Raw genomic sequence first — 72,089 nt, 5'->3', positions numbered from 1 at the left:
AACTAGGTTCCTAACTAGAGTCCTAACTAGAGTCCTAACTAGGTTCCTAACTAGAGTCCTAACTAGGTTCCTAACTAGAGTCCTAACTAGAGTCCTAACTAGAGTCCTAACTAGGTTCCTAACTAGAGTCCTGAGTCCTAACTAGGTTCCTAACTAGAGTCCTAACTAGAGTCCTAACTAGGTTCCTAACTAGAGTCCTAACTAGAGTCCTAACTAGAGTCCTAACTAGGTTCCTAACTAGAGTCCTAACTAGAGTCCTAACTAGGTTCCTAACTAGAGTCCTAACTAGAGTCCTAACTAGGTTCCTAACTAGAGTCCTAACTAGGTTCCTAACTAGAGTCCTAACTAGAGTCCTAACTAGAGTCCTAACTAGGTTCCTAACTAGAGTCCTAACTAGAGTCCTAACTAGGTTCCTAAATAGAGCCCTAACTAGAGTCCTAACTAGAGTCCTAAATAGAGCCCTAACTAGAGTCCTAACTAGAGTCCTAACTAGGTTCCTAACTAGAGTCCTAACTAGAGTCCTAACTAGGTTCCTAACTAGAGTCCTAACTAGAGTCCTAACTAGGTTCCTAACTAGAGTCCTAACTAGAGTCCTAACTAGGTTCCTAACTAGAGTCCTAACTAGAGTCCTAACTAGAGTCCTAACTAGGTTCCTAACTAGAGTCCTAACTAGAGTCCTAACTAGAGTCCTAACTAGAGTCCTAACTAGGTTCCTAACTAGAGTCCTAACTAGAGTCCTAACTAGAGTCCTAACTAGAGTCCTAACTAGGTTCCTAACTAGAGTCCTAACTAGAGTCCTAACTAGGTTCCTAACTAGAGTCCTAACTAGAGTCCTAACTAGAGTCCTAACTAGAGTCCTAACTAGAGTCCTAACTAGGTTCCTAAATAGAGCCCTAACTAGAGTCCTAACTAGAGTCCTAACTAGGTTCCTAACTAGAGTCCTAACTAGAGTCCTAACTAGAGTCCTAACTAGGTTCCTAACTAGAGTCCTAACTAGAGTCCTAACTAGGTTCCTAACTAGAGTCCTAACTAGAGTCCTAACTAGGTTCCTAACTAGAGTCCTAACTAGAGTCCTAACTAGAGTCCTAACTAGGTTCCTAACTAGAGTCCTAACTAGAGTCCTAACTAGAGTCCTAACTAGAGTCCTAACTAGGTTCCTAACTAGAGTCCTAACTAGAGTCCTAACTAGAGTCCTAACTAGAGTCCTAACTAGGTTCCTAACTAGAGTCCTAACTAGAGTCCTAACTAGGTTCCTAACTAGAGTCCTAACTAGAGTCCTAACTAGAGTCCTAACTAGAGTCCTAACTAGAGTCCTAACTAGGTTCCTAAATAGAGCCCTAACTAGAGTCCTAACTAGAGTCCTAAATAGAGCCCTAACTAGAGTCCTAACTAGGTTCCTAACTAGAGTCCTAACTAGAGTCCTAACTAGGTTCCTAACTAGAGTCCTAACTAGAGTCCTAACTAGGTTCCTAACTAGAGTCCTAACTAGGTTCCTAACTAGAGTCCTAACTAGAGTCCTAACTAGAGTCCTAACTAGGTTCCTAACTAGAGTCCTGAGTCCTAACTAGGTTCCTAACTAGAGTCCTAACTAGAGTCCTAACTAGGTTCCTAACTAGAGTCCTAACTAGAGTCCTAACTAGGTTCCTAACTAGAGTCCTAACTAGAGTCCTAACTAGGTTCCTAACTAGAGTCCTAACTAGGTTCCTAACTAGAGTCCTAACTAGAGTCCTAACTAGAGTCCTAACTAGAGTCCTAACTAGGTTCCTAACTAGAGTCCTAACTAGAGTCCTAACTAGGTTCCTAAATAGAGCCCTAACTAGAGTCCTAACTAGAGTCCTAACTAGAGTCCTAACTAGAGTCCTAACTAGAGTCCTAACTACAGTCCTAACTAGAGCCCTAACTAAAGCCCTAACTAGAGTCCTAAATAGAGCCCTAACTAGAGTCCGAACTAGAGTCCGAACTAGAGTCCTAACTAGGTTCCTAACCAAATCCCTAACTAGGTTCCTAACTAGAGCCCTAACTACAGTCCTAACTAGAGTCCTAACTAAATCCCTAACTAGAGTTCTAACTAGACTCCTAACTAGGGCCCTAACTCTTCTTCCTAAACTCTTCTGATACGTTTGTGTACGTTTGTTTTAGTGCATGGCACACAGAGGGGGAGGAGTTTAACTACCTGAGTGTCCAGGATGAGAGTCTGCAGTCGTGTAAACGTTACAAAACCACATTTTACTACAATCTCGGTCCGTGAAAAGGGCCCAGGTGTTGAACAGAGCTGCCTGCTGTCCTGATGTCTGGAAGGCCGCGCCCACCTGAGTCAAGACGAAGCCAAAAAACAGGAGGCCTTGAATTCTTCAGCGAAAAAGAATCAAGAAAATAGTAGTTTTTTAGTCATTCTTCTCCTGAACTCATTCATTCAAATAGAAATAATGGCAGCATTTTAAAAAGAGTGCACAGTCCTAACTACAGTCCTAACTACAGTCCTAACTAGAGTCCTTACTAGAGCCTTAACGAGAGTGCTAACTAGAGTCCTAACTAGAGTCCTAACTACAGTCCTAACTAGAGTCATAACTAGAGTCCTAACTACAGTCCTAACTAGAGTCCTAACTATAGCCCTAACTAGAGTCCTAACTAGAGTCCTAACTAGAGTCCTAACTAGAGTCCTAACTAAAGCCCTAACTAGAGTCCTAACTAGAGTCCTAACTACAGTCCTAACTAGAGTCCTAACTATAGCCCTAACTAGAGTCCTAACTAGAGTCCTAACTAGAGTCCTAACTACAGTCCTAACTAAAGCCCTAACTAGAGTCCTAACTAGAGTCCTAACTACAGTCCTAACTAGAGTCCTAAGTAGAGCCCTAACTAGACTCCTAACTAGGTTCCTAACTACAGTCCTAAGTAGAGTCCTAACTAGAGTCATAAATTGAGTTCCAACTAGGTTCCTAACTAGAGTCCTAACTAGAGCCCTAACTAGAGCCCTAACTAGAGTCCTAACTAGAGTCCTAACTAGAGTCCTAACTAGAGCCCTTGAATGAACCCTGTAAGAAAGCAGACCTCCAGAATCAGGTGGGATGACTCCCAACAACAGCCCACACTAGAATCCTAACTACAGTCCTGAGTAGAGTCCTAACTAGAGTCCTAATTAGAGTCCTAACTAGAGTCCTAACTAGAGTCCTAACTAGGGTCCTAACTAGGGTCCTAACTAGAGTCCTAACTAGAGTCCTAACTAGGGTCCTAACTAGAGTCCTAACTAGAGTCCTAACTAGGGTCCTAACTAGGGTCCTAACTAGAGTCCTAACTAGGGTCCTAACTAGGGTCCTAACTAGGGTCCTAACTAGAGTCCTAACTAGAGTCCTAACTAGGGTCCTAACTAGAGTCCTAACTAGAGTCCTAACTAGGGTCCTAACTAGAGTCCTAACTAGAGTCCTAACTAGGGTCCTAACTAGGGTCCTAACTAGAGTCCTAACTAGGGTCCTAACTAGGGTCCTAACTAGGGTCCTAACTAGAGTCCTAACTAGAGTCCTAACTAGGGTCCTAACTAGAGTCCTAACTAGAGTCCTAACTAGGGTCCTAACTAGAGTCCTAACTAGAGTCCTAACTAGGGTCCTAACTAGGGTCCTAACTAGAGTCCTAACTAGAGTCCTAACTAGAGTCCTAACTAGATTCCTAACTAGTGTCAAGTTTTCTGAAAGTGGATCAGGAGGATTGACCTCTGACTCTCAGGCAGAAAGGTCGACCCAGAGAGAAACAAAACAAAAAAACGATTTCAGGTGGATTTTCAGCGAGACTGAGAGACCTGAGCGCTCAGTCTCGCTTCCGCCCAAACACACACAAACTGGTTTCAGCTTCTGTTTAAATCCAAGAGCCTTTCTCTTCATTTCATTGGAATATTTGCAGCCATACCGATGATTACGTGCTCGCAGAGGTAATAATGAGCAGGGGAAGTCCTCGCAGGGAGGTACTTGGAGCTCAGAGATGCTTTGATGCTCCAGGAAATCACCAGGGGGAGTTAAGTATGGGCCGACGTCCCCCGAGAGGCAAATATGGGATCAGGAAAGATCCCAGCACGTCCTCTGAAGATGTAAAAACAGCAATTAATTGAACAGAAGCGAGAAAAGCTTCAAATTGAAGTCTGGAAACCGCAACGACGAACGTCTGAACCACGCAGGCTACGACCTTCTAGTGAATTAGATTGTAGACTGAGCTAATTTTCTCACCCCAAGTCACTCAACCTTTCATTTTTCTCGTCCCAGACGTCGTTTCTGAAACCGGTTTTGAGCTCAGCGGTCCGACTCGGGATGGGAACCAATGGGACTGATCAGCGTGATAAAGAGCAGCATCATCTGCATACAGCATGTTTCTGGAATCACAACAGAACCAGCTGTTTCGGGCCTCGTTTGAATAATAAATGAACAATCTGAAGTAGTTTAACCCTTGTGCTGTCTTTGGGTCAAAATGACCCAATTCTTCTGTCCTTCTTTCCTCGTGCCTTGCTCTCTCCTTCCTTCTTCCTTTCCTCTTTTCCTCCTTTACTCCTTTTTCTTCCTACCTCCCTTTCGTCATTCGTTCCTTTATTACCTTCTTTGCTTTTCCTTCCTTCTTTCCTTATTTTCTCCATTCCTTCCTTCTTCCCTCCTTTCTTTCTTTCCTTCCTTTCTCCCTTTCTTCCACCTTCTCTCCCTTCTTTCCTCCCTTCCATCTTTTCTCTCTTCCTTACTCCCTTTCCTAGTTCCTTCCTTCTTTCCTCGTTTCTCCCTTCCTTCCTTTCCTACTTCCTTCCTTCTTTCCTCCTTTCCTCCTTTCTCCCTTCCTTCCTTTCCTACTTCCATCCTTCTTTCCCTCTTTTCTCCTTTCTCCCTTCCTTCCATCTTTTCTCCCTTCCTTACTCCCTTTCCTACTTCCTTCCTTCTTTTCTCCTTTTCTCCCTTCCTTCCATCTTTTCTCCCTTCCTTACTCCCTTTCCTACTTCCTTCCTTCTTTCCTTCTTTTCTCCTTTCTTCCTTACTTCCTTCTTTCCTTCCTTCCTTCTTTTCTCCTTTCTCCCTTCCTTCCATCTTTTCTCCCTTCTTTCCTCCCTTCCACCTTTTCTCCCTTCCTTACTCCCTTTCCTACTTCCTTCCTTCTTTTCTGCTTTCTTCCTTACTTCCTTCTTTCCTTCTTTCCATCTTTTCTCCCTTCCTTACTCCCTTTCCTACTTCCTTCCTTCTTTTCTGCTTTATTCCTTACTTCCTTCTTTCCTTCTTTCCATCTTTTCTCCCTTCCTTACTCCCTTTCCTACTTCCTTCCATCTTTTCTCCCTTCCTTCTTTCCTTCTTTTCTCCCTTCACTCTCCCTTGACCCAAAGACAGCACAAGAGTTAATATCTAGGATCAGAATTATTGTTTGTGCATTTAGTGCAAGATGTACGTGAGCGCTGTTAGATGGTGTAAAAAACACAAACAACAACAACAGTGCGTGAACAGTAAATACTAGCAGTTTGCAGAGTTCCATGTAATCGTGTATTTGTGTTCAGGAATAATCATCTAGACGTGTTGTCGTTTGTTTTAGTGCATGGCACACGGAGGGGGAGGAGTTTAACTACCTGAGTGTCCAGGATGAGAGTCTGCAGTCGTGTAAACGTTACAAAACCACATTTTACTACAATCTTGATCCGTGAAAAGGGCCCAGGTGTTGAACAGAGCTGCCTGCTGTCCTGATGTCTCGAAGGCCGCGCCCACCTGAGTCGAGACGAAGCCAAAAAACAGGAGGCCTTGAATTCTTCAGCGAAAAAGAATCAAGAAAATAGTAGTTTTTTAGTCATTCGTCTCCTGAACTCGTTCATTCAAATAGAAATAGTGGCAGCATTTTAAAAAGAGTGCACACTGATTTAAAAACCATAGTTTAGAGTTTCAGAGCACGATTCATGAGTTTTATAGGTTTAATTCTTTAAGAGCATTTAAAAACATTAAAGGTCTGAGTGAGAAGTGCTCGTCGGGGTTGATAAGACATCCAATTAAAGCTGCAAGCTGCGATGAACGGGCCCTCGCACTGATGGCCACCGTCCCCCATAAGCATATCAGACATGACACCACCCACGACTCTCTATGTCAAACCATTCAAAAGATATAGCAGAAAAAAGGGACAACCAATCAGAAGAAGGGGCGGGGCTAATTTTCACCAATTATGGTCAAGGACTCAATACAGAGTCCCATGACACCACCCACGACTCTTTATGTCAAACCATTCAAAAGTTATGGCAGAGAAAAGTTTTCAAGGAGGCGCTGTTGAGCCGTTAGGCCACGCCCATTAATGCAAACCATGAAATATCAAATTTATCACCAGGCTTGGCTTGCATGCCAAATTTGGTGACTTTTGGGGAACTATCAAATATGGACCAATCAGATGAAGGGGGGGCACGCTCTTTTTGGCGTCTAGCGTCGCCACGGTAACACTTTTGAAAGAGAAAAGTAATGCGCGTAGTCCGAGGATGGAGACGCACGTTTTGATGTATAACACACCTGGGTGCACGTTACGGTTCGGGCTGTATTCATTCTCGAAGGAATGGCTCATATTGCTCCAAAATGACACGATTAATTCAAAATGTTCAAAATGGCCGACTTCCTGTTGGGTTTCGGCCATGGCGCCAAGAGGCTTTTCTTTAAGTTGCGACATGATACAGGAGTGTACCGATTTTCGTTCATGTACGTCAAAGCATATTATGGGGCTTGAGGCGCAAAGTTTTTTCTGTCTGAACCAATCAGATGAAGGGTGGGCGCGCTTTTTGGCGTCTAGCGTCGCCACGGTAACGCTTTTGAAAGAGAAAAGTAATGCGTGGTGTCGGAGGATGGAGACGCACATTTTGATGTATAACACACCTGGGTGCACGTTACGGTTCGGGCTGAATTAACTGTCGAAGGAATGGCATAAATTGCTCAAATTACGCGATTAATTCAAAATGTTCAAAATGGCCGACTTCCTGTTGGGTTTCGGCCATGGCGCCAAGAGGCTTTTCTTTAAGTTGCGACATGATACAGGAGTGTACCGATTTTCGTTCATGTACGTCAAAGCATATTATGGGGCTTGAGGCGCAAAGTTTTTTCTGTCTGAACCAATCAGATGAAGGGTGGGCGCGCTTTTTGGCGTCTAGCGTCGCCACGGTAACGCTTTTGAAAGAGAAAAGTAATGCGTGGTGTTGGAGGATGGAGACGCACATTTTGATGTATAACACACTTGGGTGCACGTTACGGTTCGGGCTGTATTAATTGCCGATGGACTGGCATAAAGAGACTTTTCTTTAAGTTGCAACATGATACAGGTGAGTACCGATTTTCGTGCATGTACGTCAAACCGTATCGTGGGGCTTGAGGCACAAAGTTTTTATAGGGGGCGCTGTTGAGCCATTTTGCCACGCCCATTAATGCAAACCATTAAATATCAAATTTTTCGCCAGGCCTGACTTGCATGCAAAATTTGGTGACTTTTTGGGCACGTTTAGGGGGGCAAAAAGGCCTTCCTTTTGTCAGAAGAAAGAAAAATAAAGAAAATTTCCTACAGGTACAATAGGGCCTTCGCACTGGAAGTGCTCGGGTCCTAATAATGACTGTTTGTGAGTCCGACTATAAACAGGCCCAGACAAACGTCCAGCAGCAGGAAACCTCGGAGGCTGAGCAGGTATCCGCTTGGCGGCAAACACCCGTCACACTTCATAGAAGGCTTGGACTCATGTAAACCGAGTCCCGGTCCAGAGCTCCGGCTCCGAGGTGGGACCTCTGGAAAACTCCCAGCAGCATTCCTGGCCCGGCCGCTTGGATCAGTGCACATTTATTCCCCGAGAGAAGCGAACAGTCCGAAAGTACACGTCGAACCTTCCCGCTCCGTTACGTCCTGCGGGACTGAAAATGAGCTTTTATGTGAAAATCTTCTCGAGTCTCGTGTTGCACAAAAGTGACAAACGACAATAAATAACCTTTTAATCGCCATGTTGTTATGTATTTAACTAAAGCTAAGTACCTCCATGGTTCGGTAGCTTGCAGCCTGCTGCAGTTTCTTCTTTACCAAGTTCCTCTTAAAGGCAGGGGTGTCCGAAGTCGTGTCCTGCAGGTTTTAGACACGGCTGTGTCATTAACAGTTATGCACACCTTGAAGACAAGCTGATGACCAGCATTAATTAGAATCAGGTGTGTGGAAACAAGGAAACGTCTGAATTACTTCTCAAGTCGACGTATAAAAACCTTACTTTTCAGTCACGTTGGCAGACTGATCTAGTCAGTGATGAATTACCTTGGAAATACATTTTCACCAACTTAAAACTTACCTAAAAAAAATCCTAATCACCAGTTTATTCATTTTAACTTTCTGCATAGAACTTATTTAACACCAAAAAAACAACATGCAATGAAAAAAATCAATTCTCCTCTTTACAGTTTTTGTTCAAGTAACACCACAGGATCATTCCTTCACATGTTTTGGCAAAAGGTCAGTATATATATATATATATATATATATATATATATATATATATATATATACCTTCATTGGCAAGATTTCATGGTGCGGGACCCAGGACATTAAAAATATAGACACATGCCATTGAAAAACTGAAAGAACTGAATATTGACTGAACATTTATCAAATATTATTTTTATTTTTTATTTATTTTTTGGCTTTCTTGTCCTGCTTCTTTTGTCCTGTTGTGTTATTGTTGTCTTGTTGGATCGCTGCAGGGTGGGTAGGGGGCTGGGTGATTTTAAGGTTTTTGCTATACAATTGCGTCCATAATTGTTCTATTTAATTTTAGGCTTATGCATCAACAAAATAATAAAAAAACAGTTGATCACAAAAAAAAGGAAACGTCTGAAACCTGCAGGACCGATCTGTGTCTTAAGACCTGGTCAGGTTTCCAGGCAGGTAGAGGTCTGGGCTTTGACCCGGTCACTCCCAAAACTGTTAATTTCTGGCATAAATTTGCTTCTATGTTTGGGATAGTTGAGGTTGCAGGTCGTGTGTGCTTCTCTAAGTCCCTTGCTGATGTCTTTCCCTCTTTGCACACATCTGGGTGTTTCAGGCCACATTTACACATGGCCGGGTATTTACAAAAACGGATATTTCCCCCTTTACGTTTTGAAAAATACCATAATTTACACGAATCCGCATCAATACGCTGTTAAGGTGCAATGAGCAGCCAAACCTACAGGGGGCAGTGTAACGAGAAGATAAAGTCATGCTAGCCAATCAGAATCCTGCTATGTGTAAACGAGGCCTAAGTGTGACGTTAGAATATAAAACAATTAAAATACAAGAAAACATTGACGGTGGCCAAACCAATTGTAAACACAGGTCGCACTCATGACACTGGTGACGTTTCTGTCGCATAATGTGACGTTCTGAAGCCTAAATGTCAGTTTCCGGAGACAGATTTTTGCAAATTTCCACTTTGGCCAGAGTTTTCAGAAATGATCATTTTTGGCGACTTTGAGCTTCGTTTTCGTGTAAACGAACGGCCAAAACGCATGAAAACACCACCGTTTTTGCTAACGGGGCCCCTGTTTACACGTAGCAAAAACGGTGGTGTTTTCATGCGTTTTGGCTCCGTCTTCATGTTTGCTTGTAAACGGAGGGAAACGGACATTTAGGCTTCAGAACGTCACATTATGAGACAGAAACGTCACCAGCGTCATGTGTGCGACCTGTTTACAATTTGTTTGGCCATCGTCAATATTTTCTTGTATTTTACCTGTTTTATATTCTAAAGTCACACTTAAAAGTAACTCCACTTCTCTGTCACTCCAAACAAAAGACTCTCGTTCATCTCGGAAGTAACTGGAAGTTACTCGTGTCATTTGTTGATGTTTTTTTCCAGGATTCTGATTGGCTAGCATGACTTTATCTTCTCGTTACACTGCCCCCTGTAGGTTTGGCTGCTCATAGCACCTTAACAGCGTATTTATGCGGGTTTGTGTAAATGATGGTATTTTTCAAAACGTGCAGGAGGAAATATCCGTTTTTGTAAATACTGGCTATGTGTAACCATGGCCTAAAACAAGTAAAATACAAGAAAATATTGACGGTGGCCAAACAAATTGTAAACACAGGTCGCACACATGACGGTGGTGACGTTTCTGTCGCATAATGTGACGTTCTGAAACCTAAATGTCCGTTTCTCTCCGTTTACAAGCAAACATGAAGACAGTTTTTTTGCAAATCTCCACTTTGGCCAAAGTTTTCGGAAATGATCGTTTTTGGTGACTTTGAGCTTCGTTTTTGTGTAAACGAACGGCCAAAACGCATGAAAACACCAGCGTTTTTGCTACGTGTAAACGGGGCCTCAGACTGGCAGCCACATCTGCCTTCACGGAGGTCTGATGAGCGGTTCATGAGGGGGTACTTAGCGTTGCCCGGATCATTTCTCTTCCTTAAATAAACAACAGCTCAGAGGAAGTTAATGCCGCCCATCTGTTGTCTTTGGTTTAATAATAAGATTTATTTCATTGTTATTGTGTTTTTTAGACGAATAGAAGACAGAATTGATGAGGGAGGGGGGGGAAGCAGAGCTCAGGTCCGACCCGTCCAGAGGTTCAGAGGTCAAACCACCATGTTCTCATGTCAACGGGGTGACGGGCCGCGTTTCTGCACCCGTGGGCCTGCGCACACGTTTGCTGGTGCAACTCCGGGCCAGTGTACGTGTCCGGAGGTCCCTCTGGCTCCCATGGTTTCTCTCTCAATCCCCTCCTCCCGAACTCTCCCCTCCTCCCTTCCTCCTGCTGTCATCCTCTCCTCCCGCCTGGCTCAAGCGCCCCCTGTCCGCGGGGCCCGGTACTGCAGGAATGAATGAATGAATGAATGAATGAATGAATGAATGAATGTATTTCGAACATGTATATAAAAAATAAAAATAAAAATACACAGTAACATCTTCATATGCACATAGGTTTAAAAAAGGAGTAGGAAGAAGTTTTTCCTAGTTCCTACCCCCTTTATAACTCCATATAATTATCCATATAAGTATATAGAAAATATAAATATTACATAAATATTATATCAATATATAAAACATACAAATATTATATAAATCTATATAAATATACACTATATAAACTACATAAATATTCCTAAAAAAAAATATATATATATATTTTATATATATATATATGCTACATACATAATAAATATATAACATATATTACATAATTATAACTATCCCTCTCAACATATAATATATACTACATAAATATCCACATAGATATCTAAACATATCTTAAGCAAGTATAATATACCATTTTTCCCTATTTTATTTGTTCATCACACTCCTCGTTAACCCATTTCCTTTTCCATATACCTGTTTATAAATATTTTTTTGTATCTATTTTTAAATTTATGTTAGTACTTTGTTTCATTTCCTGCTCCAAACTGTTGTCACTCCACAGTTCCATATGCACATGCTGCACATTGTTGTTCGTACTTTATGTTTTCTAAAATGTAGTTCTCCCCTTAGATTATAGCCCCTTTCTCTCTCTGTGAACATTCCTCTGATATTTTTTGGTAGTAGATTATTCCTTGCTTTGAACATTATTGTGCTGGGTCACAGCGGGTCCCCTCCAGGATTCGGGGTTTGCTTTGCATTAAGGCTCATTTGAGGGAGAAAGTGGAGTCCAGAGCTGGTTTTAGGGGATAAAAGCGACCAAGTAGGAGGTTTTTACGTGCAAAAATGAGGAACATAAACACACATTCCAGCACAAGACATCCAGAAGTTGTTTCAAATAAAAGAAAATAAACACAATCTCAGGGGAATATGTAATTTAAAAAAAACAGCACGTACCAACAAACATCAAAACCCATTGTGGGGATGGGAGTTGAAATGAAAATCATGCAAATCACCAAGTAAGTTTAAACAAATCTTTAAAATCAATACTCTTAATGGATACAAAATGGAAATGGACACATGAACCAAAGTGCCTTGCTCAGCTGAACCACTTTTTCTTTCTCTTTTGTTGCTTTTCTTCTGGAGTTTTGTGAAATGAAGAAATTGTAAAAGCCGAACATTAGAAGGAGATAAGATAAGATAAGATAATCCTTTATTTCTCCCTCAATGGAGAAACTCACTTTGTTCAGCAGCAGTACACTCAACACACACATGAGTAAAAAATATATATAATTACGAAATATAGACAGTATATACAGTACATTGCAATGGAAATAAAGTAGTGCAAAAGAAAAAAAAACAGTGCAAAACAGTGTTTTGCACTGTTTTGAAACTTTTGAACGTTTTGAAACTTCATCCTACACCCTTTCAAACAGGAAATATGTATCTACATATGAATTGTCTCTTTAATTTGCTTATGTTTTTTTTTTGTATATACATTTTATGTATTCTGATTATTTTTTGTTTTAACCTGTTTGGAAAAAAAGAAGTGGATGGTTTTTATTCACTCATTTATTCCTGCATCTGCAGTTCTGCACGTGAATCACCTTCCTGAGACATAAAAAGTTTCATATATCACTTTCATTTGCAGCTGAAAGAGTCGCGTCAGCAGATAAAAGCCCTGCTGGAGCAGGAGAAGGAGGAGAAGGAGGAGAAGGAGGCCCGACCGTCTGGCCGGATCCTGCAGGGTGGGGTTTAATATCCTGTTACGGCTCCTCTCTCTTCTTCTTTTCTGTCTTCCCCCTCTCCGTGGTGCGACTCCAGCAGCAGCAGCTTTAATGGGATGCGGTCGGGCTGCGGAGAGGAGGACGAATCACAAAAGGGGGGATCAGAGGTTTTTGTATTTTCAGCTGCAGCGTTTAGACTTTCTGTCAGATGCAAAAGCCAGAAAGAAATTCCTTGCTGGAAGAGGTGAAGTCTGTGGAAGGGGAGGAAGAGGGGAGGAAGGGGAGGGGGATAAAAGGAGGGTTTCTCAGGTAGAGGAGGCGTCTGGATCGGGGGTCGGGTCCTGCTGGACCGCAGGGAGGTGCTGGTGAGCCGCCCGTGTTCTGTCCAGAACTGCTACTTTGTGGTTCTGCGCATGCGCACGGACCATTTTCAAAGTTTTTGTGATCGCCACGCCCATCATTTCTTGCATCCCTTCAGTCCTGTTAACAGAAGAGACTCTTTTAGCTGTTCTATTATCTGCCTTTTACCCACTTTGTCAGTATATTATCCACATTACTCATGATTATACTGTATATAAAAAAATTCATTGTGTAAATATTTTGTGAAATCACCAATAGTCATCCCTACAATATCAATATGGAGGTATTTTGCAAAAAAATATTGTGATGTTAGATTTTGCCCTCTGTTCATCTATTGTTTTAAATGTTTTTTGAAACGAGAAATTAAGACACTTTGTTTGTTTGTGTGCCTTTGCTTTTATTTCTTATTATTTTCACTATGCACCTTCCACCTTTTAATTGTATATATGTTAATAATTGCCACATTTGTTTATTTACTGTTTGCTACTTTTTAAATCTGGGTACAGTGAGCGAAATAACCAGAGTCAAATTCCTTGTCGGGCAATGCTCAAACTTGGCCAATAAAGCTGATTCTGATTCTGATTTTATACGTATTATCAATCCAAAAATAGTGATTACAAAATAGATAAATTGAGGTGTAAGTATCCTGACATTCATCCTACAGTGGCAGTGAGGTGATTAGTATCTTACCGGAATGCATTAAGTGACGGGAGCATTATTTGATAGGATGTTACTGGACCATCAAATCATGCTACCCCTGAAATATTGATTTAAAATTGATAATATGGGATGTTGAGTATTTGATCCTTCAAAATACACTACCCAAGACATTAATTGCATTACACTTTGTGAACATAATACGATAAAGAGAAATAAACCTCAATTCTATCACTTTATTTAATATTCATTCAGTCATTCACCTTTATTTATATGTAGATACATAGATGTATATTGTGGATATAGATATGTTATATGTAGGTATGTATATGGATATATTGAGTTATATTATACGTACAGTATTTGTGTATCTATATCTCTATTAATATATATTGATTTATAGTTATATGTAGATATATGTCAATATATAGATTTATAGTAATTTTTATGTATATAATTGGAGGTAAATATATGAACCAGTATATATAACACATCTACTCTTATATAGTTATTCAAGTATATATCATTGCTGTCTATTGTTCTCTAATATATTGTAGTATTATAGTAAAGGAATGATAATATAATACTATACATTATAATTACTTCTATTAGTACATACATACATAGTAGCACAAATAAATGCTGGGAGTTTGTATTGTTTCTTTTGTTTACCTTGATTTGTTTGATTTTGACTTTATTTATATATACATATAATTGAGTATTCCTACTCAGTTTCGAGCATGTTGGTGTATCCATGAGGTCTGCCCAAGTGCTGTACATATACATATATATATATATATATATATATATATATATATATATATATATATATACATATTTGTATTCTGTTTTTTTTTTTTACTTTTTTGTACACTTTTTGCATGTTTGAAATAAAATCTTCAAATCAATCAAATCAAATAAGAACACATTCTTATTTACAATGACAGACTGGCAAGAGACAAGGACCATTTGGGGGGAAATGAAGTGGGTTAGGGAGCAAAACACAGTAAAACTGTAGCTCTACAAAGGTAGAAAATCATTAGGCAGCACTTTCTGATAGGGTAGCAAAACTCGACACAACACTTCCCTTCTGGACGGCTGCAGCAGATCCAGCCCCCTCCTCCTCCTCCTCCTCCTCCTCCTCCTCCTCCTCCTCCTCCTCCTCCTCCTCCTCCCCCTCTCCGGCCCCGAGGGTTCAGTGCCACGTCGATGACTATTAGAGGCTGAAAGAGAGGAAAGAGCAGAGCACCTCCACGTGGGCTGAGGTCGCTGCTTTTCCATTTTCAGAAAGAAAAAGTATCTGTCTTTCCTTTATCACATTATTTTTTTTTCCATCTCTGATGTTTTATTGAAAGTTTACAATATACAAACAATGTACCACAATCAGTCATTTCAGTTCACAAACCTGTGCAAGATCAGCAGCACAGAGCAAAGTCCTGCATCATCAACAACAAGAACATTTGAAAATTAGAGAAAATAAAATAAAAATAAAATAAAATAAATTAATTTAAAAAAATAATAATAATAATATCTTGCATACAATGAGAATTATATTTGTCAACAACAAGAATATTTGAAAATTTGAAAAAATTAAATAAAAGAAAAAAAATAAATAAATAAATAAAAATAAAAAAACCTTGGTGTGACAGACTTCATAATATCTCGCATAAAATGGGAATTATATTTGTCAACAAGAAAATTAGAAAATTAGAAAAAATAAAATAAAATAAAATAAAAAGAAATAAAATAAAATACGATAAAATATAAAATAAAATAAAATAAAATAAAATAAAATAAATAAAAAGAAAAAAGATAAATACATAAAAGCAACAAAACCTTGGTGTGAGAGACTTCATAATATCTCGGAAAAAAATGAGAATTATATTTGTGACAGCAATTATTGAAAATCTCAGAATGGATATCCATAATGATATAATGGAGAAGAGTTTTGGAATTTACATTTATGGATGTGAAATTGTCCTAATAAAATATAAAGATTGACAATAGTACATAACTTATTTTCTTTGAATTCAAAATAAGTAATAATGTTCTTCCCTTCAATGTTGATTTTATGTGTTGTTTACGTAGTATATAGCTCCCAAGTTCTTTGCAAAATGTGCTGCTATAAGAGCACTCTTTTATCACATTAATCTCTCGTGTTTTGTCATAAATGAAGTGAGCAAACCTGCTAAATTCCCACTTGTGACTCACCGGCGGCTGAGTTTTCAGGCCCGTTTTAGCCTCAGATAAATCTTATTCCTCACAATGTATGCTTCTTTAATTATATGTGTTCAAAACTGGGGGTTTTCAACCAGCAATGAGTCAAACTGTAAATATCTCCCAACATTTTCCTGTGAGTTCGCGCCATCTAGTGGTCGAAGTGAAAACTGCACCTTCGTCAAACTTGTATTCTCAATGCAACAAAGAAAACGTTGAAAATGAGACATTTTAATATTTATTTATAACATTTTGGCTCATTTTGAGTTTGATTTGGCAACAACACGACTCAAAAGTTGGCACTTCAATCATCCATCCACTTTTATCTGTGCAGGATTTTTCATGCAACGATGAACTTTGCAGGTTTGAAGCAGAATAAACATGAAAAGTTAATCCCGTGGCTCAGAAATGCCACGTCAGCCTCTATTCGGCGGTGAACTGAGGAGACCAGAACCGACTCTGGAGTAACAACAGGGACGGCACAGACAAAGGAAAACAAACATTTCGTCCTCTTGAAGAATTCTGCAGAAACACAGGATGACCTCTGTTTGCCTCTTAGTGGGTGGACGGCGTCATTCTGGTAATACTAACTACTGCCGTGTGTCCAGACGGGTTTCTGAGGGTTTGTCTATCATTCATGAGATGTATGAAATATTGTATCCAATAAAATTAAGGCAAAAAAAGAAGAGCTGGACCTCAGTGAGCAAAAACTGCATCTAAATGCATCTAAATTCATCTAAATACATCTAAAATAATCTTAATGAATTTAAATGCATCTAAATTAATCTCAATGCATCTAAATGGATCTAAATGCATCTATTCTAAATACATCTAAATTCATCTAAATGCATTTAAATGCATGTAAAATGCATGTAATCTAAAATACATCTGAGTCCATCTAAATGTGTCTAAATTAATTTAAAATGCCCATAAATGCAACATGATGTGTGACATGGAACCAGTCAAGTCTAGTCACATTTATTTATAAAGCACTTTAAAAACAACAACAGCTGACCAAAGTGCTGGACAACTCGGAAACACGATTATATTTTTCTGTGAATGTTTAACTTAATGCAGCCGTTTAATTTTATTCGGCGGTATCTCTAAGGCGTCTTTGCCGGCAGCGTAAACCTGATGGGTCGTATAGTTGTTAAAGAGCAAATATCAAATTAAAATAAGCAAAGATTCCTGAAAACGAGTGGATTTGGCTCCAGTGCTTGTTGATTGGTCGGATTTCTGGAGGCTTGCGAAGCTTCCTCTTGAAGCTCTGGCCGTCGTTTCAGTAGCGAAACGTTAAATCAGGATGTTGGGACATGTTTGATAAGAATGAATGGAGGGTAGTTTTAATTAGCATCACAGGCTAAGCTAAATCAGCTAAAAGGTAAAGCATCTAACAGTGATTGACAGAAGGTGGGCGTGGCTTCCTGACCTGCAACAGTACAGTATGAGGAAATAAAGAGGCTTGAAAAGCACCGCAGAGACCATACGTGTGACATCATAGGGGGTTGTTCGGTTCTTCTTATATGGCTGTCAATCACATGCTTTGATTCTGTGATTGGTTGTGTTTATCCAGACGAATCCATAAGCAGTTTCTTTTGGCATCCGTTGGTACCGCTAGTCTGGACTCCATAGTCAAATCCAGCAGAACCAGTCAATTTCTTTGTGGCCCGGCTGCTGGAGAATGTGACGGTGAGGAAATCCCGCCCTATGATATCACAGAGAGCCAATGTCAGAAGAAACTCTTCACAGAGAAGTGTTTGTTTCCTGTTTGTGCATAAGAAATACAACATTTGTTTTTTTTTTTTACCTAATTTTAGAGCCTGCAGATGCAGCCATGTTTAATCATAATAACATTGTAGATAAATCAGAAAGGTAGAAAAGCATAATTTTGGACATTTTAATTAAAGTCTATTTGTTGCAGGCTTGTTAGTTCTTAAATTGGACATGTAAGGTTTCCATGTTGGTTGTTGTCTAATTGTGACTTATAAGGCAAGGCAAGTTTATTTGTACAACACAATTCAACACAAGGTAATTCAAAGTTCTTTACATCACTATTAAAAGCGGCAAGACGCAATTAAACAGTAAATAACAAATAAAATGAAATAAAATGATAAGAAATAGGTAAAATAATAAAAAGCCCAAGTTGTTAAAAAGTAAGGGCAGTAGAGTACAGCAGGTACATCTCATTCTTACAATGGCAAGAATTATGTTTCTATCACCCAAAACATACATAGACCGGGTCAAATACAGTATTACAAAAGTAATCTGTAACAATTCGTACGGTCAATTAAACCAATTTGACAATTCTATGCCACAATGCCTGTTTCCAGGTCTTATTTCACACAACTGACGAGAATTACGTTTCTATACGGTCAAAACGTACAAAGACCACACATACAATATTCATGTTAGATTATAAAGAAATCTGGCGTCTTTGGCTGCCATAAATATAACCAACATTGTCCTTGAAGAAGCTGCTTCCATTAGGGAATAAAGGTGGTCCACTTAGAGCATCTTCTTAATGATTTATCGTCACTTTTCTGTCTAAGAGGAACAAATCACCCCAACAGAACTCAATAAATCACAAGTTCTAACTCTGGTGTGTCTCTTGATCTCACTCGACTCTGCTTTTAAGTATTAGATTTATAGAAAGACAAGGTTTAAGGAGCTTTAATGAATTCACATCCTGTTCAGCAACACATTCAGGTCAAAATGACCTTCAGACGAGCACAAATGTTTAAAGCGGCGGGAAAAATAAAGATCAAATTGCATTTCTTTCCAATAAATATCCAGCCAAGTCCAAAGCAGAGGAGTCGTTTTCATCTTTTCCACTGGCCTCAGTGGAAGTGCACCACCTGGAATCCCCGTAAGCATCTGAAAGGCCGGGTGTCCAGGTTCCCCATGTCCATCAGGTTGTGCTCTAACTGGACCCGGACTAGCCCGCTGAGACTCTCCTCCCCCCAGCAGAAGGAATCCCGGGGCACGGCCCGGATCCTGTTGTGGGCCAGGTCCACCGAGTGCAAACCCTGGGGCAGGTGCCGGGGCACCTGGCGGAGCGCGTTGTGGCCCAGGTCCAACTGGTGGAGGACGGCGAGCGTCCGGAAGGCACCCGGTGCCACCCTGAAGATCTTGTTCCTCGCCAGGCCCAGGTGCTCCATGTTCTTCAGGCTGCTGAAGGTGGATTTCTTGACGGAGGATATGAGGTTTCCCTCCAGGTTGAGGGTTTTCAGCGAGGGAGGAAGGTGCCGGGGCACTTGCTTCAGCCGGTTTCCCTCCAAGTTCAGGCTCTCCAAGTGCGTTGCGTTGAGGAGGGAATCCCCCAGGAGACCTTTGTTGGTCAGTCTGTTGGCGCTTAGGTCCAGAACCACCAGCCCCGATATCCCGTTGAAAACTCCCCTCCGAAACGTCTCGATGAGGTTCCCTCTCAGGTAGAGCACCTTGACCGACAGGGGTAGCCCCAACGGTACCGAGGATAGCTTGTTGTGGCCCAGGTTCAGGGTACGCAGGTTGGGCAGAGCGGAGAGAGCTCCGTCTGGAAGAGATCCAGATCCGTTACCGAGGCTGTTGTTGCTGAGGTCCAGAACCGAGAGCCCCGGACACCGTTCCCAGGCGGCCGCCGACATCAGCCTCAGGTGGTTGTTGTCCAGACGAAGCTCCTCGAGAGAGACGGGAAGATCGACCGGCACACTTTCTAGGAGGTTCCTGTCCAAGTAGAGGCGCTTTAGGGCCGGGATTCCCTCGAACGCGCCTTCTAAGGTGCCGTCCGTGAGCTCGTTGTTGCTCAACACCAGGAACTCCATAGAGACGTATTCGCTGAGCAGGTCCAGCTGGATGCTGCCAATGCGGTTATTCATCAGGAGGACGTAGCGAGCGTTGTAGGGGATACCATAGGGAATCTGGTCGATACCTTTATCCGAGCACTGGACGACTCTGGAAAATAATGAATCATTGAAGTTATTGACCCGTATCATCAAATAAGATCATAAGACAAAATGATGGTTATTTTTTGAAAGAAAACATTGTTCATATTCAGACATGAGCCCTCTTCTCAGCAGCCCTGGTACCCTGGTGGTGTCTGACTACCAGTAAATGCCTTAAAAACTTGTCAAGGGAATTTGATCAGGTTTGTTTAAAAGAAAAGTGTTTGATATGGTTTACTTTCAATTCCAAACATTAAGACGTTAGATATTATGATGTTTGGAATAAAGTTTCCTTTTGAGTCCAGCTGCGATTTTGACTCCACGCTAGTTCGTTCAACGTGTCACTGAGCCTGGATCTGTCTTCCCTGCTGCAGGACCTGCAGATCAGCAGATGAACTCGAGTCCACCGACGTAAAAGGACAAACGTTCAACAACAGTAGGCCTAGGCTAACATGCTAGAGTACAGCTAACATAAAGAAATAGAGCTAAGATTCTAGGGTACAGCTAACATGCTAACCTGCTAAAGTAAAGTTAACATGCTAACACAATGGAGTATGGCTAGCATGCTAACATGCTAACCTGTAAATAATATGCTAAAATACTTGAATACGGGTTGGTAGAGGATGGCAATGCCCAGGACTGTAGCTTAGGTAGGAGCACTGGGTGATATAATGGGAAAAAATCGGGGATAAAAAATATATATAAAAAAATACTTGAATACAGCTAAAAATGCTAAAGTACAACTGTGAACACACTGCAGTATGGCTACCATGCTAACATACTAGATGCCAGCTAATATGATAACATGCTAGAACATAGCTAAAAATGCTAAAGTACAGTTTACATGCTAGCACACTAGAGTACATACTAACATGTTAGTAATGTACAATACAGAGTCCAGTTAACATGCTTGAGTACATGTTAATATTCTAAAGTAAAGCTAAAATACTAACACGCTATTGTACAGCTAACATGCTAGAGAGTTCTAGCACGCAAAAATGCTACAGAACAGCTAACAGGCAAAAATGAAGCTAAGATCCTAGAGTACAGCTAATTTGCTAACATGCTAAAGTACAGTGAACATGCTAACACAATGCAGTATGACTAGCATGGTAACATACTAGACTCTAATATGCTAACATACTTGAATACAGCTAAAAATGCTAAAGTACTACTGACATGCGAATACACTGGAGTATGGCTAGCATGCTAACATACTAGAGTCCAGCTAACATAACATCCTAGAACAGAGCTACAAAAATGCTGAAGTACAGTTGACATGCTAGCACACAAGAGTACGTAGTAGCATAATAACATGTTAGCAGAGCACAACAGAGTACAGTTAACATGCTGGAGTAGATGTTAATATGCTAAAATAAAGTTAAAATACTAACATGCTAGAAAGCGCAAGCATGCTAAAATGCTACAGTAGGCAAAAATTGAGATAAGATCCTAGTGTACAGCTATTTTGCTATCATGCTAAAGTACAGTGAACATGCTTACACAATAGAGTATGGCTGGCATACTAACATACTAGACTCTAATGCTTGAATACAGCTAAAAATGCTAAAGTACAACTGACAGGCAAATACACTGTAGTATGGCTAGCATACTAACTTTTTACCAGAGTACAGTACAGAGTACATGTTAATATGCTAAAGTAAAGCTAAAACCCTAACATGCTATTGTACAACTAACAAGCTATAGAGTGCTAGCACGCTAAAATGCTACAGTATGGTTAAAAGGCGAAAATAAAGCTAAGATCCTGGAGTACAGCTAATTTGCTAACATCCTATTGTGCAAAGTATGGTTGACATGCTACCACGCTAGAGTGCCGCTAACATACAAACATGTACAGTTATCACCCCACCGTACATGTTAACATGCTAAAGGAAAGCTAGAGTGCGAACATGCTATAGCATGATACAGTGATGATACATGCTAACATGCAAAAGCAGTGCTAAGATTATTGTGTGCAGCTAGTAAGCCAACATGCTAGTATACAGCTAGAATGCTAAACTACAGTTGATGCTAACACGGAAGCGTAGCTACGGTTGTACCTCCCGTAGCAGGAACACTCCGCTGGGCAGAAGTCGTCTTTGAAGTAGGGGAAGTGAGTGGGGGGGCTGCTCTTCCTCCTCCTGTCTTGTGTTTTATTGTTCTTCCTCCTTTTTTTGTCCTTGATTCTTTTGCTTTTGCTCCGTTTGTTGGTTTGTGCTCTGAAGGTCGTGAGCCGTCGCCCGACCAAAGGTTTCCTCGCTTGTGTTTTGGGAGGAGAAGTCGGAGTTTCAACGGTTGAGGCCTTCACTGCAGAATAAGTCATTTTCGGTTTCCGGGGCAGATCGACTTTTTTAGCAGAGTGTGTATTTTTCTTGGAGTTGTGTTGAGGAGTCGTCTCTCCTGCGATTACAAACTTTGCCTCGTCTGGTTTTGGCTTTGCGGCCTCCAGCGTGGAGACGAATCCGCCCTCTTCTGCTCCACCTGTGGTGTTTACTCCTCTCTCTGCTGGCTTCACGGAAACCTCTCGGACCGTTACGTCCTCTGAACCAATGCCAGGGTTCCGCTCTTCTTCTGTCAGACTCCTCACCTCTATATGATTATCATTATGTGTTATCTTTATTATTTCTTCCACTTTTCCTGCTTCTTCTTCTCTTTCTCGGGTTAATGTTGGTATCTTTTCAACCTCGTAAGTGTCTCCTCTTGCCTCGTGAAGGTGAATCCCTGCAACCAGCTTCCGTTCTCTCTCCTCCTTCACCGATTCTGACGTCTCAGGAATCAGCGTCTCCTCACTACTTCTCCGATATCCTTCGTCTCTGTCCTGGATTTCTCCAACGTTTGTCGTTTTAGACGTACGCCCATCTTCTCTCTTTCTTTCCTCTGCAGTTTTCTCGCCAGACTTGATGGCGTTCGTCTCTGGAGTAAATGCTTCGGTCTCTGTGGGTTCCAGGGTTTCGTTCACTTCTGCTGATATGGAAACACCCGCTTTCATGCCGCTGAGTCCGCGCACCTCCATCAGAATCGGTCCTGTCGCAGAAAAATTCACCAACAGTTAGAAAACATAATTAACTTGGAAGTGGGGGACACATGTAGTTCACTGAACCACCACTAGGGGGCAACACCAGCGGTGAGTCTATCTCCAGTGACTCTAATGTAAAAACAACGTTTACAGCTGAAATAAACGAAAGGAAAATTAGACAAAGTGATGTAGTAATGAGAGTTTGGTTGTTACGGCTAGCAGGCTTCACTTTAGCGATGTGGCTAAGCCGCAGGTAGCCGTCACTTTCGGTAGCTGAAGGCTGCTTCTGGGACCAACTGAAGAACGGCTCTTAGCTTATCGGCTGCTACTTCCGTAATGGTGGACCCCTCCAGTCTGGCCCCCCTCATTATGACTGACGGGACTGCTAGACATTTGTTAGCTAGCTACGTCTGCTGGGACGCAGCTCCAGTGGAGCTACAATGGAGCTCTTTGTTTCAGATGTTGTTTCAGTGGAGTCTTCTGACATGAGGATGTTCGGATGAGCTGATTTGAGCAGTTAGCATTATAGCTTAGCATGAGCTAAGCTAAGCTGAATTAACTATTTTATGGCGACCGAGGTTAGGTTAGATTCAACTCCAGAACAAGTTGCCAGGCTTGCTTTAGCACATTTGTGGATTAAATAGTCCCTTTGCCGCCAAGTTGACTCTTCATTAAACCACGAGTGACATCACAGTGTTTCTTTCCGGATTCGACCAATGACTGACTGCAGAATTACAAACCCGTAGCCTACATAGGTTCTTTTAAAACGTCCGTTTGAAGTATTTTTTTCCACGTACTCCGTGCCGCCATGTTGTAAAAGGGCATAACGAACAGACCTGGAAAGCCAGTTAGAACACGCCCACCTTATGTCAATTATAATTTGCTATGTTAGCTATTAATTGCTATTTTGTGCGCTTTGTGTGTCTGTTCTTTTGCCGTCTATTTTCTATTTTCTATTTTTTTATTACTATTTTATTGATCATCCTAGCACATAAGTGATTTTACTGCTTTTACACTTTGTACTTTATTTTCTTTTGGTATTGTTTCATTTTAAATGCACACTGTACAGCACTTTGGTCGACCTCGGTCGTTTTTAAATGTGCTATGTAAATAAAAATTGACATTGACATTGACATTTTACAGGAATTGTGATCAAATGTCATCCTCGTTTTAAGAGAAACCACTTCTGAAACAAGGACCCAGGTCCTGATTCCAGGTCCTGCAGAACCACAGTCCTGCAAGTATTCATCAAATGTTTTCAGGTTTAACTTACTGAGATTCAACACGGAGGAAAATCCAGGAACGGTGGCGAACACGAGTACCAATGTGAGAACCTCCATTTTTCCTGTTTAAAGACAAAGAGAAAGATTAATTAGGGTGTTAAGATCATGATTGACAGCTTTTCACTTGTTTAAAGCTAACATTGAAACAGAAGTTGATTGTTTTTAAGTCCCAGCGATGAGTTTTGGGATCCAAGTATCAATTTCCACGTTTTAAATTAGTAGTTTTGTGAGAACCTCCTACCTTTGATGAGTCTTCACGTTGTGAACTGGAGCCGCTGGTTTCTCCAGCGTCCCCCGCTGATACTCCACTCACGTCTCTGCGTGGTTTAAACGCTCTTTGAAGCCCAACTGCTTTAATGATGCCTTCCAGCGGCGGAGTTTCCACAGAGGAACCCTGGGTAACTGCGCTAATGACTCCTGAAATACCTCCATCAGGAGGGGGATTCTCGCACCTTCGCAAGAATCTGAGGATCAATAGCAGGAAAGAGCGGCGACTGTAGGAAGAGGGGTCAGAGGTCACGTTGGCTCTCACTGTTTGCTCCGCCGAGTCCAGGCATTAGCGTCCCGGTGGCTACGCGAAGGCGACAAGTCCTGGAAACCGCCCGACCTTTGACCTCACACCCTAATAAACCTCTGAGCTTGTAGAGGTCAAGAACTGCTGATGCTTCGGCTCCCTCAGCTACGTGCTACGAACATTCGCTTCTTTTCGATTTAAATGCTTCAACTCTTTAAAATGTCTTTCTTGACTTTTTCTCTCGTTTTAATCATAAAAAGTAGTACTTAGTACTTTCAATATCTGGCAGTTACCGATTTACGGTATGTTAAAGCTAAGATTTCAGAGATTGTAATGACATCAGGATGATCACTCAGACAAAAAAATCATCATCTTAGCAGCCCAACTCTAAATTCAGACATTTAAAACGTTGATACATGAGTGAAAACAATATTTTTCCAGGCGTGGATCGAACCTGCGGCCAACAAGCATCGCAAAATTGAAGGAGAAGCGACACCAAGATCATTCAAGTCATCTTTAATCACAAAAAACATGATACAAATGTTCCCCGAATGAAAACGCTCCACTTTAATTGTTTAAAGAAACCATTTTTCTCAAGAAAACTGCTGCTACGAACATTCACTTCTTCTCGATTTAAAGCTCCAGCACTTTAAAATATCTGTCTTTTTTTTCTTGTTTTAATCATAAAAAGTCCAAAAAATGTCCTGTGAAAAAGTACTTTTATGTAAAAAGACTGGCAGGTATTTATGATTTACTGTATTAAAGCTAAGACTTCAAAGATTGTAACGATATAACGATGATCACTCGGGAAAAAATTTATTGTTTTAGCAGCCCAACTCTAAATTCAGAAATTTAAAATGTTGATACACGAGTTAAAAGGCCAACAAGTGTCCTGAGATCGAAGGAGAACCGACACCAAGATCATTGAAGTCATCTTTATTCAAATGAAACATGATACAGATGTTCAGCATCACCCTGAATGAAAACGCTTCACTTTAATCGTTTATACAAACTAGTTTTCACAAGAAAACGCTTCTTCAAGATTTATCGCTTCAACACTTTAAAATGTCTGTGTGGACTTTTTCTCTGGTTTTAATCATAAAAAGTCCAGAAAATGTCCTGCGAAAAACTACTTTTTTGTAGAATACTTTCATATCTGCCAGGTATTTACGATTAACTGTATGTTAAAGCTGAGACTTCAGAGATTGTAACGATGTCAGGATGATCACTCGGACCAAAATTCACTTAGCTGTCGAAGAAAAAGAAGAAAACAGCTTTTTTTACTACCAAACCCCCCTCTTGACTTGGCTGTTTTTTCATCACAAATAATATTTTAGTGGAAAACTACACTTGATTCACAATTTTTTTTTGACAAAATCACCTTTTCTATTGTATTTTTACATGTATTGTATTGTGTCTATTCTTTGTGAAGCACCTTGTGACATTCCCTTGTCTGTGAAAGGTGCTATTTAAATAAACCTTACTTACCTTTTCGTCCCCTTTAATTATTTTTTTTGCCAAATACATGAAGACATATGAGTCGGATAACACAAAACGGGACGTGGATTTGTGAATCTCCTGCTGTGACGATTCCACAGAGCTGTCAATCATCAGCTCCATCAAACGTTCCTGAGTTACGTCCTGGAGAAAAACCTGCAGCTCTGCAAAAGCTCCACATGGAGGCGCTGCTGCACAAACTGGAGCAAACATAAAAGGGTATTTGAGAGGAATTATTCTGATACACAAAAGGAAAACAATCTTGTATTTCACTAAATTAACAAAAGAAAAAATGTAATTAATCTAAGAAAAAATGTAATTAATCTAAGAAAAAATTCAATTAATCTAAGAAAAAAAGAAAGACACAAATGTAAAAGGGGAAGCTTTAGTAAATCCAGATATAACGTTTTTATTTCTGTTGTTTACCACCTTCATTAACTCTGGCTATAAAAACATCAACATGTAATGTTGTAACTTGTAACTTTGATGCCAAATGTATTTAAAACACCTTCTAATTGCTGAGATATACAATATTAAAGGTTAATGAGCCTCGTCATTTTCAAGACTTACTCTTGGCTTCGTCAAGAACGGGTTTTAAAATATTTGAGAACGTGAATAATTACTTCGCCTGTTCAGTTCGGTTGACAAATATTCGGTTAAAATAATCAGCTGGTGATCAAAGTGCAGATTTAGTTTCAGAACTTTTGCAAAAATATGACGTTTTATCATTTTGAATTCACAGCTATTTTGAGAAAAGGTATTGTTCTGTTACACAAAAGGAAAACAATCTTAAGCCAAACAGCCGACAGACAAATACTGAAGAACTGATGATTATTCAACCACGTTAAAGACAAAGGGAGGTCACAGTAAATACTGATGAAGGCGAAAGGAATCGCAGAAACATGTCAGCTAATTAAAAACCTCAATTATCCGTCTAAAAAAAAGAACTAGCAAAATAATCCAAAGACCAAATTAACTTTATTAAATCAAATACTGGAGGTTTTTAGGTTTGCAGAGCAGATTCTCCCCTAACAGCTCCACAAATCTGAATCTGAGCAGTTTCTGACGTGAGAGACGTTTACAGCCTGAACTCCATCTCTCCTGGGAAATACTGGCCTCTAGTGGCCGATACCGGAACTGCAACAGTGGAGAATCTGACAGAACCTGACTTGTAATAACGTTTAACAGACACACGGAGGCAGCATTTACCTGCACATGATTACCCATGGTGCCTTGGGAGAGACGAGACTGCAGGACATGTTAGATGAGGTTCATGTTTTTGTTCCTGAACTGATTATTTCTTTCTGGACTACGAATAAAACCCGTCCGTGTGTGACCAGAAACACTCTGAGATTCGTTCCCTGTTGAGCTACCGGGCGGGAGGACGGGTTTGACGGGAGAGTGAGCAGGAGTCAGAGAGGAGGCTGTTGTTTTCTAGTGTTTTTATTTATTTTTGCGACTACAAGAGGATAAAAAACAAAACGGCGTTCCAAATCAAATCAAATCGGGTCCGAATCGCTGCGATGAAGCATTTAGAAACCACCCCACACGCATGCTGACTTTACTGTGCGGTCTGGAAGAAAAACATGCTTCAAAAGCCGGAAAACCGACGGGTCACGTGACCGAGTTTTATACACGCCCACTTTAGTGGGCGGAGCTACAACCCAGCCGGGGGATTTCCACCTTCAGGTATAAATGTTTTATCTCACAGACTTTCTGTGTTTATGACAAGTTACAGAGCTGAAAGTGCACTAAAATCACTCCAAAACAACTGTAAACTCATCTAAAGTGATTACTAAAATCCATTTATATCAATTTTAGATGTTTTTATTCTTATTTTCGCAGATTAAAAGGAGTCTAAAGTGTGTGACGCTTAATGAAAGAGGAGAAATGAGAAGACGATAACTGCTGTGACAGTTGCTTCTCTAAGACCATCGCTGATGTCGTTCCCTCGTGGCATTGTGTCAGCACACACCTGAACGCTTCCTCTGTGGAGGTCTGAACATCAGCTGATGATCAGCTGGGCGCCGTTTACCTGCAGGAATCCTACGGAGGCAGTGGGGGGGTACTTAGGCTTTTCCACATCAATTTTATGCTTTTTTACGTTAAAATAAACTACGACCAGATAGTTTTTATCATTTTTTACAGTGTAATTAAATACTTTATGCTTTTAAGACATTAAAGTTGTATTATGTCGATCAATTCTAGTGACAATTAATAAAAGTAGAGATGAACGTAACGGTTATAGGACCGATTATTGATGATTATTAGCAGCCTCGTCTCAGGCGTCTCTCTCGTGCCCCGGTGAGTTTATAATTTAATTTAAAACAGTTAAGGACTAAAAATCAATATAAATTTAACCTGAGGGCATAAATGTGGGCGGGGGGGTGACGGGGAAACAAACCCCAAACTCCCATCTGCCCAGAGTTCGTCTGCTGGAGGCGGAGCCAGTGGAGGGGGCGGAGTCAGGGGGGGGGGGGGGGGGGCGCTTCTGCTGGGTTAACCAGGTCAAAGGTCAAAGGTCACAGACTCTGATCAATTTGTTGACTGAGAGCGTCGGAGTCGTGGTTGGGCCGCGAACGTGGACAAACGTGTCCAGATAGACAGGTGTCCTGGTCCTCATTGACACCTGGGTCCCATGCTGTTCTCTCTATATATGCTGCCTCTTGGACAGATTATTAGCGGTTTTAGTGGCATCTCTTATCATTTTTATGCTGATGACATCCAGTTATATTGTTCTTTTAAACCAAACGATTTTTTAAAATTGTCCATTTTAAACAACTGTTTGGATGCAATTAAGATGGTTGGTAACTGTCTTCAATTAAATTCAGACAAGACAGAAGCCCTTATAGTCGCTCCTGAAAATCATATCCCAAACATAAAACAATATATGGGGTCTTTAAGTGCCTGTGCTCAGCATAAGCTAAGAAACTTAGGTGTCATCTTGGACCAATCTCTGTCACTCGACAATCATGTCAGTCATCTTGTGAGTTCATGCTTTTTCCAATTAAGGAATATAGCTAAACTAAGATCCGTGGTTACCATGGTTGAGATGGAGATGGTTGTTCATGCTTTTATTTCTTCTCGCTTAGATAATTGTAATTCTCTTTTTACCTGTTTAAATCAGACCTCCTTAAATCGTCTCCAAACTGTCCAGAATGCAGCAGCCCGGCTTCTAACTAGTAGTAGTAAGAGAACACACATCACTCCAATTTTATCCTCTCTTCACTGGCTTCCCATTAAATTTCACATCCATATTAAAATACTGGTGCTAACTTTCAGAGCTTTGCATGGCCAAACACCACAATACATCACTGACCTCCTCCTACCTTATGCGCCAAATCGGGCTCTTAGATCAGCACACCAATCGTTACTGTCTGTCCCTCAAACTCGTTACAAATCCAGAGGTGACCGTGCTTTTCAAGCTGTTACGCCAAAATTATGGAATGCTCTCCCTTCACAACTGTGTTCTCTAGACTCATGTGAAGGCTTTATGAAGCAGCTGAAAACGTTTTTATTCAGACAGGCTTTTGGTTAACCGTTCATTTATTGTGTCTCTGCGTTGCTGCTTTGTTTTTAATTGTGCGTTTGCGACTATGTTTTTAACATGCCAGCCCAGTGCTGTTTTTTTGTACCTTGTTAATTTTATCTAGGTTTATATATATATATATATATATATGTATACTATTGGTATCTTTTCTTTTTAATCTCTTTTAATTTGTGTGCCTTCTTTTAATGTAAAGCACTTTGTGATTTTATATCTGTGAAAGGGGCTATATAAATTAACTTTACTTACTTACTTACTTGCTGTAGACAGGTGTTCTGGTCCTCAAGTCCACCTGTAGACAGGTGTTCTGGTCCTCATGGACAGTTGTCCACCTGTAGACACCCCTCTCTAGTTAGAAATAAAACAATTCAGCTCCTTTTTTAATACTTTAATTCTCAAATCACTGTTTCCTTTCTCTGAGGCTCAGACAACTCCCCCTTCGACTCCCCAGTTTGGGTCTGGGTAAGGACTTTGGATCAAATAAAGCCTCCAGAATTAATAACAAAAGCAGGTTTCCAACCTTTTGACTGTGTAGTTAAGCTCCGAAGCCTGCTCTCTTCTGATTGATAACTGCCCCGCCCATCAGAGTTCTACCAACCCTTCCCGTACTAAGGGCCAATCCCAATACACCCCCTACTTTCTACCACTAGCCCTAAAAATGAAGCCACAGCGTAGGGCCCTTGTAATCTTCCCTAGGGATTGGGACACCACTTGCTACGTCACTGCGTGGTTTACGTTCGGGTACGTAAGCGACTGCGTAGCTACGTTTGCACATACGTCACACCATATCAGGAAGCCGAGAGCTAAAAGCAAGTTTTAATTTCCGCTGTAGCGCTGTTAATATGCCACTTTATTAAGTTTTAATATTTTTTCAGGCGTAAAAGTAACCGTTAAGATCCCCAACCTGGGCTCAGTTTATCCAAATAACGCTGTTAAGAAATTTGCTCAGAAGTTTTCGGGGATGAGACGATCGCCGGCGATTTATGGTTCCACGTTAAATCGACGCAGAGCCTACGGCGTAGTACGCCGTGCGTCGCCACGTAACCTACGCCGTAGGCTATGCGTTGGTGTAACGCGGAACCATAAATCAGCCTTTATTCTGGCGACATCTGAAGATACAACGCAACAACGGGCAAGCGAGTGATTATGTACATTCACGGAGTGAATATTATGAAAGTAAAATATATATTTCTCGCTAGAAATGTAATCAAAACGCATTTTTATGCAGAAACTAACTCAAAATATAAGAAATGTCCGCCATGTTTTTGTTTTTTTTATTCAGTCTGCAAATGATGACGTAAAGCATTCTGGGAAATTTTCTCAGGTCCTCGGTCGCGAAGTCAGCATCTGAAATCCCTCGCTCTGAAGGGGTAGATTCTTACACACTACCCCTCGTTATGCCCACTACCCCTAGATGCAAAGAGGAATTGGGACACCACTACCCTCACGGGAACGCGCAAAATGTAGGGGTAGTGCTGAAAAGTAGGACTAGGGGGTGTATTGGGACTGGGCCTAAAACTCTTGTTTATTACCTTCCCATCCTCCGAGGTCGGAGACGTGCCGCCATCTTTTCAGGTCGGTTTACGGAAGCGAACTTTATACTTTGCTTGTTTACGTGAGTTTTAAGCCTTTTTGGCAGAAACGTTCTCCAAAAAGGGGCGGAGCCAACCGGGCCGGGAAGCCGGTCGGAACACGCCCACCGACGTCACGTCGTATCCGATCTGGAAGAAAAACACGCTTCAAAAAGCCGTTCTTCGAAAAACCGACGGGTCACGTGACCAAATGCTTCCTCCATTGTTTTAAACACGCCCACTTTAGTGGGCGGAGCTACAACCCAGCCGGGGGATTTCCACTAGTCTGGATAAATGCTTTAATTCACAGATGGAGTCAGCACGTTAAGAGAGCTGAAAGTGCACTAAAATCACTCCAAAACAACTGTAAACTCATCTAAAGTGATTACTAAAATCCATTTATATAAATTTTAGATGTTTTTATTCCTATTTTTGCAGATTAAAATGTTACTTTACTACTTACTATTTTACTTAGGATCTTTTTAAGTGATGGAAACACCTTTTTCAAACACTCTGGTTTTTCTGTTGTTCTAACGGCTCGGCTGCTACCTCAGTTTACTTCTGACTTTAAAATAAATAGCTGAATAACTGATGTCTTGTATTCTTAAACCATCTAATATACACCAATTTTTTTAGATTTACTGGCACATTAGGTGTATTTCCATAATGTATCAGTATCGAATCGCCGATACCAGCCTGACTTTTACTCAAAATCGGATCGGAAAGGAAATCGGTGGTATCCAACTAGTCACTAGTTTTCAAAGCTGAAACAGACCCAGAAGTATGAAAACATGCAGTTCCTCGACCGACCACCAGGGTCTGATATTCTCCACAATTCTTTTTGCACTTTTTGCACACTACTTGCTCTCTTGCACATGTACTGGACTTTTATTCTCTTAAACTGTTTTTATTGCTAACTAATCTACTCTGCTTTTTAACTTAACTCTTTAACTTATTTTAACTTCTTAACTGTTCTGTTGCTGGCTGACAAACTGAATTTCCCTACGGGGACAATAAAGGTATTCATTCATTCATTCAATTCTCACAATAAAAGAAGAAGAACAATGTTTTTAAACTGAAAACACACAAATTATTGCTGCTTCTTGTGTCTTACTGAACACGTCATTAAACATTCACAGGGTTTTAGAGAAAAGTAAGTGAACCCTTGGAGATACCGGTTTACTGTTTAACTGTTTCTCTGTTTCTACAGAGAGAAAAATGAAATAGAAAGTTTTGCAAAGCTGAAGCCGGCCGGGGGATTTCCACCTTCAGGTATAAATGTTTTATCTCACAGACTTTCTGTGTTTATGACAAGTTACAGAGCTGAAAATGCACTAAAATCACTCCAAAACAACTGTAAACTCATCTGAAGTGATTACTAACATCAATTTATATCAATTTTAGATGTTTTTATTCTTATTTTTGCAGATTAAAAGGAGTCCAAAGAGGCTGACGCTTAATGAAAGAGGAGAAATGAGAAGACGACAACTTGTAGTTGTTTCCCAGCTCAACCTTTGTGTGCAAGTGTGTGTGTGTGTGTGTGTGTGTGTGTGTGTGTGTGTGTGTGTGTGTGTGTGTGTGTGTGTGTGTGTGTGTGTGTGTGTGTGTGTGTGTGTGTGTGTGTGTGAGGGGCCCCTGTCATTATGTGCAACAGCTGGGAGCCTCCAGACCGTCGCAGGCTGCCTGGTAACTGGCCTCCCATTGGACGACTTTCCCCGTCCTCCCACCAATGGGGCGAAGCTGCACGTTAGCGAAGCGTGGCGGTGGCGGGGGGGGAGGCGTTGGGGGAGGGAAGGGTGAGAGAAACACAACACGGAGGGAGAGAGAGAAGAAAAGGACTGTGAGAAAGTTTGAGAGAGAGATTTCAGCTCGTGTTTCCAACAGGAAGTGGCAGGTTTGAGGCTCGGAGGAGGTTTTAATAAACATGGCGTCTGAAATGCTTCACTTTATTTTGAAGGGGGGGCGTTGGGGGTGGGGGGGCATCAAAAGTCCAGTAAAAGTTAGCGGACGAGCGTTCTGGGGACTCTTGTTGGCTTTGCGTCCGGCGGGCCGAGACCCGCCGCGGCCCAGACCGCCGTTTCCAGGGCTTTGCCCGGGGCTTACTGGGGGGATTTGAACCGGCAGCTCTGGGGGATTGAGGGCTGTTGGTTTTAGGGCGGCCGTGACGTGAAGAACTAGTTCTGTTGGGTTGGGACTTCCTGTCTGAGTGTCGGCTCTAAAGGCCGCTGACGCTTAATGAAAGAGGAGAAATGAGAAGACGACAACTTGTAGTTGTTTCCAGCTCAGCCTTTGTGTGTGTGTGTGTGTGTGTGTGTGTGTGTGTGAGTGCGTGCGTGCGTGCGTGCGTGCGTGTTCCCTGCCGTGTTTACAGACGAATTGATCGAAAAAGTAAAAAAGTGGGCAGTACCAAGTACCCCTCGAGTGTTTCCAGAGGTTTTAAGTTTGACCTAGGTTAGTCAGGTATTTGATAACACAATGCAAAGAGGGAAGGACATCAGCAGCGGATATCCAATCCAATCCAATCCAATTTTATTTGTTAAGCATGCTTAAAACAACCACAGCCGACCAAAGTGCTGTACAGAATAAATAACAAGACAAAACAGCTCAAGACATAAAATGTTAAATAAAATAAATACATTTTTTTATTGTGCACTTCGAGAAAAAAGTCGAAATGTTGAGAAAAAAGTCCAAATATTGTGAATAAAGTTGAAATGTTGAGAAAAAAAGGTGAAACTTCGACTTTTTCTCGAAATTATATTTCAACATTAATCTCGACATTTTGACTTTTTTTTCGTCATTTCAACTTTTTTCTCGAAGTGCACAATAAAAAAACAATTTTTTCTCCTGCATGGCCCTAACACTTTTCCGTATTCAGGCATCGCTGAGTGATAAAAGTTAAAGTCAGCAAGGAAGCACAACTGAGGTCCACAAAACGCTGTCCAAACCATCCACGACACCTCTGGATCTGTTCTCAGGGGTTAATGTGGATCTAAAACTTATTAACTCATGGGGTACTTAGTGTTGCCCACACGGAAGCAGGAAAACACGCCGCTGCGTTTCAAGGGCCGACTATAATTCAGAAGATTTCTTTATTATCGTGTTCAATAGAGATAAAACCCCCGGCGCTGCTTCCTGTCAGCAGAGCTGAAGGTTCTCCGAGTCTCGGTTGGTTGCAGCTTCGCAGGAAAACCAGACCTGTGCAGCAGCGGGTTTGTGTGATGTGGCGAAAGGGGGGAGGAAAAAAAAGAGGTGAAACATGTGCAAACAGTGCTCTGATCACAGCCGCTCAAGCTCACACGGACAGGGAAAAGTACACAAACGCATTCAGGGTGGGATTCGCTGACGCGGCAGGACGGAGGCCGGCCCGGTGGGGAGGCAGCAGAGCCTGGCGAGGCGTCCGGACCTGGTTCTGCCTGGGAGACGGTTCGCAGGGACGCAGCTTTAATCTGGTTCCTCTCTGGTACCATTATAAGCATTTCATGGTTCTCAGAGCTTTTACTGACGACTACGTCCTGTTCCTGTAATGTGAGGCTCTGCAGGTCACCCTGGCGTGCGGGTCTCATCCTCGTCTCATCGCGTGGGTTTTTGTCCGGCCGCCACCGAGTCCTCAGCCTTGACTCGGTTCCCGGACCGGTGCAGGAAAAGGCACCGAACAGTTCCCGGATCGGTTGGGACTGTCATGGAGGGAGTTGCAGGAGATTGTGAGGTTTCTGCAATCAGAAATATGACGAGACCAGCAGCCAAGAGTCAGAAACCGGACCAGATGAAACACTAATCTGACCTCAAACTGTGACTTGTTCTGTCTTGGTCTTGTTTTTGACTTAGTCTTGATACTCTCTGGTCTTGGTAGTGTCTTCACCTGGTCTGTCTTGGTCTTGGTGTGTCTTGGTCTTGGTCTCTCTTGGTCTTGGTCTTGGTCTGTCTTGGTCTTGGTCTCTCTTGGTCTTGGTCTTGGTCTGTCTTGGTCTTGGTCTCTCTTGGTCTTGGTCTGTCTTGGTCTTGGTCTGTCTTGGTCTTGGTCTCTCTTGGTCTCTCTTGGTCTCTCTTGGTCTTGGTCTTGGTCTTGGTCTCTCTTGGTCTCTCTTGGTCTTGGTCTGTCTTTGTTTTGGTCTCTCTTGGTCTTGGTCTTGGTCTCTCTTGGTCTTGGTCTTGGTCTGTCTTGGTCTTGGTCTTGGTCTGTCTTGGTCTTGGTCTCTCTTGGTCTCTCTTGGTCTTGGTCTTGGTCTGTCTTGGTCTTGGTCTCTCTTGGTCTTGGTCTTGGTGTGTCTTGGTCTTGGTGTGTCTTGGTCTTGGTCTCTCTTGGTCTTGGTCTTGGTCTCGGTCTCTCTTGGTCTTGGTCGGTCTTGGTCTGTCTTGGTCTTGGTGTGTCTTGGTCTTGGTCTCTCTTGGTCTTGGTCTTGGTCTCGGTCTCTCTTGGTCTCGGTCTCTCTTGGTCTTGGTCTCTCTTGGTCTTGGTCTTGGTGTGTCTTGGTCTTGGTGTGTCTTGGTCTTGGTCTCTCTTGGTCTTGGTCTTGGTCTCGGTCTCTCTTGGTCTTGGTCGGTCTTGGTCTGTCTGGATCTTGGTCTCTCTTGGTCTCTCTTGGTCTTGGTCTCTCTTGGTCTTGGTCTTGGTCTCGGTCTCTCTTGGTCTCTCTTGGTCTTGGTCTCTCTTGGTCTTGGTTTTGGTCTCTCTTGGTCTTGGTCTTGGTTTTGGTCTCTCTTGGTCTCTCTTGGTCTTGGTCTCTCTTGGTCTTGGTTTTGGTCTCTCTTGGTCTTGGTCTTGGTTTTGGTCTCTCTTGGTCTCTCTTGGTCTTGGTCTCTCTTGGTCTTGGTTTTGGTCTCTCTTGGTCTTGGTCTTGGTTTTGGTCTCTCTTGGTCTCTCTTGGTCTTGGTCTCTCTTGGTCTTGGTCTTGGTCTCTCTTGGTCTCTCTTGGTCTTGGTCTCTCTTGGTCTTGGTTTTGGTCTCTCTTGGTCTTGGTCTTGGTTTTGGTCTCTCTTGGTCTCTCTTGGTCTTGGTCTCTCTTGGTCTTGGTTTTGGTCTCTCTTGGTCTTGGTCTTGGTTTTGGTCTCTCTTGGTCTCTCTTGGTCTTGGTCTCTCTTGGTCTCTCTTGGTCTTGGTCTCTCTTGGTCTTGGTCTTGGTCTTGGTCTTGGTCTCTCTTGGTCTCTCTTGGTCTTGGTCTCTCTTGGTCTTGGTTTTGGTCTCTCTTGGTCTTGGTCTTGGTTTTGGTCTCTCTTGGTCTCTCTTGGTCTTGGTCTCTCTTGGTCTTGGTTTTGGTCTCTCTATGTCTTGGTCTTGGTTTTGGTCTCTCTTGGTCTCTCTTGGTCTTGGTCTCTCTTGGTCTTGGTTTTGGTCTCTCTTGGTCTTGGTCTTGGTTTTGGTCTCTCTTGGTCTCTCTTGGTCTTGGTCTCTCTTGGTCTTGGTCTTGGTCTCTCTTGGTCTTGGTCTCAGTCTGTATTGGTCTCTCTTGGTCTTGGTCTCTCTTGGTCTCTCTTGGTCTTGGTCTTGGTCTTGGTCTCTTTTGGTCTTGGTCTTGGTCTGTCTTGGTCTTGGTCTCTCTTGGTCTTGGTCTTGGTCTGTCTTGGTCTTGGTCTTGGTCTCTCTTGGTCTTGGTCTTGGTCTCTCTTGGCCTTGGTCTGTCTTGGTCTTGGTCTCTCTTGGTCTTGGTCTCTCTTGGTCTTGGTCTTGGTCTCTCTTGGTCTTGGTCTTGGTCTCTCTTGGCCTTGGTCTGTCTTGGTCTTGGTCTGTCTTGGTCTCTTTTGGTCTTGGTCTTGGTCTCTCTTGGTCTTGGTCTTGGTCTCTCTTGGTCTTGGTCTTAGTCTCTTTTGGTCTTGGTCTCTTTTGGTCTTGGTCTCTTTTGGTCTTGGTCTTGGTCTCTCTTGGTCTTGGTCTTGGTCTGTCTTGGTCTTGGTCTTGGTTTCTCTTGGTCTTGGTCTCTCTTGGTCTCTCTTGGTCTTGGTCTCTCTTGGTCTTGGTCTTGGTCTTGGTCTGTCTTGGTCTTGGTCTGTCTTGGTCTTGGTCTTGGTCTCTCTTGGTCTTGGTCTTGGTCTTGGTCTCTCTTGGTCTTGGTCTCGGTTTGTCTTGGTCTTGGTCTTGATACTCTCTGGTCTCGGTAGTGTCTTGGTTTCGGTTTAGTCTACTACCTGATGACCAAACAAGACCAGGTTTACGTCAGGTCAATCCTAAAACTGTGAACCTTGAGTTTTGGGAGGTACAGGGTGTAGACCGGTTTAGACTGTTTTAGACAAACTGGACCTTGGAGAATCAAGACTGAAGAGAACCTAAAGAACCAGGAAAACCCTCCAGAGTCCAGGTTGACGTCCAAAAGTAGTGATGCACCGAAATGAAAATTTGTGGCCGAAACCGAAACCGAAAATAATAATAAACACTTGGCCGAATACCGAACAATATCGAACATGGTTCTTCAGCAGTTTTTCATTTATTTTGCCAATTTTTTCACCATTGCATAAATCAAATAAATTTGATTTAGGCATGCTTTTCAAAGAAGAAAATCTTTTACAAAATTACAAAGTAGAAAATATTTATTGAACATAAAAAAATGAAATTTTTTTCATTTCCAGCTTTATGTTGTTTTGGTTCCACCTCCTGGTGAATGTTAGGTAAAATTCTTATGGGGTTAGTTTTTGGTTGGCCAACGATTTATTACGGGAGCGGCCAGTCTATTAGGTAAAATTCTTATGGGGTTAGTTTTTGGTTGGCCAACGATTTATGTGTTGCGCAACGATACGGGACGGAGCGGCCAGTCTATTTCCTTATTTTACAACGGCGTTATTAATTGTTCGTTTTTTTCCCCCACTTATTCCACCGAACACCGAAAGTGTTTTTTTGCCATTTTCGGCCGAACAATTTCGGTTACCGAACAATCGGTGCATCACTACCCAAAAGTACCGATTATCAGTACGTCGTCAGTTTCACGCACCGATAAAACATATTAACCCATCGACTTTGGTCCAGCGGACTCGTCGCTGCCCCCCTGGAGGAAGCATTGCCTAGCACATCAACCTAAGTGACGGAAACCGTGTCTGGGACTCACAGATTTACAAGGAAACACTGAGATAAATAAATAAACTTAAATTTAGTAGAGGCCGGTCAAACTGTCTTCTGGTGCTTATTCTCAGCCAGGACTCGTGTTTTGATGACGTCACTGCGTTGTGTCCGCGGTGAACTGAATAATTGATTTTATGTCCAAGGGGTCACGGAGGTTGAGCTGCCCATAGAGGCCTCTTTGATAAGCAGAACGGCTCCAGATAAGACCCTTCATTCAGATTTGAGGGTTGAAAGGTCACGTGAACGAGTGAACAGCAACACTTTTTAGTTAAAAGACTTTAGGAGGCAGATCTCAGTTCATACCGAATAAAAAGAACTGGACAAGTCCACTGTGATGCCACTGCCACTTTCACTGACTCCACCCACCCCTGGTTTAAGTCAAAAATGATGCGTAAGTGGCAAGTCACCAATTTATCGTATCTTTTACCACGGTCTGTGTGAATACTTGATTCTGATTGGCTGGCAGGTGTCCATTAAAAGTGATAACCTACACCTAGAAAAGTTTGGTCAAATTGCCTGATATCTTTAATATCATTGCGCTGGATCAATTGCCAGGTGGTAACCACGGCAACGGAGATTCAGAGAAGAAGAGCCGGCTACCGCAGGACGGCGACATGAGTGATTTTGTAATTTCTTTTAATTTATTTGGTGAATTTATCAATTTTGATGACTTTTATTTGAATGATTGATAATATTTGTAGCTCAATGAAACGTTTACCGTATTTTCTGGACTATAAGCCGCTACTTTTTTCATAGGTTTTCAACCGTGCGGCTTGTACAAAGGTGCGGCTATTCTGTGGATTTTTCTTCCACCGCTCGGGGGAGTGCTAACCGGAATTAGAATAAAAACTAAGACAAAATAAATGCAAAGAAGAATACGCTACTTCTTCTTTAGCAGATAGAAGTAGGTAGAAGCAGATTTCAAACAGATAAACAGATAAATAAATACTGGTTATTTTCTCTTGGTTCTGTCCCGTTTTAATCAGCAAAGTTGCTGCCGTGTTAAAATACACTGTTAGGAAAGGATCTATTTAGGTACAAACATGTACATCATTTACAGTTCAAAATCATTCTGTACATGTAGTAAGAGAGGTCAAGAGGACGTCCTACACCAACATATGTGGACATACTCAAGAAGGATGCCGGGGCCCAGAGTACCAGCGAACTGGAAAATTGTATGGAGAATCGGGGTGACTGGAGACAACGATGGACGGCTCGTCTGAGGACGACCTAGTAGTAGTAAATATCTAATCTAACAACATAAATATCTGCGGCTTGCATATCTTTTTTTCTAAATAGAGCAGGTGCGGCTTATATATCTTTTTTTTATTGTTTTTTTAAAAATAGAGCTGATGCGGCTTATATACAGGTGCGGCTTATAGTCCAGAAAATACGGTATTTATTTGAATGATTGATAGCCTAATATTTGTATCTTAATGAAATGTTTATTTTTTTGAATGGTTGATCATATATGTAGCTTAATAAAAGGATTTAGGAAACTATCTGTGGACTTTGATTCTTTGAAACAAATATATTTACTGTTTGTTACTGTAGCATAGCCGAGCAGAGCTGAGCGGACTAGAATATCCCCCGTTGTGCTAAGTCGTATCTCAGGTCCGTCCTAGTTACTGGAGAATCAACACTGTGTCCATTAAGGACCTTATGGGACGGTAGTGATTGTTCCAGGTATTAGTCAGACCCTCAGGTGTTACCAAGGAAACTGAGTTATGGCTTGTTAAAAAACTTTGTAATTTACCAGGTTACAACGGCTGCGGACGAGAGATTAAATAGTCGCTCAGCCGCTCAGCTGTGGCTTGTTATAAAACTAATGATTTCAACTGAAAACACATTAAAGCATAAATATTTATGTTTTTTGGTAAGTGACCGTGGTATAAGCGGGATAATGCCCTTCGCGGTGTCCATTAACATAAATATTTGGACAACGCGGGGGCGTGAATCGTCCAACGCGAAGTTAATGGACACTTAGTCGGACATTATCCCTTACTTAGTTCATTTTTGAACTACATTTTTGACTGCACTGCCTTCAACTTGGACTTTAGGATATAAAGTGGGTTTTTAAGATGATATATGTGCAGGAAAAGGTTGTTTAAAGGACATAACCTGGAAATAATAGATTCCAGATAGAAGTTCACCCAAACACATTGATCGCATTCACAGATCAATAAGTCCATATTTGGGAAAACAGCTTCCCAGTCCTCCCGCTGAGCTGGCCAGACAATCCCGGACTAATCCCCGAGTCCAGTCTGGGATTACAGCGTCTGTCTCTCTGGCCACGCTGCAAAAATTCGACAGGATTATGTAAAAAAAAGAAAAGAGACCCCAGACCCCCTGCAGAGTTGAAACCGGCCCCGAGGCTAAACCTGTCATTTCCTTAGATTAGTTGGCATGGGGTCGATTTAGCGAGATCAGCGCCACACAACCCAAACAAAGCATTTGGGATGATTTCTCCTTCACCGGGTCAAAGCAGGAGGACGACGCCAGTCCACAGGAGACTTACAGAGATTTAGAAATATTATAAACCTACAACTTATTGATCAGAAGCTGTTTTACCTGGTCGTTACCTGAAGTCCACCTGGGTCTGAGGTCCCGGACGAGCCCTTGATAATTAAAGTCTGGACCTGGTTGTCAAGGTTACTACCTGGTAGGGGTGTAACAATATATCGTGCCACGAAATTTCGCGATACAAAAACGTCACAATACGTGTCGTGGAGGTGACAAACTGTATCTGATATTGGGTTATTAATATTAATCTATTGTGTTGACTAGTAACGCGCATCCGACCACGCCTCGCGGACCAAAATCTTACTCCGCTCAGAAGAAACTAGTACCGTTTTGCGGTCCCTTTTTGAGCTCTGAACTTTTACTTAAGGCTGGTGTAGAGTTAAGCCTTACCTTATTAAATTAAACCTTTTTCGGGTCGTGAGTAGGATAAACACGGGGACAACTTCTGCTGAGTTCCAGTGTACTTTAATGTCCCTCAACAGTGTAGGATTTTAGAACTTCAACACAGCACCTAGTGCCGTACTGTGGCGTATCACTCCGCCCAATCTAAAACAGACTAATCACTACAGATAAACTGACTGGTGTCATTATAGTCCCTGATTTACATCAGAATATAAAGAATAGATTTATAAAATAATGAACCCTGAATTACCAAAATAACCTTCTTAACAAAAATAAATCTCCTCTTACACTTATAAGGTGAGCATGAATCAATCTTTTTTATGATATAAAATTGTATGTATTTATTTACTTTTATTTATTTATTTAATTTTAGTTGTTAAATATCTGGAAAAGAAAAAAGTCAAATCATACATGAGAGAAACTATTCAGTTTGTGGGTAAATATTTGTACTTGTATGAAACTGAAGATGCATAATGCAAACCTGACATTTACTTTTAGTTCAGTTTGTGGAAAATGGTTGGCCTGGCTTTCTCTTTAAAACATAAACAGTTATAAAGCATTACAAACTGTAACAATAAGGCAAACGCACAGCATTGTTTTGTATTTTGTGTCTTTCAAATAAAAGACAATTTTTTCCAGTCATATGTTCCTCATTCAAGGTTGTTAAAAAAATACTGCTATAATATCGTATTGTATCGTTATCGTGACCTCAATATCGTGTATCGTACCGTATCGTGAGATTAGTGTATCGTTACACCCCTACTACCTGGTAGATTTGTAGTTTGTAGTTTGTAAGACCGGTCTTGGTCTCAAGACCAGCCTTTGGTCTTGGTCTTGTCTCGCACTTGAGACCGGTCTCGACAGTCTTTGGTCTTGGTCTTGGTCTTGTCTTGGTCTTGACTTCGTCTGTCTGGGTCTTGGTTTTGACTTAGTCTTGATACTCTCTGGTCTCGGTAGTGTCTTGGTCTCGGTTTATTCTACTACCTGGTGACCAAACATGACCAGATTTACTTCAGTTCAGCCCTAAAACTGTAAACTTTTGAAAAGTACAGACTTTAGACCAGTTTAGACCAGTTTAGACTAGCACTGTCCCGGACCACACCCACCAGAACATAAACATCCTTTACTTTTCTCTTCCTTTTTCCCCCCAAATCTCTCTTAATAATGTTTTTCTGGGTTGCCGTTTCCGTCCGCTGGCTTTGCTCAGTCTCGTCACCCGATGCTGAAGGGTGGGATGCAGGGATGATGAGGGGATGATGAGGGGATGATGAGGGGTTCAGCATAAATGATGCAGACCTAAACGGTGATTTACATCCCTGGTTGAAGACTCGGTGGTCCAGACACATCCCCCGTTCTTTTCAGCCTCATTCCTTCGAATGGACCGCGAATGTGGATGTATGAAAACTGTAGCAACGTCACTCTGAAGATGCTGATCTTCACGAGGAGAAACCTCAAAAACTACTGACTCATGTTTGTGCTCGTTCAGGTGAAGGAACAGTTTTAAATTAAAACTTAGCAGTTTACGGCCATAATTATACCTCCAGGGGTGTTTCTAGACTCCTTGGGGCCCTGGGCAGGAGAGACCATGGGGCCCCCCAGAATCATGATGAATGAAGTCCAGGACCACAGATCAGTAATAGAATCTTTTATTAAACAATTAACATACATTATAAAAGATAACTATCTTAATGCAAACTTCACATAAAAACTAACTTATTATGTTGCTACGAATGTGTTTAGAATCACTATTGCTGTCTGTGGATGCTGGCTAGTAATGGGGGCCCATTAGGAGTACCGTATTCCTGAGTGTCATTGCAGTGTCTACGGCAAAGGTGTCAAGTAACGAAGTACAAATACTTAATTACCTTACTTAAGTAGAAATTTTGGTTATCTATACTTCACTGGAGTAATTATTTTTCAGACGACTTTTTACTTTTACTCCTTACATTTTCACGCAATTATCTGTACTTTTTACTCATTACATTTTAAAAACAGCCCCGTTACTCTATTTCATTTCAGCCTTTAATAAAAACTATCCAGTTAAATTGCTCCATCCGGATAGAGTGAATTTGGTTGTGGTTGTTTCAGATGTTCTTGTCCAGTTTTGTTCTTACATCCGTTCCCTCAGATTCCTGCAACTAAACTTGGATGTACCTTCCAATAAAGGTTAGGATAAATGATAACATGCCTCTGAAGTTTGACTTTTTGCACCATTACAATACTTATAGGCAACTAGTCATCATATCTCCTGCTCTCTGAAACACATGTTAATGCTCAATAGTACACATATATGGTTCTTTAATATATTTGCATTATACTAAGATGCATTCATTTTCAATGGTTTTTGTCCTTAATGGCTTTTTCCCCCTTACATTACTTTTACTTTTATACTTTAAGTAGTTTTGAAACCAGTACTTTTATACTTTTACTTGAGTAAAAAACTTGAGTTGATACTTCTACAGGAGTATTTTTAAACTCTAGTATCTATACTTCTACCTGAGTAATGAATGTGATTACTTTTGACACCTCTGATATTGATCGATATTGATTGATATGCCGTCTGTCGGGGCCCCCCCTACTATCAACTAGCCAGTGATAACTTGGAAAGCGCCCGGTGAGGGGGGTTTCTGATGCGTTGTCATTGCAGCATCTAAAGTAGTTCCATTATTTTGTTGTTCACGTCTGCTCCGGAGGGTTCAGGCGTTTTTTTTTAACATAACGCCAAGAGGGAAAGAAATAAGCAACGCTTTTAGAGGGGGAGTTTTTAATGGACTTGAATCAGGAAAGTGTTGTTGACCCACCGGTGAAGGGTGGGGGCGATTATCCACGAGAATTCTCCGTACAGTAACTAGATCTGAGGCGCCGCAGGCGTCACCGCCGCAGGTCCGATATCAAAGCTCCCGTCAGCCAGAACAAGACGGAGACCAGAGCCTGTAACCACGAGGTTCCCTCCTCGCTATAAACGCCGTTCTTGGACTCCGGCCTCACCGCCGACCTCAAATTCCTGCTTTGATGGGTCGTTGCATTTCATACCACGGCAGACATTAGGAAACAGAGGTCTTGAACCCACTGAAACACTCCGGTGGGACCGAAACTCCTCCTCAGCCGTCTGGGAAACGCTGGGAGACGCTGGATCATGTGGGTACTTGGCGTTGCCCACGTGATCCGCAGCTTCGTTTTTTTTGTTGAGTAAATAACAGAATGACGAAGGTGGTCTCTCCTCTTCTTCACTGGAGTTCCCCTCTCAGCAGTCTGCCTCAGCTGAAGTCCAAACTGAAGACATATCTATTATTTGGTACCTAATAATCACGTTTAAGGTATTTTTTTTTTTTTTACCAATTTTTAGTTTAGGGATTTTAGTTTAATTTAAATTTTTTATTTTATCTGGGTTTTTACTAGTAATTTAAAATTTTTGTGCGTTTAATTATTATCTTCTGTGAAGCACTTTGGTCGACCTTGGTTGTTTAAATGTTCTATATAAATAAAGATTGATTGATTGATTGGTTGGTTGGTTGTTTTTTTGGTTGGTTGGTTGGTTGGTGTGTTGGTTTGTTGGTTGATTGTTTTTTTGGTTGGTTTGGTTGGTTGTTTTTTCGGTTGGTTTGTTGGTTGGTTGGTTGGTGTGTTGGTTTGTTGGTTGATTGTTTTTTTGGTTGGTTTGGTTGGTTGTTTTTTCGGTTGGTTTGTTGGTTGGTTGGTTGGTTGGTGTGTTGGTTTGTTGGTTGATTGTTTTTTCGGTTGGTTGGTTGGTTGGTTGATTGTTTTTTTAGTTGGTTTGGTTGGTTGTTTTTTCGGTTGGTTTGTTGGTTGGTTGGTTGGTTGGTTTGTTGGTTGGTTGGTTTGGTTGGTTGGTGTGTTGGTTTGTTGGTTGGTTGGTTGGTGTGTTGGTTTGTTGGTTGATTGTTTTTTTGGTTGGTTTGGTTGGTTGTTTTTTCGGTTGGTTTGTTGGTTGGTTGTTTTTTCGGTTGGTTTGTTGGTTGGTTGGTTGGTTGGTTGGTTGTTTTTTTGGTTGGTTGGTTGGTTGGTTTGTTGGTTGATTGTTTTTTTGGTTGGTTGGTTGGTTGGTTGGTTGGTTGGTTTGTTGGTTGATTGTTTTTTTGGTTGGTTGGTTGGTTGGTTGTTTTTTTGGTTGGTTGGTTGGTTGGTTGGTTGGTTTGTTGGTTGATTGTTTTTTTGGTTGGTTGGTTGGTTGGTTGTTTTTTTGGTTGGTTGGTTGGTTGGTTGGTTTGTTGGTTGGTTGGTTGATTGTTTTTTTGGTTGGTTGGTTGGTTGGTTGTTTTTTTGGTTGGTTGGTTGGTTGGTTGGTTTGTTGGTTGGTTGGTTGATTGTTTTTTTTGGTTGGTTGATTGGTTGGTTGATTGTTTTTTTGGTTGGTTGGTTGGTTGTTTTTTTGGTTGGTTGGTTGGTTGGTTGATTGTTTTTTTGGTTGGTTGGTTGGTTGTTTTTTTGGTTGGTTGGTTGGTTGTTTTTTTGGTTGGTTGGTTGGTTGGTTGGTTGGTTGGTTTGTTGGTTGATTGTTTTTTTTGGTTGGTTGATTGGTTGGTTGATTGTTTTTTTGGTTGGTTGGTTGATTGTTTTTTTGGTTGGTTGGTTGGTTGGTTTCTTGGTTGTTTGTTGGTTGGTTGGTTGATTGTTTTTTTGGTTATTTTTTTGGTTGGTTAGTTGGTTGGTTTGTTGGTTGGTGTTTTGATTTGTTAATTCTTCGATCTTATCTGTCAAAGACCCACAACAGTTAAATTATTTTTATCATGTTTTCATATGAATAACCCACAGAAGTAAAAGAGGAGTTTTGCTCAGCAGGAAGGGAAAAACTGTTATGTGAAATTATTGATATATTTGGAGACATGTGGGGAGGTTTCTAAGCATTTTCATTTCCGTTTGTGTTTCTAAACCTACAACGTTTATTACTCTGATCCGTCTTTGACATAAACAACATTCACATCTGCTTTGTCACAGTTTTGGACCTTATTTTCATCATTTTGTTTCCCTAATAGCAGAAAAAAACACACATTCTGGGGTAATTCTTGACAGAATGACGTGGAAACATTCTCCCCAGTTCCCTCGTGACCAAATGATCGAGTGTAAATATTCCTTCAGGAGATATTTGCATATGCAAAGTAGAGCGATAAGGAAACAGAGGAATCTCTGAGAGTTTAGTGCAGATGTGTGGAAGCGGCTGACGTGGATCCAACAGGATGGATCCTGGACTCGGAACAGGGAGGTGGAGGGTCCATGTGTGTTCAGAGCTCCCCCAGGGTCACCCGGGGGTGTTTTTCAGCTGAGCAGAACCCCTCCATCACCGTTAATTACACATTGTTTTGTTTTTGGGGGAGAGGATGATGAAGGTCTGGTGGTCTGAGCGGCGTGGTAACGATCACCGTGTACATAAACAGCAGATGTTGCCACTGGTGGTGGAAAACGTCCACGGTGGCCCGGCTCTGGCGGGGGAGGAGGTCCAGGTGGGGGTTTTCAAACAGGTCTGGACCTTTGTCTCACAAATGGCGCTTTTCCACTAGTACCTACTCAGCTCGGCTCCCCTCCACTCGGTTTGGTTCTTTCCCACTAGGGGTCTAACGTGCCGAGTAGATACTTTTCTGTAACTACTCTGCTGAGGTTTTTTTTTTTTTTTAATCAAACTTTATTTCAATTCCAGAAACGTACAATAACATTAAAATAAATGGCAGACATCATTTAATAATATAAAACACAAACATAGATAGGCATCATTATAGGTCAAAAAAATATAAAATTGTTCTCTTCACAAAAAAAAGCTCAATAAAGTGCAAGTAGTTCGTGACCTTAACAATTACACTAAATAATAAAAGGAAGGCAATAGCCTACATTCAGATATCTGTAAACATTTATTTTATGAGGTCAACAGTGGTATTACATTTTTTGTTATTAGCCAATTGTATTGTCTCAAAATACATTTTCAAATCAACTTTAAAGGGAACTAAGGATGGACAGGATTTGGAGAATTTTGCTTTATGAATGTGAAACTTAGCAACAAGAATCATTAAGTTGACCAGTTGTTGAATTTTGTAATTTTGCTTTTTGTAATAAAGTAAAATATCTTTAGCTTCTAATTTAATTACATTATTAGTTTGTATGTCAAAAAATTCTTCAAATTTTTTCCAGAAACTTAAAGTATGTTCACATTCATAAAAAAAATGTATGATGGTCTCTTCGTCATGTTTATAAAATACACATCTGCTATCAATGTCTACAAATTTGGATATAAGTTGGTTGGTGGGGTAAATATTATGTAAAATTTTATATTGGACTTCTTTTATTAGGGCCCGAGCACTTGCAGTGCGAAGGCCCTATTGTATTTGCAGGAATTTTTATTATTATTATTTTCCTGACAAAAGGAAGGCCTTTTTGCCCCCCTTAACATGCCCAAAAAGTCACCAAATTTTGCACCCAAGTCAGGCCTGGCGAAAAATTTGATATTTAATAGTTTGCATTAATGGGCGTGGTAAAATGGCTCAACAGCGCCCCATTGAAAACTTTGTGCCTCAAGCCCCACGATACGGTTTGACGTACATGCACGAAAATCGGTACACACCTGTATCATGGGACAACTTAAAGAAAAGTCTCTTGGCGTCATGCCCGAAACCGAACAGGAAGTCGGCCATTTTTTAATTAATCGTGTCACTTTGGCGCAATTTATGCCATTCCTTCGGCAGTTAATTCAGCCCGAACCGTAACGTGCACCCAGGTGTGTTATACATCAAAATGTGCGTCTCCCTCCTGCGACCACACGCATTACTTTTTTCTTTCAAAAGCGTTACCGTGGCGACGCTAGACGCCAAAAAGCGCGCCCACCCTTCATCTGGTTGGTTCAGACAGAAAAAACTTTGCGCCTCAAGCCCCATAATACGGTTTGACGTACATGAACGAAAATTGGTACAGTCCTGTATCATGTCGCACCTAAAAGAAAAGTCTCTTGGCGCCATGGCCGAAACCCAACAGGAAGTCGTCCATTTTGAACATTCTGAATTAATTGCGTAATTTTGGAGCAATATATGCCATTCCTTCGAGAGTTAATTCAGCCCGAACCGTATCGTGAACCCAGGTGTGTTATACATCAAAATGTGCGTCTCCATCCTGCGACTACACGCATTACTTTTCTCTTTCAAAAGTGTTACCGTGGCGACGCTAGACGCCAACAAGCGCACCCCCCCTTCATCTGATTGGTCCATATTTGATAGTTCCCCAAAAGACACCAAATTTGGCATGCAAGTCAGGCCTGGCGATAAATTTGATATTTCATGGTTTGCATTAATGGGCGTGGCAAAATAGCTTAAAGGCGCCCCCCGGAAAACTTTGTGCCTCAAGCCCCACAATACGGTTTGACGTACATGCACGAAAATCGCTACACACCTGTATCATGGCACATCTTAAAGAAAAGTCTCTTGGAGCCATGGCCGAAACAGAACAGGATGTCGGCCATTTTTAATAAATTGTGTCATTTTGGCGAAATTTATGCCATTCCTTCGGCAGTTAATTCAGCCCGAACCGTAACGTGCACCCAGGTGTGTTATACATCAAAATGTGCGTCTACATCCTGCGACACCACGCATTACTTTTCTCTTTCAAAAGTGTTACCGTGGCGACACTAGACGCCAAAAGGCGCGCCCCCCCTTCATGTGATTGGTCCATATTTGATAGTTCTCCAAAAGTCACCAAATTTTGCATGCAAGCCAGGCCTGGTGATAAATTTGATATTTCATGGTTTGCATTAATGGGCGTGGCCTAACAGCTAGACAGCGCCCCCTAGAATACTTTTATCTGCCATAACTTTTGAATGGTTTGACTTAGGAAGTTGTGGGTGGTGTCATGGGACTCTGTAATGAGTCCTTAAGCTTCGTTGGCCTTAATTAGCCCCGCCCCTTCTTCTGATTGGTTGTCCCGATTTTCTGCTATAACATTCGAATGGTTTGACATAGAGAGTCGTGGGTGGTGTCATCAGATTCTTTATGGAGTCCTTGACCTTCATTGGCTGAATTAGCCACGCCCCTTCTTCTGATTGGTTGTCCCTTTTTTCTGCTATAACTTTTTAATGGTTTGACATAGGAAGTCGTGGGTGGTGTCATGGGACTTTGTACTGAGTTCTTAAGCTTCGTTGGCCTTAATTAGCCCCGCCCCTTCTTCTGATTGGTTGTCCCTTTTTTCTGCTATAACTTTTGAATGGTTTAACATAGGAAGTCGTGGGTGGTGTCTTTTCTGATATGCTTATGGGGGGCGGTGGCCGTGAGTGCCCGAGGGCCCGTTCATCGCTGCTTGCAGCTTTAATTTTGTTTGAGATTGCAAATTTATAGGGAAGGAGCCACGCTGTTTACTACTCTGCAGAGGTTCTAAGTTGCTGAGTTGGGCTATGACGTCATCACACTACAGGCCACCGATTGGTCGGGGGGTTGGAGTCAGACGTCTGAGTCAGGATGTGACATCAGAGAAAGAGACTCTGACGGATTCTTGTTCATTTTATTCCACCAGCAACGGCAGCAGAAGTCTGTTTGGTGATCCAACTCTGAGGTGCAGATGTTCATAAATCTGGTGGCTGAGGAGAGAATTAAAAAGGGATCTAGACCAGGGGTCGGCAACCCGCGGCTCTAGAACCGCATGCGGCTCTTTAGCGCCGCCCTACTGGCTCCTGGAGCTTTTTCAAAAATGTTTCACCTTTTATTACCTTTTTTTTCTTTTTTTTCTTCCTTTTTCCTTTCCTTTTTAATGGCGACATTTTGAATTTTTTCTCGACATTTCGACTTTTTTCTCGAGATTATACTTCAACATTAATCTCGACTTTTTTCTTGAAATTTCGACTTTTTTCTTGACATTTAAACTTTTTTCTCGACATTTCGACTTTTTTCTCGACATTTCAACTTTTTTCTCGAAGTGCATAATGAAAAAAAAAATCTTCCCCCAGTTATAACTAATATAGAAACATGCAGCATGTGTTGCCTTCATTCTAAGGCTTATACAAGACTTTTCATTTTTTGCGGCTCCAGACATTTGTTTTTTTTGTTTTTGGTCCAATATGGCTCTTTCAACATTTTGGGTTGCAGACCTCTGATCTAGACGATAAGGAACGACCAGATCTACCAGGAGCTCTGTCACTTCATAGCTGCTCACGGCTCCCAGCTGACTTTTCAGCAGCGCCATGACAAACTGAAAACATTTAAAAGCATCACCGCTTGAAGCTTCTCTCACTCTCATTTTTTAACTTGATATCAAACACAAGCCACAGACCCAGCAGCACATCTATCATCTCCTCCGGGTTCTACATCTTTAGCGTTGTTGTCTTCTTCATTTAGATACAGAATCAAATACGTCACAGCAGCTTCGCTCCAACCTCCTACTTCTGCTCAAGGTGCTGAATTGTAGTGGAAAAGAAACCAGGCCAAGTTGAGCCGAGTAGGTACTCGTAGAAAAGTGCCAAAAAGGACCTCGTCCATGGTTCTGATCCTACTGGACCTCCCAGCTGCCTTTAGAGTCTCGTAGCAACGGGAAAACCTCCGTACCTCATCTCCGCTCCTGAAGAAGTTCCCCAAGGCGTGGTGTTGGGGCCCCTTCTCTTTGCACTATAAACCTCTTACTACCCCAGATGATACCCAGCTATGTCTGTCATTTCTCCTGGACATCTTCGCGTGGGTGAAGGAACACCACCTTCATCTAAAGCTCTCCAAGACCGAAGTCCCGGCCAACCGGTCGGTTCAGAACAAAATCAGTCCAAATCAATATCAGTCCACCAAATCACTTCCTCGACCTTCTGTCCATCTATAGTTGTGAGAAACCTGGCTGTCACTATCAGTTGTCCTCCTTCAATCTTTAACCCTAGACAGTGCTCTTCATCCCTCAGGACCCACTGTTTCCCTGCTCAAACACAACTGATTGGATCATCGTCAGCTCGTCATCGAGGTCCTCACAAGTCTGTAAGTCTGAGCCAGGTGTGTTAGAGCAGCATCTGAAACATGCAGGACATGCAGGACATGCAGGACATGCAGGACAGGGGGTCGTGGGGACCGGGGTTAAAGAACGCTGCTCTAACTTATCTGATGCCAGGGTCTCTGATACCCCTTTTCCACCAAAAGTTACATTTTAAGAAAAGAAACTAAGCCAAAGTGATCGATACATGAGTTAATAATAATACCAATATTAGTACTGTGGGCATTACTAAGTACCCCCTTAAACCTTACATATGGTTTAAGAGGGTAAGTTGCAGCCAACTGCTGATAATCACCAACAGATGTTTTGGGAGTTTGCTGCTCTGGAATATTGAGTTGTGGGTTAAGACAATACCAACAAGGAAAAACTCCCTTCTTGGAGTCCAATGTTGTACAATGATACCCCTTTTCCACCAAACCGGTTCCAGGCTGGTTCTGGTTCTGGGCCAGTGCTGATTTTGGAACCAGGCTTTCTGTTTCCCCTGACAAAGAACTGACTCTGGTTCCAAGGTAGCTCCAACTCTTTACTGGGTTTAGAGGAAAGAACCGCTTACATAAGCGGAGTTTTTAAGACCAACGGGAATAGCAAGACTGGGAGACGGAGACATTTTCAAATCAGAATGAATCTGGATGCAGCAAAGCATCATGGGTCTGAGGAGGAGACAACCTGTCCTTTAGAGATGTGTCCACGGAGGAGCTACGTGGACCAAGTCCTATTAGAGCAAATACCTGGTTGTTGCTGCAACTTTCACGCAAACACAGCAACATAACTGACGTTTGCAACAACGTAATGACGTGGCTCCACTTAACACCCCAAGCTATGGAAATGCAAACCGTTTCTCAGCTGTGTTAGCAATTTGAACCAATTGTGAACCAGCACCAGCACTGGAACCGGTTTGTTGGAAAAGGGGTTTAACTGAACTGTAGCTTGATTGTTGTTCTCCAATAAGATAAAAGCTCCTGTTAAATGAGTAACTGGAACTGGAACAAAAGCGCTCTTCATCTCGGTGCACTCTTGAAAACGTTAGTGAGAAAAACCGCAGGAAAGCTGTGTTTATTCTGTCTGGTTTGCAGCTTTCACACAAAACAAAACAAATCAGCCCAACCAGACAGGACATCCGTCCTCCTAACTCCGCTCTGCATGTGTGCGTTTGTGTGGAAGGGTAATGAAATACAGAAGAGCGTATAACAAATGATGTCCAGAGAACAAGACGTGCAGGTACTTTGTATGCGTGGACGTGTTGCCGTGAGTCACTGCAGTCACGTAACAGCAAACAAAGAGCTGGAGTGATGAACGAGGCCTCGCAGGCTTCACCGAGTTCCTGCTGGAACATTAGCCTTACGTCAGACTTGGGAATAAACAAACCGCTCTCTGGGTAATATTCTGACCTCAGTTATTAAAGAGTCTCTTTCATCACACGTCGCGTTGTTTGTTCAATTTACTGACAAAATGACATCTCTAAAGGTGGCTGCTAAGAATAATTCATCAAATAAGCTGAAAGCATCACAGACGCTTGCTGGTGGGTTAACTCTTACAAGTCCAGACGCTAACAGGCTTCAAGAAACTGGAGATACGAGATTTGAAAAGTTCCTCATTCAGATTTCAGTGTAACTTCACTGTAAGAATTAGAAAGTAGTTTAGAAAAGTCTCGATTTATTCAGTTTTGATCTGATTTTAACAGATTAACACACGTAAAAAAGACTTCAGCTTTCAGCTCTAGCTGTTGCTAGCATGTTAGCTGTACTGTTAGCATCCTAGCGTGCCATAGCATGTTACCTGTGCTGTAGCATGTAAGCTGCACTGTTTCATGTTAGTATGCTAGCTGTACTGTCAGCATGTTAGCTGTACTGTACCTTGTTAGCATTTAAGCTGTTCTGTAGCATGATAGTTGTATTGTACCGTGTTAGCACATTAGCTGTACTATAGCATGCTAACTTTACTGCAGAAGCTTTATTGTACCATGTTAGCATGTTAGTTGTATTGTACCATGTTAGCTGTACAGTAGCATGTCAGCTATATTGGACCATTTTAGCTGCACTGTAGCATGTTAGCTATACTGTAGCATGTTAGTTTTATTGTACCATGTTAGCTGTATTGTACCATGTTAGCTGTACAGTAGCATGTCAGCTATATTGGACCATTTTAGCTGTATTGTACCATGTTAGCATGTTAGCTGTTTTACTACATGTTAGCTGCATTGTGCCATGTTAGCTGGATTGTACCATGTTAGCACCTTAGCTGTTCTGTGGTCTGTTTGCAGGTAAGTTATGATGAGTTGTACTTGAAGTTTTCTCACATTCATTCCGATTAAATCTGTCCATCTTTCCTCATTTCTAATGTCGTTACCGAAGCAACATCGATCCATCTGATGGAGGTCGTCACCGACTGTACCTCCAGTTCTACGCTTGCTCTGAACGCAGTAAAGAGTAAAACCTTAACCAACACTGGGGTAGTGGCTTTTTGTCTCAAACAACTAATTCAAACGACCACTGAGAGGCTCCAGGTTTCTAACGCAGGTCAGATAGGAACCACAGGATGTGATGAGGCGATTGTCCGGACAGGCAAACAACGCTTTGTGGCATTTAATAAACCTCTAACGAATCAATACAGCAAGATGTTCAAATGTTGGCTCTGATTCTGTCCTACACCTTCCCTGGTGCCCACGGACTTCCCACTGGGCTCTAATCAATTAAGTAACATCAGCTCGGCCCAAATTTCCCACCGCCTTTCAAAATAAAAGCATATAGCTGCAACTCAAATAGACTGAATGAAGTAATTATGCAACACAAATACATTGAAGATACAACATAACTGAATAGTCGTGTGTCTGATTTGACAATGAGAGACTAACAGAGTGGTTCTGATGGAGAATGTGGTCCAAACCCGGCAGAAAGACCACTTCAGCATCCAGAACAAGCCCCAAACATGACGAGATGATAGGAGCAGAAGCAGTGACTCGATCGCTGCTCGGGTTTTGTTCAGGAACATTAATGTCGGCCGTGCGATCACCATGAGGACAGACGTGCGTCACTTCAGTTCATCAGCCACACTGTGGCTGCCGTGTGTGTGTGTGTGTGTGTGTTGACGCTGCCATGTTTAAGGGCTGGAATGCCGATAGGAAACCATAACGGAGGAAATAACTCAGTCACAAACATCCACTTCGTTTGACTGGCATATGCCGCTGCTCTCACACATGGAGCCGGCAAGCCGAAGTCATTTATTGACAATCACAAATCAAAAACACCTGTGTGACTCCGCCCACTTCCGTTTAGTGTGGTCAATACAAGAACATAAACAAAAACATCCAACACCCCCACTTGTTCTTAGGTTGCCAGCACATATCAAATAACAGCCATCATTTCAAACACCAAAAATGAAACATACAAATTTAGCCATTCTGGCTTTGGTTACAGATTTTGTGAAAATGTCTGCCACCATATCTTCTGTAGGACAAAACACAACGGTCACTTTTCCATCGACAAGTGCAGATCTGATAAAGTGATACCTGATATCAATGTGTTTACATCGCTGACGACAGACAGGGTCTTTAGAAAGTGCGATCGTGCCTTGATTGTCCTCATAAACTGTCACAGGTGCATATTTACAGTGATTGTCCATCTCATTCATCAAATTTACAAGATACAAGCTTTCCTGTGTTGTTGCAGCTAAAGCCATGTATTCTGCTTCACATGTGGATAGAGCAACAGTGTGTTGTTTCTTACTCTTCCAGGAAATAATGGGTCCTGTCTTAGATAAACTGAAACAGTAACCAGTCATACTACGTCTGTCGTTCTGGTCTGCCGCCCAGTCTGCATCACTGTATGCAAGAAGTTTTAGATTCTCATCACTTTTCTTGAAAGACATTTCCTGGTCCACAGTACCTTTCAGATACCTCAACACATGTTTTGCAGCAACCCAGTGTTGTTCTTTGGGTTCAGACAAATATTGTGACAGCTTACTGACAATAAAACTCAGGTCTGGCCTTGTACAGGTCATTACATAGATTAAACTGCCAACCATCATACGGTATCTTTTTGGTTCAACAAGTTCACCTTCATCATCAAATTTCAGTTTACATTCACATGGGGTACACCTCGTTTTACAGTGAGTCATGTCAAATCTCTCCAATAACTTTGCAATGCATCTTTTCTGGTTCATCTTTATTTCACCTCCCTTCTGTGTGAAATCAATTCCTAGAAAGTGCTTAAGTTTTCCAAGATCTTTCATTTTAAACTTTGCTCCCAACATTTTCTTCACACTCTTAAGTGTCTGATCATCACTCGCTGCAATAATGAGGTCATCAACCCAAATGATCAATATTACCCGTCCATTTTCTGTTTGTTTGTTATAAACACAGTAATCAACTGAATTCTGAACAAAACCATTTTCTGTGAGATAATCATGAAGCATTTTGTTCCAGTTTCTTCCTGACTGTTTAAGACCATAAAGAGATTTATTTAGTCTAAAGACTAATTTCTCACCAGTATCTGACTTGACTTCAAATCCTTCTGGTTGTTCTACAAACACTTCACAATCGATCGGGGCATGAAGGTATGCAGTCTTTACATCCATCTGATGTAGTTCTAAATCATACTGCGCTGCAAGCTGCATTAAACTACGTACAGATGTCATATCAGCAGTAGGAGAAAAAGTTTCTTTAAAATCAATGCCAGCAACTTGACTGTAGCCTTTTGCCACGTATCTAGCTTTGTAAATAGTTTCTACAGGACTTTCCTTTACAGCATAAACCCACCTGCCCCCCACTGCATGTTTGCCCTCAGGTAAGGTGGTTAAGGTAAAGGTGTCATTCTCCTGCAAAGAACCCATTTCCTCCTTCATAGCTTTAGCCCATAATTCTGATTTTGAGGAGCTCATTGCTTCCTTCAATGTCTGGGGAACACCACATGCAACTCTATAGCAATAGTCAATAGTCACTTCTTGATCCTCGACACATTTTACCTCATGAGAAGAATCTGTGTAGTACTGAGGAGGTCTCCTCTCTCTCTTTGGGTAACGTGTCATATGACTGCTTTCTCCCCCATCTGTGCTCACATTTGTGTCACTGGTCTCAGCTTTTATTTCTTGTGGAGCTATTTGCGCCAGGTCAGATTTTGGTAACTCCATGCCAACTCTCTCTCTAGCCAAAACATGCTCCTCCATTTCTTCATCTGTCTGAGTATAGCATTCATTAGCTTTCTTCGTGATGAACTTCACCAGCCTGTTTTTCAGTATTCTTCCTGTGTCTGGATAAAAGACAAGATATGCAGGACTGTTTTTATCATAACCTACAAAAATCCCTTTGTCACAGCGTGCATCCAGCTTTTTCTTATCATGCTTGTAGGCATAGCATTCTGACCCAAAAATTCTCATTTGAGAGAGATCAGGCTTCTTTCCAGTTAACACAGTGTATGGAGTTTGCTTGAGCCGTCTGTTGTAACACCGATTACGAATAATTGCAGCAGCCTGAACTGCATAAGTCCACAACTCTTTTGGTAAGTTACTCTCAATTAACATGCACCGAGCCATCTCAAATAAAGTCCTCCAACTTCTTTCAGCTGTCCCATTCTGATGGGGGGAATGAGGAGCTGATCTTTCATGTCTAATGGAATTTCTGCTGAGCAGTGACTGAAAATCACATGATGTAAATTCAGTTCCATTATCTGATCTTAAAGTTTTAATTTTACCATAAGGTGCAACATCAGCAATGAACTTTTCTGTACCTTTAACAGCATCACTCTTGGCTTTTAAGAAATAAGTAAAGATGGCACCAGAATAGTCATCAGTAAACGCTAAAGCATATCTAAACCCATCTTTAGCTACAGGCTGTACTGGTCCAGCCAGGTCTGCATGTACTAGTTCTAGAACACCCTTTGCTTTTTCATCCGGTTCTCGGTTTCGGCTCTGTGCAAATTTTCCTTGAATACACACTTCACATTTCATTTCAGACTTTTCAGATTTGTTCTTAATTTTCATACCCTTTGCAACACTCTCCAGACTCAACACATCATCGTAATTACAATGGCCTAAAATTTCATGCCACGTCTGGATGTCATAGCAACCATTGCAAACATCACTTAGGTCCTTAACTGTTTTCAGATAAAACAGTCTGTCACACACATAAATGTCAAAAGCTCCACCATTTTTGTGAATGAGTCTGTTCTGACCTTCTTTGAAGATTACCGTTGCTCCCTGGGCAGTTGCCGCTTTGACGGAGAATATGTCCTGCGTAAACGACGGGACATACAGCGCATCCGTCAGCAGCACATCCACAACTCTCCCGTTGATGTCTGCCAGATGAAACTTGGCAGTACCCCTTTTCTCCGCAACTCCGCTGGTTTTCACCCCATCAGCCAACTCCAGAACATGACTCTGTGGCTTGAAGCTTGCGTCGAAAAACTCAAATCTGGTGATGTCAGTCACGATGTGCCTTGTTGCGCCAGAATCCACCATAAGGCCCCTCTCCATCCTGCAGACAGGAGCGCCCTGGTCCACCATGAAAGCGAAGGTGTGGTCCTCTCCGTCCACTGCTTGTTTGGCTTTATCTTGCTTCTTCCGTCTGCAGTTTGCATCTCGATGCCCGGAACTCCTGCAGAAACTGCACCAGCGTCTCTGATCTCTGCGCATCTCCGTGCTTTTTGCGCAGTCCCGCGCCATGTGTCCTTTCAGGCCGCAGGAGTAACAGGTGATTGAGCTGACATCAGCTCTTCTCCTCTCACCAATTTTCATCACATTGTCCTCAGTTGAGCAGACAGCCGCAAATTTCTCTGTGCTTTCATAACTTCTCAACTTGGTCTTGAACTCCGCAAAGGTTAAAGTCTCATCACTTTGCGTAACGTGCACAGAGAATGGCTTAAACGCCTCTGGCAGGCCCTTTAAAATCATGGCAGTCAGTAATCCATCGCTCAGAGTCTCTCCTGCATTTCGCAGTGCAGTGATCGCCGTCTCTGCGCGGATAATGTAGTCCGTAACACTCTCGTTGACGGCCTTCTGAAGAGATGTCAGTTCAGTGTACAAACTTATGACGCGCGGCTTCCCCGCGCCGGCATAATGATCTCTCAGGATTTTTAATGCTTTCCTGCCATCATCAGCAGCGTCTCTCATCACCAGGGACAAACTTTTGTCATCCAGGAACTGGATTAAATCAGCATACACCTGCTCATTCTTGTCGGCGTCCTCCTCCGCGTTCTCGTCACCGTCTCCAGGTGGTTCACCCAATATCGTGCTCTTGAGATCAATCAGGCGCAGGTGCGCCAGGAATTTCGTCTCCCATAACTCGTAGTTCTTTTCATCTCCGTCGAAACACAAACGATTCCATCGGCTTCCAAAGTCCTTTCTGGGCCCATAACCTGTTGACGCTGCCATGTTTAAGGGCTGGAATGCCGATAGGAAACCATAACGGAGGAAATAACTCAGTCACAAACATCCACTTCGTTTGACTGGCATATGCCGCTGCTCTCACACATGGAGCCGGCAAGCCGAAGTCATTTATTGACAATCACAAATCAAAAACACCTGTGTGACTCCGCCCACTTCCGTTTAGTGTGGTCAATACAAGAACATAAACAAAAACATCCAACAGTGTGTGTGTGTGTTTGCATAACCCACCACGGTTTCATAACCGCGCTCATCTCGGACGCCGGTGCCGACTTCCCACACAGCTGAATATTGATGGAGCTGCCGGCCTGAGAATCATTTACTCGGCTTTACATCTCTCCCTAAAAGTCATCAATCGTACTCCCAGCATGCACTTTGAATCGAAGTGACAAGCTGTCCATATGGCAGAAGAGTCTTTGTGGGTGATGTCCTCATTTCAAGTGAGCCACAAAAATCCCCGATATGTGGCCGTTTGTTCTCATGGAGACCAAAGACAGATCCTCACAACGCTGTTGGGGAAAGGTGTGAAGTGACCTTTGGATCAGCTCCTTGAATTGAGGGGAATTAAAGATATCTTGAACTGGAATTATGACTAGTCAGAATTAAATTGTAGATATCTGAAACTGGAATTACAGCTAGTCGTAATTCAGTTGCAGATATCCGTAATTCACATTGCGGATATCTGCAACTGAATTGTAGATATCTGTAATTAGAAACCCCACACACATGAATGGCAAAAATGATGTCATTTGTCCTGGGCACAATGACGTTGTGGATATCTGAAATGACAATTGTGGATAGGAACAGAGGAGGGTAGTAACGAGTTACATTTACTCCGTTACATTTACTTGAGTACGTTTTGGGAAATTTTGTACTTTTACTTGACTAGATTTGTGAAAAACAAACTGTTACTCTGACTCCGCTACATTAGGCTATGTTGAGCTCGTTACTTTTATTTTATCCCTTTTATACACGTACGCGTCAATCTCATGACATCACTGGGTGATTCTTTGGGAAAAATGTTTGTTTTTGCATGTTTTGTCACATTTACACAGACTCAAACACACACAGAGTTTCTATGAGTTCATGTTTGTTCTAGTTCTGCCTGGTTAAAAAAGAAAAGTACAAAGGCTTGAAATTTTGCTTAGTTTATTTTTTATTCTGTTATTATTTTATTTATTTTATTATTTATTAAAGTACTTGAATTTACTTTAAGATTATTTTAATTTAGCTATTCTTTATTTTTTATTAATTTTAATTTATTTTATTTTATTATTTTATTGATTTAATTTGCCTGAAGATGATTATTTTGTACTTTTGTCTGTTTGAATGGTTGTGTTAAAAAAATAAATCAGACGTTACTCAACAGTTACTCAGTACTTGAGTAGTTTTTTCACCAAGTACTTTTTTTCTTTTACTCAAGTAATTATTTGGATGACTACTTTTTACTTCTACTTCATATTATTCTGAAGTAACAGTACTTTTACTTGAGTACAATTTTTGGCTACTGTACCCAGCTCTAGATAGGAAGAATGTAATTGCGGATATTTGCAACACATATCCAGTCTAGCTGTTAAATATTAAAAAGTCTTGCCATATCTGTGCTTGTTGACATCTCTGAGTGAAGACAAGCATACTGAAGTCATCGCTGACGGCCGCCGAGCGGCTTCATGTCACATCGCCGCCGCCAACATCTGGAATCCACAAAGTGGTCCTGGCATGTTGGTTTTCCAGGAGGCTGAGCTTGTCGACAGCAGGACACATACGCAAAAAAACATGTGCAAACCATCTGCAAAACGTGCAATTAGACACAAACAAAACACGTGCATGGATTTCATCTGCTTAGACAAAGGCGGGGGGGCTGATAATAATCCCTGTGAGGGCTTTCATGAAAACACACTTAGTGATTACGGGTCATTACAGCAGCACCGTCTCAGGTAGCCAATCTGATTACTGCATATCCTCCCAGCAGCTGACCGCAGGATAAGTGGCTTCTCTCGCTCGCGTCAAAGCACCGCTCTGTCACTCCGGGACGGTTTCTGAGTCCTGACCAAACCCTTTCTGTTCGGTCGCTGGATGTTTTAATGCTGATGGAGATGTTACGATGCAGCAAGAACTGTATGACTGCGTTCCAGGATCCCGAAGGAGGTTCTGAAGCCCCTTTTCCACCAAACTGGTTCCAGGGCTGGTTCTGGTTCTGGTTCTGGGCCAGTACTGAGTTTGGAACCGGGCTTTCTGTTTCCACTGACAAAGAATTGGGCCAGAAAACCTGGTTCCAAAGTAGCACCAACTCTTTGCTGGACTAGAGGAAAGAACCGCTTACATAAGCGGAGGGGGAGGAGTTATTAAGACCTATATTATTAAGACATTTTCAAATCAGAATGAATCTGGATGCAGCAAAGCATCATGGGTCTGAGGAGGAGACAACCTGTCTTTTAGAGATGTGTCCACGGAGGAGCTACGTGGACCAAGTCCTGTTAGAGATGGGGTCGGTAACCCAAAATGTTGAAAGAGGCATATTGGACCAAAAACACAAAAAACAAATACGGTGTGTCTGGAGTCGCAAAAAATTAAAAGTCTTGTATTAGAATGAAGGCAAATTGCGAAAGGCAAAATGTGGAGAAAAAAGTCGAAATGTTGAGAAAAAAGTCGAAATGTCGAGAAAAAAGTCAAAATTTCGAGAAAAAAGTCGAAATGTCGAGAAAAAAGTCAAAATGTTGAGATTAATGTTGAAGTACAATCTTGAGAAAAAAAAGTCGAAATCTTGAAAAAAAAGTCGAAATGTCGAGAAAAAAGTCAAAATGTCGAGATGAAAAAGGAAGAAAAAAAGAGAAAAAAAAAGGAAAAAAGAAGAAAAAAATAAGAAAAAAAGGAAAAAAAAGGTAAAACATTTTTGAAAAAGCTCCAGGAGCCACTAGGGTGACGCTAAAGAGCCGCATGCGGCTCTGGAGCCGCGGGTTGCCGACCCCCGTATTAGCGAATACCTTGTTGTTTCTGCAACTTTCACGCAAACGCAGCGACGTAACTGACGTTTGCAGAAACGTAATGACGTGGCTCCTCTTAGCACCCGAGCTGTGGAAAAACAAACCGGTTCTAAGCTGGCTCGCAAATTGAGCAAGTTGTGAACCAGCACCAGCCCTGGAACCGGTTTGGTGGAAAATGGGTTTAACTGAACTGTAGCTTGATTGTTGTTCTCCAATAAGATAAAAGCTCCTGTTAAATGAGTAACTGGAACTGGAACAAAAGCGCTCTTCATCTCGGTGCACTCTTGAAAACGTTAGTGAGAAAACCGCAGGAAAGCTGTGTTTATTCTGTCTGGTTGCAGCTTTCACACAAAACAAAACAAATCAGCACTGATAATGACGTGGCTCCTCTTAGCACTCGAGCTGTGGAAAACCAAACCGGTTCTAAGCTGGTTTGCAAATTGAACGAGTTGTGAACCAGAACCAGCACTGGAACCGGTTTGGAGGAAAAGGGGTCTAAAGCTCATGTTCTCGGTTGAAGCTTAAAAAGACCCCAGGGAACGGAAAAGAAAGAAGGGGAAGATTGACGGAAGGAAACAGACTGAATAAAGCAGAAGGGAAAAAATATCAAATATCCTGCTTTTGGCGGTTTGAAGTAATTATATACAGTTCCTGAAACGACCACTAGGTGCTGGTTTCAAAAGTGAGTCAGTTTCCAGTGACCCCACCCCTAAAAAAGTCCAACTTTACAGCAGAAACCAACACTTACAGCCGAGTACTGTTGCTACCGGCGTCCCCAACCTGTCCACCACGATAAAGTCCCAGTCCATGGAGGGACGCTTCCTTGGTCAGGCGTTGTGGACAGACCTTGACGTAACCAAAAGACACAGAGAGTTTACATTTATTCGGTTGGTCTTGGAACGAGTCCCAGCGGGAGCAGCAGCTTCCTGAGGGGCGGAGCTAAGGTGTGACAGTAGCCCCACCCCCCTTACCAGATTTTGGCTAAACCGGTTTAGAATGGTTTTGACCTCATCTCTGTGACGGGACATGTAGCGTTTGTATAAATAAAATCATGTCAGAGGCCACTGGTCTGTAGTGTGGGATACCTCAGGGTTCTGTCGAAGGCCTCATCCTGTTTGCATCATCTAGATCAGGGGTCGGCAACCCGCGGCTCTAGAGCCGCATGCGGCTCTTTAGCGCCGCCCTAGTGGCTCCTGGAGCTTTTTCAAAAATGTTTGACCTTTTTTTTCCTTTTTTTCTTCTTTTTCTTCTTTTTTCCTTTTTTTCTTCCTTTTTCCTTTCCTTTTTAATCTCGACATTTCGACTTTTTTGTCGAAATTTTGACTTTTTTCTCGACATTTCGACTTTTTTGTCGAAATTTTGACTTTTTTCTCAACATTTCGACTTTTTTCTCGAGATTGTAATTCAACATTAATCTCGAAATTTCAACTTTTTTCTCGACATTTCGACTTTTTTCTCAAGATTGTACTTCAACATTAATCTTGAGATTCCGACTTTTTTCTCAACATTTGACATTTTTTTCACGAAATTTTGACTTTTTTCTCAACATTTCGACTTTTTTCTCAACATTTCGACTTTTTTCTCAACATTTCGAATTTTTTTCACGAAATTTCAACTTTTTTCTCGACATTTCGACTTTTTTCTCAAGATTGTACTTCAACATTAATCTTGAGATTCCGACTTTTTTCTCAACATTTCAATTTTTTTTCACGAAATTTTGACTTTTTTCTCAACATTTCGAATTTTTTTCATGAAATTTCAACTTTTTTCTCGACATTTCGACTTTTTTCTCGAGATTGTACTTCAACATTAATCTCGACATTTCGACTTTTTTCTTGACATTTCGACTTTTTTCTCGAAGTGCATAATGAAAAAAGAAATCTTCCCCCAGTTATAACTAATATAGCTACATGCAGCATCTGTTGCGTTCATTCTAAGGCTTATACAAGACTTTTTTGTGGCTCCAGACATATTTGTTTTTTGTGTTTTTGGTCCAATATGGCTCTTTCAACATTTTGGGTTGCTGACCCCTGATCTAGATTCTCCACCCAGGACAGATTATTGGTCACTTTAGCAACATTTCACGTTCATGTTCTATGCTGATGACATTCAGTTGTACTGTTGCTTTAAGGACTAAACGGTCAGATTGAACAGGCTGCTTGAAGAAATGGTTGAAAATAAGATATGTTTTACGACTAATCTTTGTGCACAAAACAAAGAACATTTTTTACCATTCAAGGACCATTTTTGGCATTAAGAAGGTTGTTGATCAAGGCTGGAGATTATTGTTCATCCTTGAACCACAGAAGGCCGTCGTTGAGGACTGATTTTTCTTTTTCCTTTTTCACAGGTATGAGTCATACAATAATAAAAGCATTTAAATTGAAAAAAACAGCTACAAAAAGAGAAGCAAAACGAAAACAGCATGATGCCCATTTCTGGCAGAACTGTTAAAGCCCTCTGTGGGATAAAGTGGGTTTGATTGGCTGTGATGTAACTGTTGTCAGGTGGTTGTTATGGTAATCTGTGCTGGACCACCAGCTTTCAAAGGCGCTGACCGTCTGCAGTCGGCAGCCACATGATTCAGTGGAATAATGGGTTTACTGGATCCCCGGCGCTTTGATGTTCGCGTGTTGTGCTGATTTGGGCATGTGCTCTGGTACCGATGCCCACGTGCAAGATTATAAGAAAAAAAGAAAAAAACCTGAAAAATATGATTCCACTTTCCACAGTATCTTCATCGTTTCTGATCAATATCTGATCAGGTTAGTACTGTTTTAAGCCATTATTCTGGAGTTATAAACAACTCAAGGTGGGCTGCTGTTTCCTGGTCTGGAGAATTCAGCTTATAAAGACATAAGCAGTGATCTTAGAGAAGAAATTGTTGCTTTACATCAGTCTGGAAACCCCCTGGACGCCGTGAGGGAAGAAAGAGAGTTTTATTTGTATATATATCAACAGCCGGATGCAAGGAAATAGAAACAGAAACAAAAGACATGAAACTGAAGCTAACGCTTGCATACTTCTTGCATAAAAACCTCTTTGACATTCTCATCTATTTTATTCACATAACCTATGATGTTTTGGCTAAAATTAGCTAAAATGAGACCTTGATCCCTTGAAATATCCTGCAAATTGTACACCGAACACTGGTCCGCCTCCAGATCCGGCGTCCACGTTTTGGCTCTCGCTGACCTCGGCGCTCTTCCTTCCTCTGAACGTTTTTCTGAGACGTTGCAAACCAAACAGAGCCACGTTTATTTAAAATAGTTGGTTGCTGGTTTAACATGAAGCATTCTTCATAACAAGTGTCAACTTTTCATCTAGACCAGGGGTCGGCAACCCAAAATGTTTTAGAGCCATATTAGACCAAAAACCCAAAAAACAAATATGTCTGGAGCCGCAAAAAATTAAAAGTCTATAACTGGGGGAAGATTTTTTTTTCATTATGCACTTCGAGAAAAAAGTCGAAATGACGAGGAAATAGTCAAGTTTTCGTGAAAAAAGTTGAAATGCTGAGAAAAAAGTTGAAATGTTGAGAAAAAAGTTGAAATGTCGAGGAAATAGTAAACATTTCGTGAAAAAAGTTGAAATGTTGAGAAAAAAGTCAAAATTTCGAGAAAAAAGTCAAAATGACGAGATTAATGTTGAAGTACAATCTCTGAAAAAGGAAAAAAAGAAGAAAAAAAAGGGAAAAAAAGAGAAAAAAAGGGAAAAGAACAAAGAAAGGAAAAAAATGTCAAACATTTTTGAAAAAGCTCCAGGAGCCACTAGGGCGGCGCTAAAGATGTGGCTCTAGAGCCGCGGGTTGCCGACCCCTGATCTAGACCCCCACGATCCGGACATTGTGTCCCACGCCTTGATGTTGGACATAAATAGACCGATCATGTGGTACGGGCTTATGGTTTAACAGACCCAAAGTTATCTGCTTTTGCATTCAGCTGCCGTCTTCTTCAACCACACTACACGTTTACCTTTTGACCGATGTACTGAGTTCTTTGTATCAGGAGTCTTCAGAACTATTTCACGGAAGTAGATTAGCTATCTGGTATGGCTATCTCGAGCGAAGCACTCTCTAGGCTTGAATCGTTTCTCCCTGGACGTTGATTTATGGTGTCATGGCGAGGACAGATGACCCATTCTCATCGACTCATCTACTCGCATGGGTGCTTGCGTCACTGCTATGCAGATGATACCCAGCTTTTCCTGCCGTTCCCACCAGATGACTTTACCATCTCAACAAAGATATCAAAATGCCCCAAGGCTCAGTGTTGGGCCCCTTACTATTTGCTTTATTCTCTTATCCTTGGACCCAGTTACCACCTTGCACTCATTACGCAGAGTTACGCAGATTATGTGGTATTATTGTATGTTGATTACCAATATGGTTTATTTCTATGGGAGTTCTTGAGACATGTTACCATGAGGGGGCGCTGTGGCGCCAGGCTGTATTTTGTATTCACTGAGTTGGCTGCTGAAGAAGAGTTCAATAAACAGAGTTCTTACTGCACAGTTGGTCTGGAGATAATTACTGCTTCAATGCTGGTTTAAGAACACGACAGATTATACCCAGCTATATCTATCAGTGGTGGGTATTGGGAAGGACCTCAGGATACGATACGCATCACGATACTTGAGCCACGATACTATACAATATTGCGATGTCCCGATTATGCGATATATCCCGATATATCGCGATATTCTACATAGTTCACCGAAAAATTTTTAAATTCATTACACATCTTAAAATCCAAGTTGTATATATGTACATCAGATGATAGTGATAATGCATTGGACAGACTGAGTCAAAACAATGTAATTCAAACTTTACATTTTAATATGCAACATATTTGCATGAAAAAACACACTGAAACACAATGAAAAGTGCAGTGTGTGCATTATTCTTAGATACAAATTACTCAAAATAAAATCCAGTGTCTCACCCACACTGAAAATGAAATCACAAAAATACAGTACAGCTAGGGCAAAAATATTGATACGGCAATATATCGCGATACATACGTTGAATATCGATATCGTATCGGGAGACTATGTATCGCGATATATTGCCGTATCAATATTTTTGAGCACCCCTAATATCTATAATTTGTTTCTGCCAGTTGTAACCGGGCTGACCTTCTCCTCAGCCTGTTCAGCCCCTTTGTCTCCATTTACGGAGTCAGACCCCTTTGGATCAAAGTCCAACATCCAGTTTTCAAAGCTGATGTCAATGCAGCAGCGGCTTTGATGGCTAGTTCCCTTTTACTTTAGAGAAAAAGGGAAATAAATTAGGTCATGCAATGAGCAAAACACCAAAACAAGCCTGGTAGAGGGAGTCAGGCGTAATCAGAAAGGAAGTACCGTCCTTGAACCAGTGTTGGATGCTGCTGCTGGATTCTTGGATGCTAAGACTGTGTCCTACTAATCCTCTGGCTCTGGTATGTTTTCCAATCACCTCCCTTAAGCTCATTTCCTAAACTCCTTTGTGTTCTTGCATCAATTCTTCTACTTTTTTCATGCCACCTCCTCTGACCTGCTCTTCACTGATCTGTTCAGTGACTTCTCTTCCCAACCAAACACAATTCCAACTATTTGATCTTTTGCTCCATTTCGCCCGGATTTTGCTCGCCAGTCACTGCTTCTGTTTTGTACCGGCGTCCTCACTCATTATCTCCGTCCTCGATCCCTCTCCCCCCGTGGAGCCTTTGGGAGAAGTCTCCCCCTTCCTCCCCTTCCTCCCCTTCCTCCTCTTCCTCCCCTTCCTCCTCTTCCTCCTCTTCCTCTCACCCTCCTCTTCTGCCTCCCTAATCCCGTCTCCCGTGGCACCGTGAACAACACCCACGCTGACAGGATCCCCAAGTTCATTTGCACCTCTGCAGCAGACGCCTCTGAGCAATTCTGTGGGTCACGGCTTTGACCTTGGGAGGACAGCGTTACCATGGCAACGAGCCAACGGGCTTAGCCGAGGTATCAGCTCCGCCGTGTCCTCGTGACATTGGTTGGAGTTTGAGATTCAGGACCAAATTCACCTGGAAAAAGGAAGAAAATAAAACTTGTCTGTGGCGTTTGATGAAATAGATCGTTGTTGTGATGGATGTTCACCGACATGTCCAACAGCTGACTGTGGCAGGGATTTCCTTTAGATTTCCTCTAGGTTTTTCTTGAGATTTTCTTCGAGATTATCCTCAAGATTTTCCTCTAGCTTTCTCTCAAGATTTCTCCCTAGATTTCCTCCAGATTTCCTCTAGATTTTCCTCTACATTTCTTCCCAGATTTCCTCTAGATGTTCCTCCAGATTTCTCCCTCGATTTCTTCTAGATTTTCTCCACATTTCCTCTAGATTTTCCTCTACATTTCTTCCCAGATTTCCTCTAGATGTTCCTCCAGATTTCTCCCTCGATTTCTTCTAGATTTTCTCCAGATTTGCCTCTAGATTTGCTCTAGATTTTCTTTAGATGTTCCCCTAGATTCCCTCTAGGTTTGCCTCTAAGTTTCCTGTAGATTTGCCTGTAGATTTCCTCAAGATTTGCCTCTAGCTTTCTCTCAAGATTTCTCCCTAGATTTCCTCCAGATTTCCTCTAGATTTTCATCATGATTTGCCTCTAGATTTTCCTCTACATTTCTTCCTAGATTTCCTCTAGATGTTCCTCTAGATTTCTCCCTAGATTTCCTCTAGATTTCCTCCACATTTCCTCTAGATTTTCTTTAGATGTTCCCCTAGATTTCCTCTAGGTTTGCCTCTAAAGTTCCTCCAGATTTGCCCCTAGATTTGCCTCTAGATTCGAGACTATCCTCAAGATTTTTCTCTAGCTTTCTCTCAAGATTTCTCCCTAGATTTCCTCCAGATTTCTCCCTAGATTTCTTCTAGATTTCCTCCAGATTTCCTCTAGATTTTCCTCAAGACTTGCCTCTCGATTTTCCTCTATATTTATTCCTAAATTTCCTCTAGATTTCTCCCTAGATTTCCTCCAGATTTCTCCCTCGATTTCTTTTAGATTTCTTCCAGATTTCCTCTAGATGTTCCTCCAGATTTCTCCCTCGATTTCTTCTAGATTTTCTCCACATTTCCTCTAGATTTCCTCCAGATTTGCCCCTAGATTTCCTCTAGATGTTCCCCTAGATTCCCTCTAGGTTTGCCTCTAAGTTTCCTGTAGATTTGCCTGTAGATTTCCTCAAGATTTGCCTCTAGCTTTCTCTCAAGATTTCTCCCTAGATTTCCTCCAAGTTTCTCCCTAGATTTCTTCTAGATTTCTCTAAAGATTTCCTCCAGATGTTCCTCTAGATTTCCCTCTTAATGACTGCATGTCCAGGTCCGGTGGTTACAACACAACCTCCCACCATCACCCCTCCACCACCGTGCTTCACAGTCAGTACGAGCCGTTTGTACTGAAATGTTGTGTTTGGTTTTTCTCCAAACACGGTTCTGGACACTAAGATCAAACAACTCTACTCTGGTCTCATCGGTCCAGAGGTAATTGTTCCTGCGGCTCGCTCAGATGCAGATCTGTGAACCTCTTTCTTGACAACGCTGATGTTTTCTTGAACATTTGGAAAAGGTCTCACAACCCTTTCCAAATCGATTTGCCTTTTCTAAAACCATTGCTGACATCTTTCTACTACTTCTTCTACGGTCATTTAGCAGACGCTTTTATCCAAAGCGACTTACATCCGAGAGAACAAACACACCATTTCGCCCGGGGGGCAATTAGGGTTAAGCACCTTAATCAGGGGCCTCAGACCGACCAAAGACCAGGGTCACATGGTCTTTTAACACAGTTAACAGAACGAGGTGGTTCTGCTTTAACGTCCGAGCCGTCGCCTCGCCGCTGCAGAGAGGAGCCTCATCACCTCGACACCGAACAAGCAGGTGAATTATTTACAGTTAAAAGGGGCCATTTCGCCCCGAGGTGAGGGTCACCATGGAAACAATGAGACGGCGGCCTCCTGCGTCACCGCCTGACTCAGCGAGATCAAATAAGGATTTCCTGCTCAACCTGGAGAACAATCTGTGCCTGCGACGGACGCCGGCGCTCATTGTTCGGCCGCCGCCGCCGTGCGAGCGAGTTCAGACGTCCATCAGGCGCTCGGCTCGTGGAAACCTCCCCTCCTGCGTCACGCTGTTGCCAAATCCAGGTGGCAACAGCGGCGTTTGAGTGGCGTTGCCACGGAGACGTCCCCGTGCAGAGATGGAAACGTTCAGGCAGTGATGCTGAACGGGGGACATACACACACACACACACACACTCCTCCGCTGTAAACTCTGGAACTCACTGCCATCAGGAATTAAATCCATCTCTCAGAGTTTAACATGTTCATCACTAAAACTAAAACCTGGTTAAAGAAAAATCTAAACTGTACTCATCTGTAAATAGTAGGGTTGTCCCGATCAGACCGATTATTTAGCTCCCGGTCCGATCCCGATCACTTGAGTATCTGCCGATCCCGATTTTTCCCAATCCGATCACTTTTTTTGGTTCCCGATACAATTCCGATACTTTTTCCTGATCAAAAACATTTTGACAATGAATTAAGTAAAAAAAAAAGAAAGAGGACTAAAACTCAAATTCTCCGAAGTTTCTTTTATTGTCCATTTTCTCCAACATGGACATATATTTCTTTTCACTGACTGCATCATTGGATCAAAACAAAGCTTATCAGCACTGGTGCCACAAAATGTGTAAACATGAGATTGTAAACTAAAACAAAAAGTGCAGAATAGTGCAATAACTAAAATAAATACATTTCACTTCAAAAGAGGTAGTTTACCTACTAGGTTCAAAAGTTGAATGACATCCAGTCAAACTCACAATCAATAAGAAAATTAGAATACATTTTGGCTTAACCTTAGTGCAGAATTCTCAACAGCGTGAAATGAATAGCAGCAGATATTCATCACGGCTGTTATAGTTTTCTGTCACTGTGTTGTAATGATGTTACGCAGAGCGTAGGAACCAAGTGTGGTTGCTCAGAGACGGACCCTTTAGACCGTAACACCAGCCCGCAAAATAGCAGTCGAGAGCCAATAAAGTGGACCAAAAGATGATTAACGAGTGACGGATAATCATTTACACAACAATACAGTCACTTTTCTCCCACAGCTTTTCTTTCTTTTTAAAACTTTCAGACATTGTCTCCGTTTATCTTAGCGTAGGCTAGCTGTTGTTAGCCATGCTTCTTCCCCCTCCAGCACAAACGTCACTTCCCGCCCAAAAGCAATATCTTATAATAAACACACATCAACTGTCTGTACAGTTGTTAAATACAATTATAAAACGATTTAATAATTAATATATATTAAAAACATTAATAACTAGGTATGTCCCGATACTTTTTTGGCCGATACCGATGTTTTGAAAATGACGTGATCGGGCCCGATCGATCGGGACTACACTAATAAATAGTGTGTATAGCCTACTTGTGTGGGAGAGTTGATTTATTTTATTAAGGATCTCCATTAGCTGGTGCCATAGCAACCAGCTAGTCTTCCTGGGGTCCACAAAAAAAATAAAAGAAACATATAGAATTATACAATTGCAAATACAAAGTGATTACATGATTTAACTCAATGCACAATGACAAGTTCGATACTAGATAAAATTACATTAAACAAAAGAAAACTATTAAATAATATAGAATGCAAAAGGAACAAACAAACAACACAAACTTTACAATGTTAAGTAGACTTTAAGATTCTTTTTAAAAGTAAATTTGTTGTATATGCAGCAGAGGTTTTGGGGCAGGTTATTCCACAAAGTCACTGATCTATAAATGAATGATTGAGTGAGGGAAGGTTTTATATCATGTAAATGCAATATTGCATTATTGAATTGTATGGTCTTTTTAATTGATGGATATGAATTTTATATTGTACTGCAATGTTGTGGAAGAGAATTAGCACTAGCTATAAACTGTACATCAGGGGTATTCAACTAGATTAGGCAGGGGGCCATATCTGCAAAAAGACTGTACGGAGAGGGCCACACTGCGTTCGCGCACAAAGCGCGCAGGTGGAAAATTTGGCGGTTTTCAAAATGTATTTTGCACTCAAAGACGAAAATGTATGTATTACATTTGTGCACAGGAATGGGCAGGAGAATATATATGTCTAGTTTACATATTAATTATGTATTAATTGTCTCCAGATTTAGTCATTGTGAATGTTGAATATAATATTCAGATAAGGAAATATTATTTTAAATGCAAGTTCATTTTGAAACCATGCATTGTGCAAACTTAATGAAGTTGATATTGACCTACTTTTAATAAAACACGCCATAATGACAAAGCACCACTTTCCACCAAGATTTCCTTATTTTAATATTATATTAATCATTGAGCACAAGCATTTCAGTCCATAGTAGCCAGTTTGATGTTATAAATAAGCAACCAAAATATTAACCATAAGCTCCTTTATTTATGACACATCTGTGCATTATATCAGCAAAACAAAACAATCGCATGAAATTATAGGAGGCTTAGAAGTTCCATCTGAAATGCAAAGTCCTAATTTAGAGATTCAAATGAAAAAAATGTCAGGCCAATCCTAGAAGCCTAATGATGTAAACAAGTCCTCGTTACAACGGAGCAGAGATTAACATGTACAAACACTGTCCAATGAATCATTAACCAACTGAAAAGGCTACCAAACATCTTAAACTTTTATTAATTAACA

At 41.6% G+C, this 72,089-nt stretch overlaps 1 protein-coding gene across 1 annotated transcript; it reads right to left on the bottom strand.

Moving 5' to 3' along the window:
- Positions 1-18,629: 18,629 nt before the first annotated feature.
- On the bottom strand, positions 18,630-34,703 carry wu:fc23c09. Its single transcript, XM_061715245.1, has 6 exons — positions 34,461-34,703; positions 31,239-31,290; positions 24,002-24,073; positions 22,127-22,736; positions 21,773-21,853; positions 18,630-19,722 (listed from the first exon to the last, which is right to left on the bottom strand). The coding sequence occupies exons 1-6, from the start codon at positions 34,701-34,703 to the stop codon at positions 18,630-18,632; spliced, it is 2,151 nt and encodes a 716-aa protein (XP_061571229.1).
- Between the last annotated feature and the right edge of the window lie 37,386 nt (positions 34,704-72,089).

This window comes from Cololabis saira, chromosome 23, assembly GCF_033807715.1.
Source record: "Cololabis saira isolate AMF1-May2022 chromosome 23, fColSai1.1, whole genome shotgun sequence".
Taxonomy (NCBI): domain Eukaryota; kingdom Metazoa; phylum Chordata; class Actinopteri; order Beloniformes; family Belonidae; genus Cololabis; species Cololabis saira.
The sequence above is the reverse complement of the archived record's forward strand: the minus strand, read 5'-3'. Positions and strand labels throughout refer to the sequence as shown.

Coding starts and splice junctions, on each gene's coding strand:
- wu:fc23c09 (XM_061715245.1), bottom strand. CDS start 34,703: ATGAGACCCGCACGCCAGGGTGACCTGCAGAGCCTCACATTACAGGAA. Junction 22,737..24,001: donor TTCCTCCGTGTTGAATCTCA/GTAAGTTAAACC, acceptor TTTCTGCGACAG/GACCGATTCTGATGGAGGTG. Junction 21,854..22,126: donor CCAAAACCAGACGAGGCAAA/GTTTGTAATCGC, acceptor AACACAAGACAG/GAGGAGGAAGAGCAGCCCCC.